At 44.1% G+C, this 64,708-nt stretch overlaps 3 protein-coding genes across 3 annotated transcripts; all 3 read left to right on the top strand.

Annotated features, from left to right (window-relative positions):
* The first annotated feature begins 27,399 nt into the window (after nucleotides 1-27,399).
* LOC122916774 (spermatogenesis-associated protein 31D1-like) lies at nucleotides 27,400-30,039 on the top strand. Its single transcript, XM_044264165.1, has one exon. It carries the CDS (start codon nucleotides 27,400-27,402, stop codon nucleotides 30,037-30,039), a length of 2,640 nt encoding a protein of 879 aa, XP_044120100.1.
* A 10,997-nt stretch (nucleotides 30,040-41,036) lies between these two features.
* On the top strand, nucleotides 41,037-43,676 carry LOC122916773 (spermatogenesis-associated protein 31D1-like). The gene has a single exon (XM_044264164.1). It carries the CDS (start codon nucleotides 41,037-41,039, stop codon nucleotides 43,674-43,676), a length of 2,640 nt encoding a protein of 879 aa, XP_044120099.1.
* Nucleotides 43,677-54,671: 10,995 nt separating this feature from the next.
* On the top strand, nucleotides 54,672-57,311 carry LOC122916771 (spermatogenesis-associated protein 31D1-like). The gene has a single exon (XM_044264163.1). The coding sequence runs from the start codon at nucleotides 54,672-54,674 to the stop codon at nucleotides 57,309-57,311; it is 2,640 nt and encodes an 879-aa protein (XP_044120098.1).
* The last annotated feature ends 7,397 nt before the right edge of the window (nucleotides 57,312-64,708 follow it).

Below are 64,708 nucleotides of genomic sequence, written 5' to 3'. Positions count from 1 at the left end.
ACATGGTCAAATAATTCAAGACAAATTTCCAGAACTGAAAGGCATGACTTACTAGATTGGAAAAGCCTATCTAAAACCCAGAAGAATGGATGGACATAGAGCATGTTGTCATTGGGGTTTTTTGCCCAGTAAAAAAACTTTCCAAGTTTGCAGAGAGGAAAAAAAAAAATAGGAAACAGGAATTAGAATGGTTATGCATTTTTCAACAAAAATACCAGAAGCAAAATGACAATGTAGCAATACCTATAAGTTTCCAAAGGAAAATTATTTCCAAACTGTAATTCTATACCTAGCTAAACTAGGCCAGTACTAATGACATTTTCAGGACATTCAAGTTCTCAAAAACCTTCTCACTTATACACTATATACCTTTTCAAAGATGCTTTAGGACAACTTGCTCCAACCAAGGAAAAGTATGTGACACAGAATACAAGAGTTAAGACATTCAGCATAGGATGGTATAAAGTCCAATACCCAGAGAGACAGTGAAGGAAGATCCCTGTCTGAGAGACATCACCAGTTGTAGAGGATATTGGTCCCAATTGGAACAGTGTGACTTAAGAGAGCTGTCACCACAGAGGCCGTAATGGCAAATAAATCATCTTTTTATCTGAGGACAGAATGGCAGGGTAAATCTGGCCCTGATCCTGATCTGTGTACTCCTGTCCTTGTCTTATGCTGATGAAGTTCCTGCATGCTGCTTCATTCCCTGCTTCACAGCTGCCCATTCCATAGGCGTGTTCTGTTTTTTCCTCTCTTGGGAGATGATGGGATGCCATAGGTAGCTAGGCGAGAAAAAAAGGGAGGAGGGAGAGAGAGAGAGAGAGAGAGAGCGAGTGAGCGAGCGCACGAGCTGTACACCTTCCCTGTGCATATTTGCTGTAGACATCCGGTACCCAGATCACACTATATCCTCTCAGAATGCCAATATTTGGTCAACCCTCTTTCCAGAAACCAACTCATTAAATTTTCAAATGATATGCCTAGAAGGTGGGAGGGATGGAGGTAAGAAGGATGGAAGGAGAGAGAAAAAGAGGAAAGAGGAATGTTACTGTAACACAATTTTAAACATTGAACATTAAACATTAAACATTGAACACAATTTTAAAACGTTCTCTGATATAAATATTTGAATTTCATTAAAAAGTTTTCAGTCAAGCAGAGAGAGTCAATTATCATATGGTTTCACTTATTTGTGGAGCATAACAAATAGCATGGAGGACAAGGGGCATTAGAGAGGAGTAGGGAATTTGGGTAAATTGGAAGGGGAGGTGAACCATGAGAGACTATGGACTCTGAAAAACAATCTGAGGGGTTTGAAGTGGCGGGGGGGTGGGAGGTTGGGGTACCAGGTGGTGGGTATTATAGACGGCATGGCTTGCATGGAGCACTGGGTGTGGTGAAAAAATAATGAATAATGTTTTTCTGAAAATAAATAAATTGAAAAAAAAGTTTTCAGTTACTTATTTATGTTTTTATAACTACAGACAAAAGGGTCTTAACAATAGTATTTTAAATTTCTTGATTAAATCCTATGCTGGATAATTCAGACGATCAGAAGCAGTGTTGGACATTTGTCTTTTCCTTTCCTACCAGCATCTGAACACCCTTCTTCTTTACCAGGAATCCCATACCATGTGAATGTTAGTGAGAAACAAAACCCCATGGATCCTGAGAGAAGCTGAAAGGAACAAATGTTTCCTCTCCCCATCACCTAAAACCCAGGGTTTTAGACTTCTCCCTGTCTTCCCACCCAGCCCTGTGCTCTAAAAGCGTGTCCTAGACCTGAGGGTGGTTAAGAAACTCCTCACACCACAGTAATGGATCCCAGACCCTCTAGGGTATGGCCTTGGCCACAGTACCCAGGGCCTAGCTACCCTTGGTTTCTGCTTATCATCTATAATCTCCACTGAGTTCTTGAGCCTTTTTATTGATTTTGTGTTACCCATGACCTTTGGATAAGATCATTTCTGCTAAGTTTCAAAAATTAAAAAGAATATAAAAGCAATTAGTTCATCAGTCTTTCTAGTTTGCTTACATATTGCATCTCTAAATTTTGATCTCAAACTCGGAAATAGTTTGTTGTATATATATATATTATGTCTTGTGTTCCTACTCCACCTGACAAATTACCACCAACTTTATGACTGAAAAGAACACTAATTTATTCTTATAGTTCTATAGGCCCTAAGTATAAAAATAGGTGTCAGGGACTAAAGTCAAGCTGTCAGTAGGATGTCATTCCTTCTAGTAGCTCTAGGGGATAATCCATTCATCGTCTTTTCCAGCTTTCCCAATAAGGTGACATATTTACAGGGTCTGTGGATCAGTGCTTTGGTGGACGAAATTCTATCTACTGTAACATCCACAATAATTTTATACCATTATCTTTTTCTTTTCACAGTTTGCAAGTATCAGGTGTGTAGTGAGTGTGAACCTTTAATTAATAAATGCAATAAATAAACAAATAAAAATGGAGTAGGCCTCCCCTATTCCAACTAAACGTAAACAGGTAAAAAAACAAGCTTAGCCCAAATGTGCGTGTAGTGATAAGATTAGCGCGGAGTAATAAGTTGTAAATATTTTGACCAGTGAAATGATGTTGCAAAAACATGTTTACGATGTATGTGTGTGTGATGTGCCAGCACGAGAAAAACAAGTGATGTAATGTGAAGGAGACGTAGCACAGTATATAAAGAGGCATCGGGTTGGACTGAGGTGAAGCGAGTTCCCTGTCGGAAGAAAATCATCGCCGGTGGTACCGACGCTCCGACAGCTTCGTTGCCGACCACTCGCTGGACCTCAGTCTCGACCTCTGCGGTGACCTCTCTGTCTAGATTGTGAGGCGACGTCTCCTTCTCCGTGGCGACATCAGCGGACTGGTGTGCCTCGATAGTGGTGCGAACCTCGTCCCAATAAAGATCAAGTGAGTTACATCGCATACGTCTCTCTCTCTCTCTCTCTCTCTCTTCATGTTGCGACCCCTTGGCGGGACACAGGGGTTTTGCTCGCATCACAGGTGACTTTAAAAAAAAAAAAAAAAAAAAAAAGGAATGCTTGACTCCTGAATAATTTGCCTTTTAATCTTTTAATTTGGAAAACCTAAATAAATAAGTAGAAACCCAAATTTTCACTTTAAAAAATATATATATAGGTGGGTGATTTAAAAATTTCCAAAATGCTCTCTGAAAATAAGAGCATTTATCATTTTAAACATTACGTTTATGTAAAAGGCCACAACTTGACATAGAGTTGGCCAATTAAACATTTATATAGCACTGCTTAGGGGGAGTACTCTCTGAAAGTCTGGGCAGAAAGAAAAAAAAAGGTATATTCCCTCTTCCTGAAGAATGTATCATTTAGTTGACAAGATCACAAAAGAGGCCATCCCCTCAGTACTGAAGAAAATAGAGCCATTGGAAATTCCAGCTGTGTAGCAAAGGAGAATGTGCATTCCCACAGGTTTCTGCATCAGCTACTGGGCTGATGTGTACTCTCTTAACATTTTAGAGGCTATTCAAATGGCTGTAAACAGATATGGCCCTTTGAGGAGTTTAAAACTCCCAAGATTGTAGACTTGATGGAATTTCAGTGGAAGCACTGAGCAAGTACAAGAGCAATTACTAAAAACATATATCATAGCATGACCTTGTGAAGATGGTCTATCCTAAGGGGTGTGAGATATTTACCAGAGCATACCAATAGAGCATAAACCAGACCTGTGGTCTGCTCAGATATGGGCAAGTCACAGAGAGGATGTATATTTCTTATTGTAGATAGGAAAATTTGTATTTCCCAAGTGTTTTCTTGTGTCCTACAAGCTTTGTACATGTTTTCTCATGTTATCCTTGGCAGTAACTCCTGTTTTAGCAGATGAGGAAATGGGTGTAACTAGCCCAGTGACTTAGCTAAATGGATCTAGGGCCTAAGTGGCAGAGTTGGGCTTTTAAGCCAGGTCAGTTTGAGTCTTTCCAAGATAGCGCCTTATCTCAGACATTGTACGTATCAAATGTCACCCAAGTTTATTGAGTTTAAATGGTCTTGGAGAAGAAAATATCTCACTTAAAAAATAAAAAGGGCACAAGAATAGGAAACATCTTTTCTTTCTATTGTCTTGACTCACTGAGCCTCGAAGGAACAGATCACATTGTACTGGGGCTACTGTTCTGATTCAAATTCAAGAAGCCACCTGAATGCCTTTTTCCCTGAGGCAGGCCAGGACATTTCAAGTCTTGTTTTAGAATGAGGATGGTTTGTATAAGGTTTTTCTCCCTCAGTGTTGAGTATTGGAAGCCTTCAAATTCCTGTTAGAACTGGTTCTTGATTTCCCAACTAGATAGTGACCAGAAGAAACACTATCCTCTCTGTGGACCCCATCCAATGAGTGGATGTCCAGGATAGAATTAATGCCAGTGCTGAGAGGGATTTTAGAGCTTATCCATGCTAAGCGCCTCTGTAACCAAACCAACGTGATTTCACTCCTTGGTGAGTCAGAAACTGTGTCAGGTTGAGTTGTTACACAAAGATTCTATTTGCAGCAAATAAGGAGATCACGGAGAATGAGAATGATTTCCAAATCTGTGATTCCCTGAGCAAGGGTGGATGGATTCCTTTTATTAAGGGTTAGGATGAATATTTAGATAGAGCAGCCTTGTCATCATATGGAGAGGCAGGCATAAGGTCATGCATGCACCTTAAGGAAACATTGCTGCACACACATAGTATGTTACGTAAATGCGGCTGGTACTCCTCCTTGGGCAGAGATTTTAGCATTACAATGAGGTAAATGTAGTTGTTGGTCGTTCTAGAGGTACTCCATGGTCCATCTGTACAGGCACGAATCAGAGGTTAAGCTCAGACTGGTCTGAGTGGTCTGGACCCGCTGGAGGTTCTGTCCTGGCCGTCGCCTTCTCTCCAGGGGCAACGTCACTTTATATCTGTCTAAGAGATACACTAGAGAGAAGAGCTTAAGGAAAAATGTGGGACCAAGCTCAATGAGTACTAGCAGGTGGGCAGTGAAGTTCGTGTGTGGGAGCTAGCTGGCGACACTTTGTTTTTAATTGGTGAGGTAACTGGTGTTCAGGGATAGCCTGTGATTGATTGTGTGGATTCAGAGCAGGACACAGAGTCCAGGTCTCCTCTCTTCAGGCCAACAGTTCAAGATACCACACTTCCTCCTGCTTTTTAGGAATGGGAACTGAGAAATTCTTTCTTCATGTCTTCTTCTCTTTTTCCTCCATCCCTTCTTTGTTCCCTTCTCTCTTCTTTTCTTTTCTTCTTCTTTCTGTTGGGTGCAGAGATCAGGGTGTGAGGGTGTGGGGCTCTGCTTCAAGGCAAAGAGGAGAGAAGAACTAGAGGCATATGGTCTGGTTATTAGTGACTCCCCTGTTAGGCACAGAAGTAAAATTCTTTCCCTCAAAAACAAACAAGTACATAGGACCCTAACCTACCATACTCTGCGTATTTAAGGCAAAGTACTCACCATCAGGTAATTTTTTAATAGTGAGCCAGGTAATGGCAAAGACTTAGGAAATTAACTACTGATCTTGGGGAAAAGGACTGTGCGTGGGAACCTGTTCTATGAAGGAGTACAAATCATGTAGTGACTCATCAGAAAACCTACTCCATGTGGCTTTTTCCCCACTGACATGATACTTCACGTCTTAAGAAAAATCCAGATTTTCCCTGCTTTTTTCCTTCTGTTCCTTTTTAATTTCCTTTCTACTCTTCTTTTTTCTATGAAATATGGGCTTACTTATTTTTTCTCATTAAGTCACTGTTGTGGGTTAAATTGTATCCCCCTAAAATATATGTTAAAATCCTAAGCTTTGGTACCAGTGAATATGAGCTTAGTTGGAAATAGAATCTCTGCAGGGGTACTCAGATTAAAATGACATCATGCTTGGTGAGGCTGGTCCCTAATCCAATGTGCCTGGTGTCCTTAGAAGAAGAGAAAGAGACACACAGGAAAAATGTAGTGTGATGAGGCAGTCTGAGATTAGAGAGATGTGTCTACAAGCCAAGGAACACCAAACATTTCCAGCAACACCAGAAGATAAGAAGAAAGTACAGGACAAATTCTCCCCTAGAAACTTTAGAGAAAACATGTCCCTACCAACACCTTGATTTTGGACTTCTGGTCTCCAGAACTGTAAGAGAATAAATTTATATAAGAGAATAAATTTATATCGTTTTAAGCCACCTAGTTTGTGGCAATTTATTACAGTTGCCCTAGGAAAATAATATAGTCACCAATCATTTCTAGAATTCCTGCTATAGCCAGTAGCATTGAGTGGGGTATGTGATGGGGAGGAGAGAAAGAAACAGGTGAATATGATACAATTCTTTAGCCTCTAGGAACTCACAGTCTAGCAGCGAAGTTAGGAAGCTTTGTCATGGCCCCATCCCACCCACAGGGATATCCACTTTTCAGAAGACGCCATCAAGGACAGGTGATACCTATGGTCACATCTTTGTGTTATACTTTCAATGCAGGGGATTGATCCCAGGGAAAACTGTGAGGAGAGGAAATGTGAGTAAGTCTTTAGAATCAAGCAGTAATTTAAATTGGCGTCAGAGAGCTGAATGCCAAAATTTTAAGTTATTAAAAGAATGATGGTGATATTGAGTGTTCTGTTTTGGGTTATTTTGGGGTCCGTGGCCAAGGTGAATAAAACTGAATAAATCAAACAAGAAGGTAGGAAAGTTCTCTCTGAAATACTTCTAGTCAGGATTCAAGAGGAAAATATGGTGCGGAGATCATTGGCTCTCAAGGACCTGAATATACATACTCTTTGACGTGAAAGTTTCCCTTTTACAAATCTGTCCACACTCATGCAGAATGCCTACCATTGCGACAATATCTGCTGTAGCGAAGTTTGGAATGGGAACTAAATACACATTTTAAAAATGGGTAAATAAATTATGGAGTGCCTGCACAATGGAATATTATGTAGCCTTCTAGAAGAATGACCCAGCTCTGCATATACAGCTATGAACCATTTCTAAGACATCTTTAAGTGAAAAAGAAAGAGACTGATACATATAATATGATATGGTTTGTGATATAAAGGTTATAGGTACAGGCTACCTGTGGAAATATCCAGAAGAAAATCAGCAGAAGAAAATTAGGGAGCTAGGAGACATGGGTGAGAATGAGCTTACCCCTCAGTATACCCTTTGGAGCATTTTGAGGTTTGCTTCATGTGTATTACATTACCCATTTAAAAAAAAAAATCACAAAGCAAAAAGAAAACTCATCCTAACAAAATACTGGTGGTCTTGGTGTTGGCAAAAATGGCCCTTCTGCCCATCAATTCCAATCTGCTTGGCTAATCTCCTTTGGCTTGTTGGCATTTTGAATCCTCACTCTGGCTCTCTTGACTCCCAATACCCACCACCAGCCTCCTTTGTCCTGACAACCCACTTTAGACAGACTCCTCTGGCTTCTATCTCTGGCACTTCTCTTGGGCATGGTGCCGTGAATGCTCTCTGGCTTGCTGGAGCTCAGCTTGCTGGAGCCTGCCAACTCCTGGTCAGGCCAGCCAGGTCACTAGACAGCATGCACCTGGCTGCAGACACTGCCTAGGTACGAGAAGGGAATGGTCTCCATGGTTGGTTGTCCATTGTCTGGGTGTAGTAGAGCAGCTGCCTCTAATGACATGTCACCCTTCGGTTGACCCAGAATATGTGGTTCCTTCATTCACTTATTTCTTCATTGGTTGATTTGTGGGTTCTTTGGTTCATTCTTTTGTTTATTCAATACTGCTGAACCTTATAGATAATATTAGGGGTGTGCCAGGGGTAAGATTTCATAGCCCTCTACTTTCCTTTCCTCCAACCCCATGGATAATTTAGATTTTATTATGTCTTGATAGCATGAGATTTAATAATTAAAGCAACACGTTCATTAAAGAACATGTTGTATGCAGACTGGCAGCTTTTGGGAATTACAATTAAATGACTTCCATTTCACCCTCACCAGAAAGGATCTAAAAGGTACAACAAAGAGACATTTAGTTTAATGGCATTTGCAGATGAGACTTATTTCCCTTAGCTGAAAAAAAAAATTTTTTTTAACCAGAAAAAACCTTTTTACTGAAGCTTGTCAGTGTTCCAGTTCTCCCAGAGGACATCTTAGGGAGAACAGTGAATGCCTGTAGGCAATTGACCACTTTCCATCTTCAGCCACCAGGGATCTTGGGTGAGGTTGGAATTGCTGCCAGGAACTCCATCAATATTGAAAACGCCTCTGGCTTGATTAAGCTTTGGAAATACCTTCATTGATCCTATTCAAGTATTTATTGAACATCTCCCTCAGACAGGGTATACTAATTGACCTCAGAAAAGTCACCTTTGCCCAAGGCCCGAGAGGGGAAGGCACACATGTACGTACACGGGGCAGGAAAGGGAAATTCCTGGTGGGGTGACTGAAAATGGGCTGGCTTAGCTCCAGGGAAGGATCCAGTGGTAAAAACCATTAGGTGCCCGGACACTGATAAGGCTTATCGCTCCTATTATCAGAGGTGTTCTGATCTGAATGGTCATCCAAGCAGTAAAGGAACGTCCCAGAGTGGCGGCCAGAATGGACCTCAGGAAGGTAATGGCTTTCATGAGTGGAGGAACCATGTTGAAAAACCTCAAAGGAAAAAGCAGCAGGTTTCTTGAGTTGCCTGCCCTATAGAAAGTGTTCTATATTGAGTTAGTTTAATAGTATAATACAGACTCTGAGGACAGACCAACTACCTGGGTTTGTTTTCAGGCTCTCCCTGTAACTTTGCTTTACTTCTCAGGACCTCACTGTCTTCATCTGTAAAATGGGGATGTGAGAGTCTGCACCATGTAGGCTTGTTTGAGGACTAAATGAGTAAAGTGCTAAAATAGTAAAGAAAGCATAAGTACTTGAAAATGGAAACAGTTATTTTAACTGTGTCCTTCTGAAAATGACCATGTCTTCCAATGAGTGGAATTATTAATTCACCTAAATTTGAATTTTGTACTTGTAGGGGTAATAAGCTTTTGTGCTGCAAAATACATTTTCTCCCCTTTTGTGGATTTTCTCTGTTGTCCTTTCGACATCATTTTTTGATCTCAGGCAGATGATGTAAATGACAACAGCCATGTGATTGGTTGTCCCCAGAATTAGAACATAGATGTGTCTCTTAAATTCTAAGAGGTGCCATCATTATTGGCTTAAAATGTCACAAAGAGGTTGCAGCTGAAAATTCGTGAGCTCTTGAATGATTTGTCTCAGTTTCTGCCCGTCTCATATGGAAAGTATCATTGAGAGGCGCCTGGGTGGCTCAGTCAGTTTAATGTCTAACTTCAGCTCACCTCATGATCCTGGGGTCCTGAGATGGAGCCCCAAGTTGGGCTCCCTGCTCAGCAAGGAGTTGTTTCTCCCCCTCCCTCTGCCCCTCCCCTTGCCCTCTCTCGCTCTCTCAAGCTAATAAATAAAATCTTTAAAAAAAAAAAAGTGTCATTGATAATGTTGACTAAATCATTATCTTTCCCAAAACCTGCCTAAATGATCTTTTCCATTGACCTGTGTGTTCCTTGTATTAATCAGTTGAAAATAATTTTCTCATGTAATATAGGTCCTTCGTGGTTATTCCACATTGTTTTGTATTGTATATAAGTTGACATTGCCTGAGGAGAAAGAATTTCCAGTTTTTCTTCAAAATCGTAACAATTAAGAATATTCCCGCCAAACTCTCATTTGCTGTATTTAGGCTGTCACCATCAGCCTAAATACAGCAAATGAATTCTTTCCATCCCCTCAGTACACCTCCTGGCTTCTGAGTCAAGCCTGAATAAGTTCTGAATAAAATTTATTTTTGCAATTGAATTGTAGTTCCGACCGTATTGACCTATTCAGACTCTGTAACAATCCACTTCCGAATGATTTTCTGTCAATTCAGTTCAAGGTGCAAATCGAATGTAACCGTTGTGCTGAAAATAACTGGAAAGAAAATCATTTCCCAAGTGCAAGTTGCATATATGACTTAAAGGGGCTCCCTCTTCAAGGCAATAATTTTTCACTGAAAGCACGCAGGGGTCATGCTTCTCCCCCGCCGCCACCCAATAATGTATTTTGTTTCAGTTCCTTGAGCCAGCAGAGTGCAGGGGAGAAAGGTCCCCTTTCCACAGCGACCACAGGCCTTTCCGAATAGCAATGCGTCAGTTCTTCAGCGCAACCTCTAGGTGGCAGTGCAGCCCAAGACAATGTGCCTGGTCCCCTGCCTCCTCCCCTCCCCATTGCTCTGGGTTGGCAGCACAGGTTGGATTGGCATGCAGGGAAAATAATCATTAAAAATAAATGCAATCAAAAGAAGTAGGTTATTATAGTGGCACATTGGAACTGCTTTAGTTAGAAGTCTGTCGGCCCCCCGTTAGAAATGTCGTTTGGGAAGAGTTTACCACTTGGCCATGAAAATTTACTAGAGGTTAAAAGTGACATTCTCTAGGTCTCAAACTTGTAGCCTAGTTAATCCTAAGAAGTCTGATTTCAGATGGTCGAGTGGCTTTGAAGTAGCACGCAAAGGCACACAGATGGATTTGCTTTTCTTAGGGCAATTCACAACTGTTTTTGTAACCTTGTTATGCACTATGACCCCATAACATACTGTGGTTTTGTTGGCCAAATGAGGGTGTATGTCCTTAGTAGGATCTTAAGATTAAATTCTGAAAAATACTGACGTGTGAGGAGGGAAAATATTAGAAAGTACAGCTTAGGTACACATTTCGGTTGGTTTCCTAACAACCCACACCTCCCACTTTATCTGAGGCCAATCCTTTCTCCGACTCCTTCTGACACCGTGGTTTCTTCCACTTTAAAATGAGGTATCACACTCCGTGAACATTATCATCCTGAGTGCATCAGGATGTTTGGGTTACGGTATGGTAACAAGCAACTCCCCAGTCTGAGTGATTTACTACCACCAAAATGAATTCCCAGCTTGTACAGTGGTGTAACTTGGGTGACACATTATCCCGGAAATTCTACCATCTTGTACCTGCACCAGGGGAATATGTGCCTTTAGGCTTTCTTTTCTATACTCTGTTCTGGAATGTTCACATCACTTCTGCCCCATTCATCGCTTACAACTAGTTTTATGGATACACTCAACAGCAAGGGAGTGAGGAAAGTACTAGGACAGCATCTCAGCCTCCAGCCTATGTCTCTTCCAGCTCTGTATTTTCCGATTCTGTAATTCTGTTTGGATGTTACCTTATTTATATTTTAGTGCCCTCAACCGTCAATATCAAGTGCATATTCAGGCCTCAAAAACTAAATTGAATTGAATACCTTGATGACCTCCCAACTCCTCATCAAGGTAAATAAGACTATGGAATCTTTCTGAGAACCCTGTTCTCCTTTTCTAGGCAAAATTACGTGCTGCTTCTCTGTGCTTTTGTGGCACTTTTTCATGCTGATGGTTTTGCATTTGCCACAGTCCATTTTGTTGCTATTCTATCTATTCTGATAGAATACAGTCTCCTTTTTCTTTTTAAGGTTTTTTATTTATTTGGGAAAGAGAGACAGAGAGGGAGAGAGCATGAGCAGGGTGGGGAGGAGGAGCAGAGGGAGAGGGAGAAGCAGGCTACCCGCTGAGCAGGGCGCCGCCAGATGTGAGGTTTGATCCCTGGACTCTCAGATCATGACCTGAGCTGAAGGCAGGCAATCAACCGACTGAGCCACCCAGGCACCCCTAGAATATAATCTCCTTGACGTAGGCACTCATTTTTGTTTTTTTAAAAGATTCATTTATTTATTTGTCTGTATATGTGTGTGTGTCTTAGAGAGAAAGAGAGCGAGCACAAGTGGGAGGGACAGAGGGAAAAGGACAGAGAATCTCAACTAATTCCACACTGAACATGGAGCTGGACGTGGGGCTTGATCTGAAGACCCTGAGATCATGACCCAAACTGAAACCGAGTTGGACACTTACCCCACCGTGCAACCCAGATACCCCCGCAGGCACTTATTTTTATCCAAATTTGTATTGTTGATGTCTGAAAAGACACACACACACACACACACACACACACACACAAGGATAAAAGGATCTATGGAAAAGCATGATAAAAATAATATTTTTGAGCTCTATGTACTCAAAATAAGTTTTAAATGTATGGAATATGCATTGATGCCTCATCTCTTTCAATTCCTATAATAATCCTATAATGTAGATAGATGAGGAAACTGCATTTTAAAATTTATTTTTATTTTTTCTTAAAGAATTTATTTATTTATTTGATAGAGAGAGGGGAGGAAAGCTTGAGCAGGGAGACCAGCAGGCAGGGGGAGAAACAGCCACCCTGCTGAACAGGGAGGCTGACTCAGGGCTTGATCCCAGAACCCTGGGATCATGACCTGAGCCAAAGGCAGACATTTAACCAACTGACCCCCAGGCACCCGGAGAAAACTGCATTTGAGAGTAGTCAAATTACTTTCCCAAGTTTATGAGGTAGAAAATGCTAAAGCTGAGATTCAAGTCAAGGTCTCTTTGATCACAGTGTAGTATTTCTGAAGCATTACGCTATACTTACTTATCTTCTGATTTGTATGTTTTAATATCAAAAAATAATTTAAAAAACATAATTATGATAGATTGAAACATTCACCCTGCAAAGTGGTATGAACTTGAAGTAAAACCTCCCACCCCTGTCCGGAGATCTGGATTCTGATTCCATCTGAAGGAAGCCTATTCCAGAGAGCTCACCCCCAGGGAGCTCTGGTGGGTTGTCTACTTCTGTCCCAACAATCATAGGTATTGACCCCTCCAGCTTGTCAGTTTTAGACCTCCCTTGGTGGCAAAAACTTCTTCCTTTCAACCCTGGCTCCACGTGCTTTTCCATCAAGAGTTTCTGGCTCTCCATTCTTCAGAGGCTTCTTCCAGGGGAGACCCTGCAGCCAACCTTGTAGAGCCTGGTACCCTCTCACTTCTCAGCCCTGATGCCCTGGCACTTCTAGAGAAACAAGTGCAAAAGAGGAGTGACTTCCTCAGGTGGAAGGAAACAAAGCGTTCTTTTCCAAAACAAATAATTGCTGATAAGCATGATTTGGCATCCTCCCTCCCTTTCTGGAGCAGCAAAGACCAATCAAAGGAGCTGCCTATGCAGCAGCAGTGCCCATATCCTACCACCTTGGAGGAGAGCCATTCAGAGCAAACCCACATGCAGCTCTTCTGGGGTCTCACAACTCTGCATAGTGAGTCCTTGTTCTCTGCTGCCCATGTCCCAGATAATTGTTCCTCCATCTTTATTTTCAATAGAATCTCAAATGCCTCCACAAACAGGAATCCCCAGTAGTTCCCCATCCACTTCCTCTATCCTTGCCTGAGAACCCGCCTCAATGCCTGCCTCAAACCTAGTGCCAACCTATCCCTCAGGTCCAACCTCAGGTCCAGCCCCAGGCCCACTTTCAGTCCTCACTCCCAATCCTGCCATCTGGTCCTCTACCCCACATCAAGATCTGTGGAGACCTCAGAATGAGTCCGAGAGTCTCATATCAAATGCAATGCGACATCTGGAATGGAACGTGTTGCAGAAGGAGCAGGAATGTGTGTGGGGTTTACCCACTATTGTCCAAAGATCCCAGGAGGAATTTTTTCCTTTAGCTCCTAACCATTCTCTCACACACCGGGCCTCCCAGGCCTATGCTGCAATCTCTATCCCTCCTAGACAGCTTTCTATCAGTGTTGAGCTTCAGAAAAAACTAGAGAGTCACATTCAAAAGAGGCTCATCCAACACCAGTGGGACCTGCCCCACAGGATCATTGAGTCTCTAACACTGCCGATGCGTCCAAGTACTCTTCCACAGCTACCTGAGTCACAGCGTTACCGTGGACGCTCATGGATCACTAAGAGACAAAGAAAATTGAGTGACTATGAAAGTATTGATGAGGAGGACTCAGAAATGCTTCAGCTAGATAACGATGACTTGGCAAAGTACAAAGGTGACCTGGGGAAGCATAACGATGACCTGGAGAAGTACAGTGATGACGTGGAGAAGGACAATGATGATCTGGAGAAGAACAATGATTACCTGGAGAAGGATCAGGGACACAGCCCAGAGAATGGCCCAAAAAATCTGTTGAGTGACCCAAAGAGCTCTTTAGATAATGATATGGGGTATGATTCTGAGAAAAAACTGAGGAGCCCATCAGAGAAAAACTCCATGGTGTCTGTGGAGACCATAGGGCAGAGACAACTTGAAAATGTCCTGAAAATACATTTGTGCAAAAGGTCTGTGGAAATCACTGAGGGTCAGTTGTCTGGGACTGTGCTTAATTCATGGCATACAATGAAGCAAAGATCACTTCTTTTCTGAGAAATCCCAGACTGAAGTAAAACAGAGAAGTTTGCCACTATCAGAGGTTGAGGACTACTCCCTGAATACCTTCCAGGAGCTTCCCTTTGTTGAATCTAGTGCAGAACAGATGCTGGAAGCCCATATTAAAAGGTTTCATTGGAGGATGCCTTCATCTGGAGGGAAGGCCCTCCAGAGTTCTTGAATCCATAGAGATCTTTAAATTGAGAAAGGCCACATTCCCTTGAAGCCTTTCCTGTTCAACCAACCCCATTCCTGCAGCAAATTCTAAAGCTGGGGCTTCAACTCTTATAGAGGAAGCTTGAAACCTCTCCATGGAGACAAAGCAGGAACAGCAAATTCAGCCCCCATTCCAGATGGTCCTCACCCTGCCACCTCAACTGTGGGCAAGGAAGAACAGAGAATTCTGAGGGAATCACTCTCTATTATCAAGCATCAGTTTGCAAAGGATGTCCGGAAAACTAAGGATGGCAGACAGACTCTTACACCTGTCAAACATGTCACCATTAGCAACGGACAGTCCTCAAAGCCACCTGTAAGCTGGGGCCAGACGTGAGCCAAAGGATAAAAGTGCAAATTCCAGTGGTAGAAGAGGAGGGCAACAAGGAAGAGACGAAGAATCCAGAACCTGTTGTTATGCCCACTGTGTCCAGGAAGATATCCAGGGCCAAGGAACTTGATGCAGGTCAACCACAATCTAGAATTTTGACAACCAGCAAGCCAGTAAGGCCTCATATTATAAAGAAGAATGAGCATCAAGTCAAAACCAACATCCCATCAAACATACCAGTTCTGCAGGATCCTAAATCATTGAATCTCAAAGAACAACTCTTACATGTGTTAAAGTTTATGCTGGAGAAGAGGGAGCGTAGCTGGGTCAAAGCCCAATGCACTGGCCTGTCCCTGCATCCAACTGTTTGACTTAGAGGGCCTCACTGACTCCTGCCCAAGGTGTCTCCCCTGGGGACACGAGAGCTTCCCAGGTGCTGCATGTCCATCCAAAGGACACAGGAATTACTGTGGAACAACAGCAGGAGAGCTGGGTCCCTAAGCATGTCTTAAGAAAGTGCCAAAATAAGAATCTCCCACCTGCTGCATAGACCATGAGGCCTCCGGTCCCAAGGCACAAGAGCGTGGTGGTGGAGGGGACTCAGGACTGGGAACATCCCAACCGAGAACAAACAGGTTCCCTACTGAAGATGTGGCATCAAAGAAGAGGTTTCCTACTCAGGACACGGTATGGAAGGTAAACTGGGACGCCAGCCTTCCCAGACCCTATCACAGAAGGGTCAGCTGCCTCCTGAAAGCCTTTCCCAGAAGAGTCAGGCTCCTTCCATTTTCAGTAAAAAAATGAAGGATTTTTTGCAATGGCTTACTCCTGAGATAAAATGCAAAAGTCAAGGAAACTCCCAGGAGAAGCATAGTCCCCTATCTGTGGAAAGCAGAGGCCTGCTTAATGGGATGCCTTTACTGGGATGCTGCCTTTACTGGGATGCCTGAAGCTCAGAAAATCATGACAGCTGTTGGGAAATTCCAAGAGGAAAAAATGGGGCGTCGGCATGCAATAGGCAGCACCTGCTCTTAGCAGCCCATTCCCTCCGCAACCAAGTTTGGGAAAACTCAACAGAAAGCATAAGTGTAGGCCCAGGCACAGCCTGTTCCAGGGTTTTCTTTCAACTCCAGGCTTCCTGCCTGAAAGGAGGCAAATATTAGGTCTTGTAAGCAAGAAGCTGTCTTTGCTAGCCAAGGCCTTAATGGAAGTAACAGACAGCTCAGAAATAAGGACAGACAGCCCCAGAAAGTGGTGGCATTTAAGGAGCAGCTACCACATCAGAAGTATCCCCTCTCCATTCCCCTCAGGCAGCCTGCGCCCCATCCAAAGGCCATCTGTGGGCATCAAGTTTTGCAGTGGCCTCCTGCTACTCTCAAGAATCCTGAAGGCACTGTGTGCAGAGATGTGTATCTACTATGTATTTAGACAGAAAACCCTTCTCCGAAATTTCCAGTGAGAGGGTTTTTTTTGGGGGGGGGGATTTCCTACCCCAAAATAATGCCTTGTGAGGAATAAATATTTCTCTAATAACATGTTGTCTGTTCTGTGAACTATCTTGGGAGCAAGGGTTTTGGGCAAATCAGTTCAGCCATTACTGATTGCTTCCTTCAGCTTGTAAAAGGTGACCAATCTCCTGGACCTCTTGGGAAATATGTATCATGTGCCCCCAAAAGCCCCAGAAGCCCATTCCCCAACTGATGGGCTCTCCCTCCTGTCCCATGACTTAGCCTTCCTGAAAATATACCGTAGCTCACACCTCTCCCCTCACTGAATGTTTTACACCCTTTACAGTAGGTCTTCTATATCGGAGGAGGATCAAAGACAGGTATAGTTTTCAGAAAATAATGATTAAGACACTGTTGTTTCTTCACTGTTATTGTGTTAGCTTAATCATGACTTAGAAGTCAGTGATCAGAGGATCCCACAGGGGATGAAATCTGAATGGGAGTGTTTTCGGGGGATGGGGTGTTGTTCTTGGGCTGGTTGTGGGTAGCGTCAAAGAATACCCTAGATGCTGCTGATGAATCTGTCCTTTAAGTCATGTTACACTTGACATTGAGCTTTCCTACTGGAAGTGCTTCCCCTCCCTGGGTGTTTCTTCAGGCTGCTGGACTGAGGATGTTTTTTGCAGAACAAAAGCATCACTTAGCTGTTAGTGATAGGAATGTTGACAAGGCAGCTACCACCTTCCAGGATAAGGCACCTTTGATGAAATGAGAAGGTGAAAGAGGGACCTTGCTGGTAGAACAACAGTTTATGTCTGATCATCCCCTTCTCAGGACCCTGTCCTGCTCCCCTCCTCCTTCAGTCTGATCCAGGCACCACCACTTTGAGGCAGACTGGAATCTGGCACAGCCTACCGATGCCTTATACCAAAAAGGCATGGTTCTGTTCCTTGAGTATGCAAGCAATACCTGCAGGCTATCAGGCATGGCATCCCCTTTGGGGGAAGGTGATCTTGGTGCCTGCCTTCCATCCACACTCGATGACAATATATAAGATACGGCCTTTACTATGGCTAGCATGGCGGTATGCCACCTTCAATATTCACGGCCTTAGTGGAGCCATGGTAGCTCTTCTCCAGAACACGTGCAACTTATGAACCAGAGGTGAGTTCTAGACTGTGCACCAGGATACAGATGTTTGGAGGATTATCATGGAACTCCGTTGAATGCTTTTTTTGGGGGGGGGGCTGAGGGGGGTCATGACGGCACACATTCCCACACTTAAAAGAGGGCTCTGGAGGGAAGGCAACTCCACCTCAGACTGGGACTCAAAATGGGATGAGTGTGCTAGAGAACACCTGAGGTAGTCTTCTGGACAGTCTCAGGACTGCTCAGTGCTAAAACAGAAAACCAGATATCCATGACCTCTCTCACTACCACACTTGTAGCTTCTCATCCAGGTTATCATGGACCCTACACTATCTGAATGTTGGGGTCACAGAAAGAATGCAGATTTGATGCAGTGGAGGCCCTGAGGGGGACAATAGGTGGGATGGGGCCCCGGCCAGGGAACCTGAAGGGGTGAGGAAGGGGTGCAGGAGGCTCTAACATCTATGTGGACAGACCAGCCAGTAACGCAGCCTGCCGGTTCCTACATGATTTCATTTTAGAGTCCATTATGGCCAATCCAGTGCACTTCGGGCCACTCTGTAGAGCTTATTACCGGGAATACTTCTGGCGTCAGAATCCTATAGTTTGACATTCTGTCCCTCTGCCTCATGCCGCTGTCCTTCCAGCTTCTATGTCCCTGTTAATTTATCTTCTCCACCTCATCCACTTTCACTTCTTGCCTATCCAGCAAGGCCTTGTTCTTCCTTTCCTCACCGATGGATTGTCAGGTAACCAACATGTAAAAAGCACCAGTCCAGCATAGGAAACAGAGTCCAATGCACTGTAACAGCGTTATCTGGTGACATGTGGTAGCCACAGTTGTGATGAGCACAGCAGAGCATAGAGTTGCATACCTGACACTAATGTGATATTGCATCAGCCATTCTTCAGTTAAAAAACAAAACTAAACAGGCTCTAGTACAAGTGAACGACCGCATCTAATCCCCTTCAGTCCTTCCTGTGTGGCAAAATCTTGTCTCTCTGCCTTTTTTAGAAATGCCTTTCTGTATGTAACTGATTATTGTTGGATTAAATCTCCCATGTCAAAACTGAGTCTACTCACAACAGAGTCGACTGATGCCACATGAAATTCAGTCCCAGCACTACCTGGAAATCATTCATTCATTCCACATATATTTATCCAAGACTTATTAACTTGAACAAAAGAAATGGAGTTAGGTCACTATTTTCTTAGTACATTCTCTCCTCAGTGTACTCGGATCTGATTTATTTTATTTGACAGAGAGCAGGGGCACAATCAGAGGGAGTGACAGAGGTAGAGGGAGAAGCAGGCTTCCTACCAAGCAGGAGCAGGACTCAATCCCAGGACACCCGGGTCACCACCGGAACCGAAAGCAGATTCTTAACTGACTGAGACATCCAGGTGGCCCTCAGATTTATTTCAAATTTCCTTTACTTTCCTCAGACTTAGGCCATCTTCACTTGCCCAGCAGATGTGCTGGGTCATAGCTCACAGAAGAGCAAGAAAGCAGTGACCGAGCCTCTCACAAAACAAAACAAACCCAAATCCTTTCAAAAAAGTCTCCCCATTCTTCTTTTTCCTCTTCCTTCCCAATCTCAAAGGAAATATACTTTCTGAAATGTCTTTATTCAGGGAGCTAACTTCTGGTCTTGATGGACTGATCCACCCTTGCCAGGTCTCCTTCTGACCCCTCCTCCCTCTCCTTATGAGGCACCCAACATCCTTTTTTTTTTTTTTTTTTTTAATGGCCTTTACTACAGAAACATGTCCAAGAGCACATATAACAACATAACTTTGCACATATCTGCCACCCAACTTGTACTGTTATCATTGGGCGGGTGTGATACACTGTGACTAAAGTGCAAAAGCCCCTTTAAAACACCTTGCCTTCCATCTCTGAGACATATCCTATTCGTCCACGTCGAAGCCCTCACATTTCTTTGATATTTATCACCTGTGCTACACACTTATTCACAACAGGTGTATGCAGCATTGGTGTCAAAAAGGAACTGAGCTTTAGAGGCTTTGGCTATCCGTTCTGCTCTGCCTTATAGTCAACGCTGAGGAGCCATCTGAGTGAATTCCTCAACCCCACAGAAGAAGTAATCTTACGGAGCAAAATAAGGGCAGAATTTCACTGTCCCTTAATCATTCAGTAACTGTAATATGTAAAAAGTATGGAAGGACACTGTATATGTTGTTAAGGGCTTGACATTGTGTGTTTTCAAATATTTAGAAGAAAAATTTGTCATGTTACTGTTTAAATAAACTACTGTGTATCACCTTAAATGAAGTAGACCAAACACTCCCCTCTTTCCAAAATTCCATTAAGAGTAATAGATTAGATGAAAACGGCTCAATATCATTAACCATCAGGAAAATGCAAATCAAAATCACTATTTACTAAAACTTCACACCTACGATGACGGCTAAAATCAAAAAGAATACAAATGTTGGTGGGAATGTGGAGAAATTAGAACCCCCATGCAATGTCGGTGGGAATGAAAAACGGTGCAGCTAATTTGGAAACAGTGTGGCAGTTGATCAAAAAGTTCAACATAGAGTTAACATAAGACCCAGCACTTCCACTTCTCGGTATATACTCCCCAGAAATGAAAACCTGGGTCTACACAAAGACTTGTGTACAAATGTTTATAGCTATCTTATTTATAAGGTCAAAAGATGGAAACAATTCAAACATCCATCAACTGAGAAATGGGTGAATTAAATATAACATATTCCTATGATATAATATTTTGTGGAATAAAAAAGACCAACCCATTCCACTACAGGGATGAACCTTGAAAACGTGTTAAGTGAAAGAAGCCAGTCACTAATGGTCACATATGACTCCATTCACATGAAGTGTCCAGAATAGTAAAATCTACCACACAGAAAACAGAGTCATCTTAGAGCTCGAGGGAGGAGAGAAAGGAGAACGATAGCAAAAGGTTGCAGGTTTGTTTCTCTTAAGTCATGACAACGTTTTAAAATTGACTGTGGTGATGCCTGTACTGAAAGTCAAGGAATTATACATGTTAAGTGGGCAAATTGTATGGTATGTGAGCTGTATTTCAATAAGGCTGTTAAAACCAGTAAAGGATTTAAAAATAAGTGCTTAAGGATGACAAGAAGGGGAGCATAAAGAACAAAAGCTGTCAACACATTTTTGGAAGATATAAATCTGGTGGAGGAGAGGAAACTGACTCGCAGAGCAAACAAAGTGCTGGCAAATCAATTCACACTGCAAAACCCAGGAGAAGAACAACCTGGTGGCACCAGAGAAAAATGAAATTAGGGTTTCTGTGTTAGTAAACATGTAGAATTTTTGTTCTTTGTTGTTTGTTTTATATTGCATATAATTTCTAAATTTTTTTTGAATGGGGGCACTCTGCCGGTTCTGTAAAACCTTGCTGAAATGTTAGCATGTTCCAAATGTGCAGAGAGGATCCCAGGTTTCTTGCATAGGACAGAACCTGAGACAACTGTTTTAAAGTTGGCATTGCACACATCTGGGGTCGGAGTATGGTGGAGGCACTAGCTTCTGGAATCAAAGTCAGAAATCTCAAAGGTTGGGTTAAAAACATTTGTAAAATGTATTTGAACATACAGTTGTGGAAAAGTTGCATAGATGGCAAAGCCATAGATGGTAAAGCCATATACCCTTTCTCCGGATGTACCTGTTATGATTTTGACCTGTTTACAATCTCTCTCTCCTTTCCTCCTTCCCCTTCTCTCTCTATAGGAAGACATGTATATGCCTAGGAAAACTATGCATACATTCTTGAGTATTTGAGAATACATTTCATGCATCATGCACTTTTTCCCTGAATATTTCCTTGTGTGTTTCTTAAGAAAAAGAATATTCTCTGACACCACAGTTATCTCCTTCGGTAAATTTCATATTGACATAAAATTTTTAACTAATCTCCCACTCGCATTCCATTTTTATCAATTTATCAAGTAACGCTTGTGTGTGTGTGTGTGTGTGTGTGTGTACCTCTTTACAGGATTTAGTCTAGGATGGCATACTACATCCAGTTCCTGTGCATCTGTAGTTTCCTTTAATCTGGATCGGTTTCTCAGCCTCTTTTAGAACGAGGCCAGGTTTGAAAAATAAATTCATTGTGCCATATTTAAACCCTTCTCACCTGGAAATGTTTTGGGGTGGAACTTATCTTGCTCAGACTTTAAAGGATGTTTTTATAGTTGTGAGTCCTAGGGGCCTTAGGGACAGTTAAGACCATACTTTCTATTTGAAAACAATTTCAGAAACTCAAAGATATGTGGAGGGATTTTTCTTAACAGACATCTGTCTGAAGTCAAGGAGGGTATGTGAAGAGGGGTGGGCTTGAAGAGTACCTTCCTTTGCGTAGAGACAATGGTGAAGGAAGTACCTTCCCTTGGGTAGAACAATGGTGAAACTGTGGATGCAGGGTAAGAGAGGGAAAAAAAAGGAACTGTCATTATAGGCAAAACTTCTTCAAATGGCAGGGAAAGGATTGGGTGTCTAGGGCCAAGACTGATTCATCATCAGCAAGGGAATGTAGGTGAGTCAAGTAAGGAAATGATCCACGGCTTAATTTCAACAGTTTATAATCTAAATAATGAAGCTGTAAGAGTTCCAACAATGAAATGACTAGGTAGCATGGGGAGAAGAAATAAATACATATAACCATCAAAAAAATGAGATGATTGTTTAAAATCAGACGCCTGGGTGGCTCAGTTGGTTGGGCAGCTGCCTTCGGCTCAGGTCATGATCCCGGCATCCTGGGATCGAGTCCCACATCGGGCTCCTTGCTAAGCAGGGAGCCTGCTTCTCCCTCTGCCTCTGCCTGCCATTCTGTCTGCCTGTGCTCGCTCGCTCTCCCTCTCCCTCTGACAAATAAATAAATAAAATCTAAAAATAAAATAAAATAAAATCAGTAGAGATGACAATAAGGTATTTTGGTGAAAAGGTAGAAGGTGTGTGGGAAAAAACTTTTCTTGGAAGAAATAAACATAGGTGTCATTCAAAAAACAAAAAACAAACAAACAAAAAATACTTGTCAGCATTGAATAGAAAAAGTGGATACTATTTGTATCCACATGGGTGCTTTAATTTTAGGACTAAGATGGCTTCTGAGGATATCACTTATTATTTAAAATAGAGGTGTTGAGAACATTGGGGATTTCATCGTCAGGGCTCTACGACTTACAGCTGAGTGACCTAGAGAAGTCACTTACCCTCCCCGAGCTTCGGTTTTGTTCTTTCATAATAGAGGCACACTAATACTTGAGCTGCTTACATCATGGGGTGATTGTGAGGTTGCTCTGGGTAAACTTCCTGAAAGGGTAGCAAATCATTTACACTTGCTATTAGTGTAGGAGGAAAAGTGCTGTGAACCTCCCTACTGAACCTCAGTGGAGGTTATTTTGGGTGAGATTCTATATATATATATACCTTTCAGGTCTTGTTCCTTTAAATTTTGAAGGAACTTCTACCAGGTTCTGAGAAAAGTTTTAACTCAAGGCACATAAATGTACGTAAGGATATCTAGCCAGCACATGTCCTTTTAAAAGAGAAAAGCCATTCTTCGACTATCCTCTCAAAGAGCCATTAATCTGTATCAGATAATCGCAGAGATTAGACATGCAGAGTTGCCTTTCTAAGGAGCATGGTGTGTGTGAGCATTTGTGACCCACAATACCTGTCACTTTGTTCCTCTGTTCTAGAGATTACCTGGCAATTCCCAAATGCGGCAGGATACCTGTCCCGGGTCCTGTGTAATTCTCAGCCTGCACAGGGCTTTTCCCTAGAACAGCACCATGAGGTCCTTAAGGACGGAGACCAGGACTTAACAGGTGTTTGTGTCTCTTGGCTTCCAAAAGTAGCTATTCATTAAATGAAAATGTGTCTGAGACTGCATGTCAGGATGAGGAAGAAGCGGTGCCTCTGGGCAGGTCTGATCTTCCAGGCAGGTGACCTGTTCCTGCAGAACCGAAAAGAGACTCTGCTGGGCCAGGGTGAAGGCTGTCCTACCCTTTCACAGATGACCCCTGCTAGGCCAGGGGTGTCAAATAAAGGGCATCCCAGTTTAAGAAAGGCGTGAGAAGTTAGGAGGCAGTTCAGAGGACAGCTGCCATGAAGATAAAAGAGTTTAGAAAAGAAGATGGAGGAAGAGTGGGATTATTTAAACCTGGCAAAAAGGAACCTGGAAAACCTGTCACAGGTAGTTGATTCTCAAACATACGTGGGGATGATAATCTAGGGTGGAGCTTCTCAACCACTTTTCCTGGCAAGGCGCTCCTAGGAAAGGATATACAAGGCCCACAAGGGCAATCAGGAGAGGATCTTCAAGACTACATTCTGCAGGAAGGCCGGGACACTCCTGGGTCCCAACCTGCCACCAGAGGAGGGGATCAACAGCTTACTTAGCAGCCTGTAACCTGTCCTGGCCTTTGGGGAGTTTATGAACTGTATGTTTGTGCTCCTCCCCAAATTCATATGATGAAACCCTAATCCCAATGTGATGGTATTAGGAGATGGGGACTTTGGGAGGTGATTAGGTCATGAGGGTGGGGCCCTCATAAATGAGTTTAGTGTCCTTAGAAAAGAGACCCCAGAAACCTCTCACCCACTTTTTCTGCCACATCAGGTTGTAGGGAGAAGATGCACCTGCGTGTGAACCCGGAGGAAGGTGTCAACAGACACTGAATCTTCTGTGCCTTGACCTTGGAATTCCCGTCCTCCCGAACTATGAAAAATACATGTGTGTCGTTTAAACCACCCAGTCTATGGCATTTGTTACAGGGCTGCAACTCACTGAGAAGGAGCTTGTACAACTATTAGGGTGTTGATGTACAGAACACAGTATTTTAGGTAGAGTAAGAAGACCTGGGGTCAATATTTTATGAAATACTGAAATAAAAGGATAAAACACTTTATTCTTCAATATGAAATATACTGGATTGTTTTGTCAAAGGGTGTGTGTGTGTGTGTGTGTGTGTGTGTGTGTGTTAGCTGGTCCCCAAACATTTTATGCAGCTTAGCTTCACTAACTTTAGGAATACGAGTGCTGCACAGTTACCCCCAAGACCATTTGAAGGTTTAATTATTTACTGTCATTTTACATTGACTTTAGTTTTGGGATTATTGAATAATGCATTATTGAGTTTAATTGAGTCAGCCTCTCTGACGGAAGATACGAAAGGCCGAATGAAACAAAAACTGAAATGTGCTGTGCAACATGTACGAAACTAAGTGAGTGTGAAAGAACGTTAAGGTCTCTATCTGGGTTCATGGAAGCCAAACACATTTTCTTTTAAAGGTTTTATTTATTTGACAGAGAGCACACAATCAGGGGAGCTGCAGGCAGAGGGAGTTGGGGAAGCAGGCTCCCCATGGAGCAAGGAGCCAGATGTGGAGCTTGATCCCAGAACCCTCAGATCATGACCTGAGCTGAGGGCGATCACTTAGCCGACTGAGCCACCCAGGTGTCCCAGGCAAACACATTGAATACGAAAGCTGGATCTGAGGACCTAAGTGATCCTGAGTGTAAATGTCAGGGTACAAGCAAAAACTCCAGGTAGCCTTGCAGACTTTCAAGGCACAGACCTGGTAAGACCAAAGCCAAGTTCTCAAACAGTGAAGAGGGACCCAGGCAATATATGAATTATACATGGAACGACAGAAAATTTCATAAGTTTCATAAGTGATGAAAAGGAGTAGGAAAATAGGATGGCAGACCTGAAGGACCAGGAGGAGGGAGGGGTCTTCTGAGCTAGTAGGTGGGGAGGGGCTCTGGACACACCTTGTTCAACTGTCCTCTCCCTCACCCTCAGAAACTCTTTGTGACAGTGCTCTGTGATGTAAGCCTGTGGAGGATATATATTCAGCGTGTGCACAGTATAGGCTGTCTTGCGATTCAGACGATGGAGTTCAAACACTGGAATGTTCTCTCACTTCTGAATAGCGATACTAAACCATGTCTGAGCTTTGCCTCAACATGCTTGGGCATTGATGCCAACCTTACCTTCTTGTGTGGGTTGGGATTGCTCCTTCTGTTCCTGTGCTACCTGGTGGGGATTCCATTTCCAACGTGGAAAACCAAAACCACCCGAAAGGTAAGAAAACCTTGGGGAGGGGGGGAACTCAACATAGATTATTACGGTTTCCATTTCTAATCCCAAATTTTATTCCTTTTTTTTTTTTTTTTTTTAGATTTTATTTAAGACAAAGGAAGAGAGCACAAGTGGGGTAGAGGGGCAGAGGGAGAGCGAAACAGGGAGTGCAATGTGGGGCTAGATCCCAAGACCCTGGATTCCTGACCTGAGCCCAAGGCAGACACTTAACCAACTGAGCCATCCAGGATCCCTAATCCCGGGTTTTAAAAGGAGTTTGGTAGAGTGGGAGAAACACCTAAAATGGGAAGTCTTAAGAGAACAGACATTCACTCCTCTAGGAAAAGAGGCCTGGCAGGGGTAAGTGTTAAGAAAGGACTACGGTTTCTACTTGAAACTACAGTCTATCTGGGTATGGTGGTGGTTCTTGGATAAAATCCCAAACTCAGGGATTCTGTAGTCCTGGATTGGGTTATTTTGAGAGGATGGGGTCTGTGTAAGAGAACAAAGTTTCCCAGCACTCGACCATATCGAGTCACATTCCCATGTCCAGCATCACTCGATCAAGGCTTCCTTCATGCTGAGCTGATCAGGAGAACACTGCTAAGCCTCTGAGAAGACAGTGAGGTCGGAGCTATGACCTAGGATACAGGGTCCTACCTGAGGCAGCACAGGTCTGACTGTTGGGCTTCCTTTTCTATGTCCTCATTGAACAAAGGACTTCTGATTGGGAATACCAAGTGTGGACCTCCTAGACAAAGTCATCCCCTGGGTTTTCCAAAGAGTAAATATTGACAACATTTTATCACCTTTAAAACTGAAAAAAGCAAGGAACACAAAGTTCTACTAAAGTCCTAGAATTCTTGCATAAAGGATGTTTCCACTTCTGAGAGAAGAGTAAGACATGGGTCCAACCCCCCTCATTCTTTCCATTTTTCTTCTAGCGTCAGGGCAGAGCCAAGAGGAGGAGGAAAGGTGGGACTCTGGAAGGTAAGGTTCTGCCTATTCCACCTGAGCTCTCTCCAAGGCTGATCCTTGCTGTCCTCTCCATGAGGGCCCAGTCCATGAACTCTGAGGATGCGAGCTGCTAGATACATTCCCTCAGAGGAGAGGCTCATGGAAATGTAGCCAGAGTGCAAAACCCTTCTCAGATCCCTGCTCTGACCATTATTGAGCATGAAGCAGTGATGGATCTGGACAAGGAGTGCTTCCCACTAGGTGGCCGTGTGAGATGACAAGAGTCAGAACTTCGTCTCCTGACATTGTGAAAGCTCTCTGACATCATGGACCTTCAGGAGTCTTCCCTGACCTCTCTGCTTCACAGAGGTGGTCTGATCATCACAGGGATAATTTACATGAAAGTACTTTATACAGGAAGCTAGATTACTAACCAGCTTCACATCATTGGCCATTTGCCCTCATCTATTGATTGTTGGGGCTTTCAGAGTCCAACATCCCAAGGCTGTCCTATAGGGGGACTCCTGGATTAATACCTCTGTTTCTGCTTTCACTATATAACTCAGTCTCCTGTTTCCCCAGATGGCAGATGGTACCAACGGGAAGTGGAGGAGACCCGGAAGCTGATCTCTATTTTAAGAAGGTGACCAGTTTTTCCCCTTGATCCTATTGCCTCTTAGAGCAGGTTTTATGCAATTGCAGGATTCACTGCAGTCTGTCATAGCCATGGGGTGGGGGTAGCCATAGGAACAGATATTGGGGTGAAGGCTACTGAGTACACTGTCAGGTCATAACAGTGGGGCATTGTGAAGGGATAGCAGGCTTCAGGTGGCCCCTCCCTTGTCAGGTCTGCATGGCCGCCTCCCCTTGTTCTGGTCCTGGCTGCAGTTTTGTACCTCCTGTCTCCTGCAGCCCCCTCGGCCGGCATCATGATACCATCCACTTTCGTCAACTGTTATGTCCAGACCCCTCCTGTGAGGTATGTAATAGCACAACTGCTGAGATCAATCGGCTGCTGTTCCTGCAGACTCTGGAAGATTCTACTTCCTTGGCTTCCACAGCTCCTGTGACTTCTTCATCGTTCACTCTCTCCACTGACTTCTCAGCAGTCCCTCCAGGAGAGCTAATACCAGCTTCGCTGCCTGAGTCTTCCCCACCACCTGCCTCCATCTTCTCACCTAACCCAGTGATCCCTGTGGCTAATTTCTTTCCACCCTCACCACCGGGTGATTCTTTGCCACCAGAGCCCTTTCCTCCCTTGGATTCCAAATTCCCAATAGACCATTTCCCAGCCCAGCCCCCTGCCTTTCCACCTCCTGTCCCACCCCATCATGCCCATTCAGTGGACCGTAGCGTCCAAACAGAGACAGTGTTTCTAAATACCCTTTCCCAAGATGTCAGCCCCTTACCGGAGTTGTCCCAGAGGGTGAATCCTACTGAGACCTTTGCTCGTCATCACGCACCACCAAACCAGTCTGCATCACCACCGCCAGACTGCAATTTAAGTGTGACGCGATCTAAACCAATTTCCAAATTAAGGAAGGGTGTTCAAGAGAGCTCACCCCCACAGAGCTCTGGTAGGTTGTCTACTTGTATCACAGCAAGCAGAGGCATGGACCCCTCCAGCTTGTCAATTTTAGACCTCCCTCCGTGGCAAACTCATGCCAAAGGCTTCTTCCCTTCAACCCTGGCTCCACGTGATTTCCATCAAGCCCTCCCTTCTTCGGAGGCTTCTCCCAGGGGAGACCCTGTAGCCAACCTTGTCGAGCCTGGTAACCTCTCACTTCTCAGCCCTGATGCCCTGGCACTTCTAGAGAAACAAGTGCAAAACAGGAGTGACTTTCTCAGGGGCAAGGAAACAAGGCGATCTTTCCCAAACCAAACTGATGCTTTCTGGAGCAGCAAAGGCCAGTCCAAGGAGCTGCCAATGCAGCAGCAGCGCCCATATCCTACCACCTTGGAAAAGGGCCATTTACAGCAAACCCCCATCCAGTTCTTTTGGGGTCTCCAAACTCCGCATCGTGAGTCCTTCTTCCCTGCTGCTGATGCCTCAGATAACATCTCGAATGCCTCCCCAGAGCAGGAGTCCCCAGGAGTTCCCCATCCACTTCCTCCATCCTTGCCTGAGAACCCGCCTCAACTCCTGCCTCAAACCCAGCCCCTACCTATCTCTCATGTCCAGCCCCAGGCCCACCTTCAATCCCCACTCCCAATCCGGCCATCTGGTCCTCTAGCCGACATCAGCATCTGTGGAGTGTGTTTTCACAGACCTCACAATGAATCCGACAGTCTCACGTCAAGAGAAATTCAACACCTGGAATGGAACATGTTGCAGAAGGTACAGAAACGTGTGTGGGGTTTACCCACTATAGTCCAAAGATCCCAGGAGGACTATGGTTCTTCTGCGTCTAACCCTTGTTTCAGCCACAAGGCCACCAAGGCCCCAGTTGTAAGCTCTGTCACTCCTGGGCAGTTTCCTCTGAATGAAGAGCTTCGGAGGAAACTAGAGCATCACCTTCATAAGAGGCTCATCCTACACCAGAGGGGCCTGCCCCGCAGGATCTATGACTCTGTAGCACTGACTCTTCCACAGCTACCTGAGTCTCAGCGCCATGGTGGACGCTCGGGGATCTCTAACAGTCCGATCAGGAGGAGTATGACCAAAAGTGTCTATGTGGAGCTTCCCGAATTTATTCTACAGGACAGTTCCTGCAAAGATGACCTGGAGAAGGATCAGGGACACAACCCAGAGAATAATATGGGGTATGGTTCTGAACAAAAACAGAGGAGCCAATCCGTCAAAAGCTCCATGGTATCTGTGGATACTACGGGACAGAGACAGCTTGAAAATGCCGTGAAGACTGTGCATAATTCATGGCTCTCCGTGGAGCAGACACCACTTGTTTCTGAGAAATCCCAGAATGAAACAAAACAGGAAAGTTTGCCACCATCACAGGGTGAGGACGACTCCCTGAATACTTTCCAGGAGCTTCCCCTTGTTACACCTACGGCAGCACAGACGCTGGAAGACCACATTAAAAGGCTTAATAAGAGGGTGACTTGGGGCCTTCCCCCTAGGGTCCTTGAATCCATTCAGTGCTTTAAATCAAAAGAGTCCACATACTCCGTTGCAAGCTTGAAATCTCTCCGTGGACACAAAGCAGGAACAGCCAATTCAGCCCCCATCCCCGATCATCCTCTCCCTGCCACCTCAACTGTGGGCAGGGAGGAACAAAGAATTCTCAGGCCACCAGCCACTAATATCACCCATCAGACTCCTACATCTGTCAAACGTGACTCCATAGGCAACAGATGGCCCCCAAGTCCACCTAGAAGGCAAGGTGCGTTCAGACGGCCCCAAAAACTGCCTATAAGGCAAGGTGTGCTCAGATGGGAGCCAAAGGTCAAAAGTGCAAATGCTGATGCCGGAAGAGGACAGGAACAAGGCATAAAGGGGAAGAATACAGAACCTGGTGGTGTGCCCACAGAGTAAATATTTCTCTAGTAACATGTTGTCTGTTCTGTGTACTGTCTTGGGAGCAAGGGTTTTGGGCAAATCAGTTCAGCCATTACTGATTGCTTCCTTCGGCTTCTAAAAGGTGACCAATCTCCTGGACCTCTTGGGAAATATGTATCATGTGCCCCCAAAAGCCCCAGAAGCCCATTCACCGACTGATGGGCTCTCCCTCCTGTCCCATGACTTAGCCTTCCTGAAAATATACCGTAGCTCACACCTCGCCCCTCACTGAATGTTTTACACCCTTTACAGTAAGTCTTCTATATCGGAGGAGAATCAAAGACAGGTATAGTTTTCAGAAAATAATGATTAAGACACTGTTGTTTCTTCACTGTTATTGTGTTAGCTTAATCATGACTTAGAAGTCAGTGATCAGAGGATCCCACAGGGGATGAAATCTGAATGGGAGTGTTTTCGGGGGATGGGGTGTTGTTCTTGGGCTGGTTGTGGGTAGCGTCAAAGAATACCCTAGATGCTGCTGATGAATCTGTCCTTTAAGTCACGTTACACTTGACACTGAGCTTTCCTACTGGAAGTGCTTCCCCTCCCTGGGTGTTTCTTCAGGCTGCTGGACTGAGGATGTTTTTTGCAGAACAAAAGCATCACTTAGCTGTTAGTGATAGGAATGTTGACAAGGCAGCTACCACCTTCCAGGATAAGGCACCTTTGATGAAATGAGAAGGTGAAAGAGGGACCTTGCTGGTAGAACAACAGTTTATGTCTGATCATCCCCTTCTCAGGACCCTGTCCTGCTCCCCTCCTCCTTCAGTCTGATCCAGGCACCACCACTTTGAGGCAGACTGGAATCTGGTACAGCCTACCGATGCCTTATACCAAAAAGGCATGGTTCTGTTCCTTGAGTATGCAAGCAATACCTGCAGGCTGTCAGGCATGGCATCCCCTTTGGGGGAAGGTGATCTTGGTGCCTGCCTTCCATCCACACTCGATGACAATATATAAGATACGGCCTTTACTATGGCTAGCATGGCGGTATGCCACCTTCAATATTCACGGCCTTAGTGGAGCCATGGTAGCTCTTCTCCAGAACACGTGCAACTTATGAACCAGAGGTGAGTTCTAGACTGTGCACCAGGATACAGATGTTTGGAGGATTATCATGGAACTCCATGGAATGCTTTTTTTTGGGGGGGGGGGGCTGAGGGGGGTCATGACGGCACACATTCCCACACTTAAAAGAGGGCTCTGGAGGGAAGGCAACTCCACCTCAGACTGGGACTCAAAATGGGATGAGTGTGTTAGAGAACACCTGAGGTAGTCTTCTGGACAGTCTCAGGACTGCTCAGTGCTAAAACAGAAAACCAGGTGTCCATGACCTCTCTCACTACCACACTTGTAGCTTCTCATCCAGGTTATCATGGACCCTACACTATCTGAATGTTGGGGTCACAGAAAGAATGCAGATTTGATGCAGTGGAGGCCCTGAGGGGGACAATAGGTGGGATGGGGCCCCGGCCAGGGAACCTGAAGGGGTGAGGAAGGGGTGCAGGAGGCTCTAACATCTATGTGGACAGACCAGCCAGCAACGCAGCCTGCCGGTTCCTACATGATTTCATTTTAGAGTCCATTATGGCCAATCCAGTGCACTTCGTGCCACTCTGTAGAGCTTATTACCGGGAATACTTCTGGCATCAGAATCCTATAGTTTGACATTCTGTCCCTCTGCCTCATGCCGCTGTCCTTCCAGCTTCTATGTCCCTGTTAATTTATCTTCTCCACCTCATCCACTTTCACTTCTTGCCTATCCAGCAAGGCCTTGTTCTTCCTTTCCTCACCGATGGATTGTCAGGTAACCAACATGTAAAAAGCACCAGTCCAGCATAGGAAACAGAGTCCAATGCACTGTAACAGCGTTATCTGGTGACATGTGGTAGCCACAGTTGTGATGAGCACAGCAGAGCATAGAGTTGCATACCTGACACTAATGTGATATTGCATCAGCCATTCTTCAGTTAAAAAACAAAACTAAACAGGCTCTAGTACAAGTGAACGACCGCATCTAATCCCCTTCAGTCCTTCCTGTGTGGCAAAATCTTGTCTCTCTGCCTTTTTTAGAAATGCCTTTCTGTATGTAACTGATTATTGTTGGATTAAATCTCCCATGTCAAAACTGAGTCTACTCACAACAGAGTCGACTGATGCCACATGAAATTCAGTCCCAGCACTACCTGGAAATCATTCATTCATTCCACATATATTTATCCAAGACTTATTAACTTGAACAAAAGAAATGGAGTTAGGTCACTATTTTCTTAGTACATTCTCTCCTCAGTGTACTCGGATCTGATTTATTTTATTTGACAGAGAGCAGGGGCACAATCAGAGGGAGTGACAGAGGTAGAGGGAGAAGCAGGCTTCCTACCAAGCAGGAGCAGGACTCAATCCCAGGACACCCGGGTCACCACCAGAACCGAAAGCAGATTCTTAACTGACTGAGACATCCAGGTGGCCCTCAGATTTATTTCAAATTTCCTTTACTTTCCTCAGACTTAGGCCATCTTCACTTGCCCAGCAGATGTGCTGGGTCATAGCTCACAGAAGAGCAAGAAAGCAGTGACCGAGCCTCTCACAAAACAAAACAAACCCAAATCCTTTCAAAAAAGTCTCCCCATTCTTCTTTTTCCTCTTCCTTCCCAATCTCAAAGGAAATATACTTTCTGAAATGTCTTTATTCAGGGAGCTAACTTCTGGTCTTGATGGACTGATCCACCCTTGCCAGGTCTCCTTCTGACCCCTCCTCCCTCTCCTTATGAGGCACCCAACATCCTTTTTTTTTTTTTTTTTTTAATGGCCTTTACTACAGAAACATGTCCAAGAGCACATATAACAACATAACTTTGCACATATCTGCCACCCAACTTGTACTGTTATCATTGGGCGGGTGTGATACACTGTGACTAAAGTGCAAAAGCCCCTTTAAAACACCTTGCCTTCCATCTCTGAGACATATCCTATTCGTCCACGTCGAAGCCCTCACATTTCTTTGATATTTATCACCTGTGCTACACACTTATTCACAACAGGTGTATGCAGCATTGGTGTCAAAAAGGAACTGAGCTTTAGAGGCTTTGGCTATCCGTTCTGCTCTGCCTTATAGTCAACGCTGAGGAGCCATCTGAGTGAATTCCTCAACCCCACAGAAGAAGTAATCTTACGGAGCAAAATAAGGGCAGAATTTCACTGTCCCTTAATCATTCAGTAACTGTAATATGTAAAAAGTATGGAAGGACACTGTATATGTTGTTAAGGGCTTGACATTGTGTGTTTTCAAATATTTAGAAGAAAAATTTGTCATGTTACTGTTTAAATAAACTACTGTGTATCACCTTAAATGAAGTAGACCAAACACTCCCCTCTTTCCAAAATTCCATTAAGAGTAATAGATTAGATGAAAACGGCTCAATATCATTAACCATCAGGAAAATGCAAATCAAAATCACTATTTACTAAAACTTCACACCTACGATGACGGCTAAAATCAAAAAGAATACAAATGTTGGTGGGAATGTGGAGAAATTAGAACCCCCATGCAATGTCGGTGGGAATGAAAAACGGTGCAGCTAATTTGGAAACAGTGTGGCAGTTGATCAAAAAGTTCAACATAGAGTTAACATAAGACCCAGCACTTCCACTTCTCGGTATATACTCCCCAGAAATGAAAACCTGGGTCTACACAAAGACTTGTGTACAAATGTTTATAGCTATCTTATTTATAAGGTCAAAAGATGGAAACAATTCAAACATCCATCAACTGAGAAATGGGTGAATTAAATATAACATATTCCTATGATATAATATTTTGTGGAATAAAAAAGACCAACCCATTCCACTACAGGGATGAACCTTGAAAACGTGTTAAGTGAAAGAAGCCAGTCACTAATGGTCACATATGACTCCATTCACATGAAGTGTCCAGAATAGTAAAATCTACCACACAGAAAACAGAGTCATCTTAGAGCTCGAGGGAGGAGAGAAAGGAGAACGATAGCAAAAGGTTGCAGGTTTGTTTCTCTTAAGTCATGACAACGTTTTAAAATTGACTGTGGTGATGCCTGTACTGAAAGTCAAGGAATTATACATGTTAAGTGGGCAAATTGTATGGTATGTGAGCTGTATTTCAATAAGGCTGTTAAAACCAGTAAAGGATTTAAAAATAAGTGCTTAAGGATGACAAGAAGGGGAGCATAAAGAACAAAAGCTGTCAACACATTTTTGGAAGATATAAATCTGGTGGAGGAGAGGAAACTGACTCGCAGAGCAAACAAAGTGCTGGCAAATCAATTCACACTGCAAAACCCAGGAGAAGAACAACCTGGTGGCACCAGAGAAAAATGAAATTAGGGTTTCTGTGTTAGTAAACATGTAGAATTTTTGTTCTTTGTTGTTTGTTTTATATTGCATATAATTTCTAAATTTTTTTTGAATGGGGGCACTCTGCCGGTTCTGTAAAACCTTGCTGAAATGTTAGCATGTTCCAAATGTGCAGAGAGGATCCCAGGTTTCTTGCATAGGACAGAACCTGAGACAACTGTTTTAAAGTTGGCATTGCACACATCTGGGGTCGGAGTATGGTGGAGGCACTAGCTTCTGGAATCAAAGTCAGAAATCTCAAAGGTTGGGTTAAAAACATTTGTAAAATGTATTTGAACATACAGTTGTGGAAAAGTTGCATAGATGGCAAAGCCATAGATGGTAAAGCCATATACCCTTTCTCCGGATGTACCTGTTATGATTTTGACCTGTTTACAATCTCTCTCTCCTTTCCTCCTTCCCCTTCTCTCTCTATAGGAAGACATGTATATGCCTAGGAAAACTATGCATACATTCTTGAGTATTTGAGAATACATTTCATGCATCATGCACTTTTTCCCTGAATATTTCCTTGTGTGTTTCTTAAGAAAAAGAATATTCTCTGACACCACAGTTATCTCCTTCGGTAAATTTCATATTGACATAAAATTTTTAACTAATCTCCCACTCGCATTCCATTTTTATCAATTTATCAAGTAACGCTTGTGTGTGTGTGTGTGTGTGTGTGTGTACCTCTTTACAGGATTTAGTCTAGGATGGCATACTACATCCAGTTCCTGTGCATCTGTAGTTTCCTTTAATCTGGATCGGTTTCTCAGCCTCTTTTAGAACGAGGCCAGGTTTGAAAAATAAATTCATTGTGCCATATTTAAACCCTTCTCACCTGGAAATGTTTTGGGGTGGAACTTATCTTGCTCAGACTTTAAAGGATGTTTTTATAGTTGTGAGTCCTAGGGGCCTTAGGGACAGTTAAGACCATACTTTCTATTTGAAAACAATTTCAGAAACTCAAAGATATGTGGAGGGATTTTTCTTAACAGACATCTGTCTGAAGTCAAGGAGGGTATGTGAAGAGGGGTGGGCTTGAAGAGTACCTTCCTTTGCGTAGAGACAATGGTGAAGGAAGTACCTTCCCTTGGGTAGAACAATGGTGAAACTGTGGATGCAGGGTAAGAGAGGGAAAAAAAAGGAACTGTCATTATAGGCAAAACTTCTTCAAATGGCAGGGAAAGGATTGGGTGTCTAGGGCCAAGACTGATTCATCATCAGCAAGGGAATGTAGGTGAGTCAAGTAAGGAAATGATCCACGGCTTAATTTCAACAGTTTATAATCTAAATAATGAAGCTGTAAGAGTTCCAACAATGAAATGACTAGGTAGCATGGGGAGAAGAAATAAATACATATAACCATCAAAAAAATGAGATGATTGTTTAAAATCAGACGCCTGGGTGGCTCAGTTGGTTGGGCAGCTGCCTTCGGCTCAGGTCATGATCCCGGCATCCTGGGATCGAGTCCCACATCGGGCTCCTTGCTAAGCAGGGAGCCTGCTTCTCCCTCTGCCTCTGCCTGCCATTCTGTCTGCCTGTGCTCGCTCGCTCTCCCTCTCCCTCTGACAAATAAATAAATAAAATCTAAAAATAAAATAAAATAAAATCAGTAGAGATGACAATAAGGTATTTTGGTGAAAAGGTAGAAGGTGTGTGGGAAAAAACTTTTCTTGGAAGAAATAAACATAGGTGTCATTCAAAAAACAAAAAACAAACAAACAAAAAATACTTGTCAGCATTGAATAGAAAAAGTGGATACTATTTGTATCCACATGGGTGCTTTAATTTTAGGACTAAGATGGCTTCTGAGGATATCACTTATTATTTAAAATAGAGGTGTTGAGAACATTGGGGATTTCATCGTCAGGGCTCTACGACTTACAGCTGAGTGACCTAGAGAAGTCACTTACCCTCCCCGAGCTTCGGTTTTGTTCTTTCATAATAGAGGCACACTAATACTTGAGCTGCTTACATCATGGGGTGATTGTGAGGTTGCTCTGGGTAAACTTCCTGAAAGGGTAGCAAATCATTTACACTTGCTATTAGTGTAGGAGGAAAAGTGCTGTGAACCTCCCTACTGAACCTCAGTGGAGGTTATTTTGGGTGAGATTCTATATATATATATACCTTTCAGGTCTTGTTCCTTTAAATTTTGAAGGAACTTCTACCAGGTTCTGAGAAAAGTTTTAACTCAAGGCACATAAATGTACGTAAGGATATCTAGCCAGCACATGTCCTTTTAAAAGAGAAAAGCCATTCTTCGACTATCCTCTCAAAGAGCCATTAATCTGTATCAGATAATCGCAGAGATTAGACATGCAGAGTTGCCTTTCTAAGGAGCATGGTGTGTGTGAGCATTTGTGACCCACAATACCTGTCACTTTGTTCCTCTGTTCTAGAGATTACCTGGCAATTCCCAAATGCGGCAGGATACCTGTCCCGGGTCCTGTGTAATTCTCAGCCTGCACAGGGCTTTTCCCTAGAACAGCACCATGAGGTCCTTAAGGACGGAGACCAGGACTTAACAGGTGTTTGTGTCTCTTGGCTTCCAAAAGTAGCTATTCATTAAATGAAAATGTGTCTGAGACTGCATGTCAGGATGAGGAAGAAGCGGTGCCTCTGGGCAGGTCTGATCTTCCAGGCAGGTGACCTGTTCCTGCAGAACCGAAAAGAGACTCTGCTGGGCCAGGGTGAAGGCTGTCCTACCCTTTCACAGATGACCCCTGCTAGGCCAGGGGTGTCAAATAAAGGGCATCCCAGTTTAAGAAAGGCGTGAGAAGTTAGGAGGCAGTTCAGAGGACAGCTGCCATGAAGATAAAAGAGTTTAGAAAAGAAGATGGAGGAAGAGTGGGATTATTTAAACCTGGCAAAAAGGAACCTGGAAAACCTGTCACAGGTAGTTGATTCTCAAACATACGTGGGGATGATAATCTAGGGTGGAGCTTCTCAACCACTTTTCCTGGCAAGGCGCTCCTAGGAAAGGATATACAAGGCCCACAAGGGCAATCAGGAGAGGATCTTCAAGACTACATTCTGCAGGAAGGCCGGGACACTCCTGGGTCCCAACCTGCCACCAGAGGAGGGGATCAACAGCTTACTTAGCAGCCTGTAACCTGTCCTGGCCTTTGGGGAGTTTATGAACTGTATGTTTGTGCTCCTCCCCAAATTCATATGATGAAACCCTAATCCCAATGTGATGGTATTAGGAGATGGGGACTTTGGGAGGTGATTAGGTCATGAGGGTGGGGCCCTCATAAATGAGTTTAGTGTCCTTAGAAAAGAGACCCCAGAAACCTCTCACCCACTTTTTCTGCCACATCAGGTTGTAGGGAGAAGATGCACCTGCGTGTGAACCCGGAGGAAGGTGTCAACAGACACTGAATCTTCTGTGCCTTGACCTTGGAATTCCCGTCCTCCCGAACTATGAAAAATACATGTGTGTCGTTTAAACCACCCAGTCTATGGCATTTGTTACAGGGCTGCAACTCACTGAGAAGGAGCTTGTACAACTATTAGGGTGTTGATGTACAGAACACAGTATTTTAGGTAGAGTAAGAAGACCTGGGGTCAATATTTTATGAAATACTGAAATAAAAGGATAAAACACTTTATTCTTCAATATGAAATATACTGGATTGTTTTGTCAAAGGGTGTGTGTGTGTGTGTGTGTGTGTGTGTGTGTGTTAGCTGGTCCCCAAACATTTTATGCAGCTTAGCTTCACTAACTTTAGGAATACGAGTGCTGCACAGTTACCCCCAAGACCATTTGAAGGTTTAATTATTTACTGTCATTTTACATTGACTTTAGTTTTGGGATTATTGAATAATGCATTATTGAGTTTAATTGAGTCAGCCTCTCTGACGGAAGATACGAAAGGCCGAATGAAACAAAAACTGAAATGTGCTGTGCAACATGTACGAAACTAAGTGAGTGTGAAAGAACGTTAAGGTCTCTATCTGGGTTCATGGAAGCCAAACACATTTTCTTTTAAAGGTTTTATTTATTTGACAGAGAGCACACAATCAGGGGAGCTGCAGGCAGAGGGAGTTGGGGAAGCAGGCTCCCCATGGAGCAAGGAGCCAGATGTGGAGCTTGATCCCAGAACCCTCAGATCATGACCTGAGCTGAGGGCGATCACTTAGCCGACTGAGCCACCCAGGTGTCCCAGGCAAACACATTGAATACGAAAGCTGGATCTGAGGACCTAAGTGATCCTGAGTGTAAATGTCAGGGTACAAGCAAAAACTCCAGGTAGCCTTGCAGACTTTCAAGGCACAGACCTGGTAAGACCAAAGCCAAGTTCTCAAACAGTGAAGAGGGACCCAGGCAATATATGAATTATACATGGAACGACAGAAAATTTCATAAGTTTCATAAGTGATGAAAAGGAGTAGGAAAATAGGATGGCAGACCTGAAGGACCAGGAGGAGGGAGGGGTCTTCTGAGCTAGTAGGTGGGGAGGGGCTCTGGACACACCTTGTTCAACTGTCCTCTCCCTCACCCTCAGAAACTCTTTGTGACAGTGCTCTGTGATGTAAGCCTGTGGAGGATATATATTCAGCGTGTGCACAGTATAGGCTGTCTTGCGATTCAGACGATGGAGTTCAAACACTGGAATGTTCTCTCACTTCTGAATAGCGATACTAAACCATGTCTGAGCTTTGCCTCAACATGCTTGGGCATTGATGCCAACCTTACCTTCTTGTGTGGGTTGGGATTGCTCCTTCTGTTCCTGTGCTACCTGGTGGGGATTCCATTTCCAACGTGGAAAACCAAAACCACCCGAAAGGTAAGAAAACCTTGGGGAGGGGGGGAACTCAACATAGATTATTACGGTTTCCATTTCTAATCCCAAATTTTATTCCTTTTTTTTTTTTTTTTTTAGATTTTATTTAAGACAAAGGAAGAGAGCACAAGTGGGGTAGAGGGGCAGAGGGAGAGCGAAACAGGGAGTGCAATGTGGGGCTAGATCCCAAGACCCTGGATTCCTGACCTGAGCCCAAGGCAGACACTTAACCAACTGAGCCATCCAGGATCCCTAATCCCGGGTTTTAAAAGGAGTTTGGTAGAGTGGGAGAAACACCTAAAATGGGAAGTCTTAAGAGAACAGACATTCACTCCTCTAGGAAAAGAGGCCTGGCAGGGGTAAGTGTTAAGAAAGGACTACGGTTTCTACTTGAAACTACAGTCTATCTGGGTATGGTGGTGGTTCTTGGATAAAATCCCAAACTCAGGGATTCTGTAGTCCTGGATTGGGTTATTTTGAGAGGATGGGGTCTGTGTAAGAGAACAAAGTTTCCCAGCACTCGACCATATCGAGTCACATTCCCATGTCCAGCATCACTCGATCAAGGCTTCCTTCATGCTGAGCTGATCAGGAGAACACTGCTAAGCCTCTGAGAAGACAGTGAGGTCGGAGCTATGACCTAGGATACAGGGTCCTACCTGAGGCAGCACAGGTCTGACTGTTGGGCTTCCTTTTCTATGTCCTCATTGAACAAAGGACTTCTGATTGGGAATACCAAGTGTGGACCTCCTAGACAAAGTCATCCCCTGGGTTTTCCAAAGAGTAAATATTGACAACATTTTATCACCTTTAAAACTGAAAAAAGCAAGGAACACAAAGTTCTACTAAAGTCCTAGAATTCTTGCATAAAGGATGTTTCCACTTCTGAGAGAAGAGTAAGACATGGGTCCAACCCCCCTCATTCTTTCCATTTTTCTTCTAGCGTCAGGGCAGAGCCAAGAGGAGGAGGAAAGGTGGGACTCTGGAAGGTAAGGTTCTGCCTATTCCACCTGAGCTCTCTCCAAGGCTGATCCTTGCTGTCCTCTCCATGAGGGCCCAGTCCATGAACTCTGAGGATGCGAGCTGCTAGATACATTCCCTCAGAGGAGAGGCTCATGGAAATGTAGCCAGAGTGCAAAACCCTTCTCAGATCCCTGCTCTGACCATTATTGAGCATGAAGCAGTGATGGATCTGGACAAGGAGTGCTTCCCACTAGGTGGCCGTGTGAGATGACAAGAGTCAGAACTTCGTCTCCTGACATTGTGAAAGCTCTCTGACATCATGGACCTTCAGGAGTCTTCCCTGACCTCTCTGCTTCACAGAGGTGGTCTGATCATCACAGGGATAATTTACATGAAAGTACTTTATACAGGAAGCTAGATTACTAACCAGCTTCACATCATTGGCCATTTGCCCTCATCTATTGATTGTTGGGGCTTTCAGAGTCCAACATCCCAAGGCTGTCCTATAGGGGGACTCCTGGATTAATACCTCTGTTTCTGCTTTCACTATATAACTCAGTCTCCTGTTTCCCCAGATGGCAGATGGTACCAACGGGAAGTGGAGGAGACCCGGAAGCTGATCTCTATTTTAAGAAGGTGACCAGTTTTTCCCCTTGATCCTATTGCCTCTTAGAGCAGGTTTTATGCAATTGCAGGATTCACTGCAGTCTGTCATAGCCATGGGGTGGGGGTAGCCATAGGAACAGATATTGGGGTGAAGGCTACTGAGTACACTGTCAGGTCATAACAGTGGGGCATTGTGAAGGGATAGCAGGCTTCAGGTGGCCCCTCCCTTGTCAGGTCTGCATGGCCGCCTCCCCTTGTTCTGGTCCTGGCTGCAGTTTTGTACCTCCTGTCTCCTGCAGCCCCCTCGGCCGGCATCATGATACCATCCACTTTCGTCAACTGTTATGTCCAGACCCCTCCTGTGAGGTATGTAATAGCACAACTGCTGAGATCAATCGGCTGCTGTTCCTGCAGACTCTGGAAGATTCTACTTCCTTGGCTTCCACAGCTCCTGTGACTTCTTCATCGTTCACTCTCTCCACTGACTTCTCAGCAGTCCCTCCAGGAGAGCTAATACCAGCTTCGCTGCCTGAGTCTTCCCCACCACCTGCCTCCATCTTCTCACCTAACCCAGTGATCCCTGTGGCTAATTTCTTTCCACCCTCACCACCGGGTGATTCTTTGCCACCAGAGCCCTTTCCTCCCTTGGATTCCAAATTCCCAATAGACCATTTCCCAGCCCAGCCCCCTGCCTTTCCACCTCCTGTCCCACCCCATCATGCCCATTCAGTGGACCGTAGCGTCCAAACAGAGACAGTGTTTCTAAATACCCTTTCCCAAGATGTCAGCCCCTTACCGGAGTTGTCCCAGAGGGTGAATCCTACTGAGACCTTTGCTCGTCATCACGCACCACCAAACCAGTCTGCATCACCACCGCCAGACTGCAATTTAAGTGTGACGCGATCTAAACCAATTTCCAAATTAAGGAAGGGTGTTCAAGAGAGCTCACCCCCACAGAGCTCTGGTAGGTTGTCTACTTGTATCACAGCAAGCAGAGGCATGGACCCCTCCAGCTTGTCAATTTTAGACCTCCCTCCGTGGCAAACTCATGCCAAAGGCTTCTTCCCTTCAACCCTGGCTCCACGTGATTTCCATCAAGCCCTCCCTTCTTCGGAGGCTTCTCCCAGGGGAGACCCTGTAGCCAACCTTGTCGAGCCTGGTAACCTCTCACTTCTCAGCCCTGATGCCCTGGCACTTCTAGAGAAACAAGTGCAAAACAGGAGTGACTTTCTCAGGGGCAAGGAAACAAGGCGATCTTTCCCAAACCAAACTGATGCTTTCTGGAGCAGCAAAGGCCAGTCCAAGGAGCTGCCAATGCAGCAGCAGCGCCCATATCCTACCACCTTGGAAAAGGGCCATTTACAGCAAACCCCCATCCAGTTCTTTTGGGGTCTCCAAACTCCGCATCGTGAGTCCTTCTTCCCTGCTGCTGATGCCTCAGATAACATCTCGAATGCCTCCCCAGAGCAGGAGTCCCCAGGAGTTCCCCATCCACTTCCTCCATCCTTGCCTGAGAACCCGCCTCAACTCCTGCCTCAAACCCAGCCCCTACCTATCTCTCATGTCCAGCCCCAGGCCCACCTTCAATCCCCACTCCCAATCCGGCCATCTGGTCCTCTAGCCGACATCAGCATCTGTGGAGTGTGTTTTCACAGACCTCACAATGAATCCGACAGTCTCACGTCAAGAGAAATTCAACACCTGGAATGGAACATGTTGCAGAAGGTACAGAAACGTGTGTGGGGTTTACCCACTATAGTCCAAAGATCCCAGGAGGACTATGGTTCTTCTGCGTCTAACCCTTGTTTCAGCCACAAGGCCACCAAGGCCCCAGTTGTAAGCTCTGTCACTCCTGGGCAGTTTCCTCTGAATGAAGAGCTTCGGAGGAAACTAGAGCATCACCTTCATAAGAGGCTCATCCTACACCAGAGGGGCCTGCCCCGCAGGATCTATGACTCTGTAGCACTGACTCTTCCACAGCTACCTGAGTCTCAGCGCCATGGTGGACGCTCGGGGATCTCTAACAGTCCGATCAGGAGGAGTATGACCAAAAGTGTCTATGTGGAGCTTCCCGAATTTATTCTACAGGACAGTTCCTGCAAAGATGACCTGGAGAAGGATCAGGGACACAACCCAGAGAATAATATGGGGTATGGTTCTGAACAAAAACAGAGGAGCCAATCCGTCAAAAGCTCCATGGTATCTGTGGATACTACGGGACAGAGACAGCTTGAAAATGCCGTGAAGACTGTGCATAATTCATGGCTCTCCGTGGAGCAGACACCACTTGTTTCTGAGAAATCCCAGAATGAAACAAAACAGGAAAGTTTGCCACCATCACAGGGTGAGGACGACTCCCTGAATACTTTCCAGGAGCTTCCCCTTGTTACACCTACGGCAGCACAGACGCTGGAAGACCACATTAAAAGGCTTAATAAGAGGGTGACTTGGGGCCTTCCCCCTAGGGTCCTTGAATCCATTCAGTGCTTTAAATCAAAAGAGTCCACATACTCCGTTGCAAGCTTGAAATCTCTCCGTGGACACAAAGCAGGAACAGCCAATTCAGCCCCCATCCCCGATCATCCTCTCCCTGCCACCTCAACTGTGGGCAGGGAGGAACAAAGAATTCTCAGGCCACCAGCCACTAATATCACCCATCAGACTCCTACATCTGTCAAACGTGACTCCATAGGCAACAGATGGCCCCCAAGTCCACCTAGAAGGCAAGGTGCGTTCAGACGGCCCCAAAAACTGCCTATAAGGCAAGGTGTGCTCAGATGGGAGCCAAAGGTCAAAAGTGCAAATGCTGATGCCGGAAGAGGACAGGAACAAGGCATAAAGGGGAAGAATACAGAACCTGGTGGTGTGCCCACAGAGTAAATATTTCTCTAGTAACATGTTGTCTGTTCTGTGTACTGTCTTGGGAGCAAGGGTTTTGGGCAAATCAGTTCAGCCATTACTGATTGCTTCCTTCGGCTTCTAAAAGGTGACCAATCTCCTGGACCTCTTGGGAAATATGTATCATGTGCCCCCAAAAGCCCCAGAAGCCCATTCACCGACTGATGGGCTCTCCCTCCTGTCCCATGACTTAGCCTTCCTGAAAATATACCGTAGCTCACACCTCGCCCCTCACTGAATGTTTTACACCCTTTACAGTAAGTCTTCTATATCGGAGGAGAATCAAAGACAGGTATAGTTTTCAGAAAATAATGATTAAGACACTGTTGTTTCTTCACTGTTATTGTGTTAGCTTAATCATGACTTAGAAGTCAGTGATCAGAGGATCCCACAGGGGATGAAATCTGAATGGGAGTGTTTTCGGGGGATGGGGTGTTGTTCTTGGGCTGGTTGTGGGTAGCGTCAAAGAATACCCTAGATGCTGCTGATGAATCTGTCCTTTAAGTCACGTTACACTTGACACTGAGCTTTCCTACTGGAAGTGCTTCCCCTCCCTGGGTGTTTCTTCAGGCTGCTGGACTGAGGATGTTTTTTGCAGAACAAAAGCATCACTTAGCTGTTAGTGATAGGAATGTTGACAAGGCAGCTACCACCTTCCAGGATAAGGCACCTTTGATGAAATGAGAAGGTGAAAGAGGGACCTTGCTGGTAGAACAACAGTTTATGTCTGATCATCCCCTTCTCAGGACCCTGTCCTGCTCCCCTCCTCCTTCAGTCTGATCCAGGCACCACCACTTTGAGGCAGACTGGAATCTGGCACAGCCTACCGATGCCTTATACCAAAAAGGCATGGTTCTGTTCCTTGAGTATGCAAGCAATACCTGCAGGCTATCAGGCATGGCATCCCCTTTGGGGGAAGGTGATCTTGGTGCCTGCCTTCCATCCACACTCGATGACAATATATAAGATACGGCCTTTACTATGGCTAGCATGGCGGTATGCCACCTTCAATATTCACGGCCTTAGTGGAGCCATGGTAGCTCTTCTCCAGAACACGTGCAACTTATGAACCAGAGGTGAGTTCTAGACTGTGCACCAGGATACAGATGTTTGGAGGATTATCATGGAACTCCATGGAATGCTTTTTTTTGGGGGGGGGGCTGAGGGGGGTCATGACGGCACACATTCCCACACTTAAAAGAGGGCTCTGGAGGGAAGGCAACTCCACCTCAGACTGGGACTCAAAATGGGATGAGTGTGTTAGAGAACACCTGAGGTAGTCTTCTGGACAGTCTCAGGACTGCTCAGTGCTAAAACAGAAAACCAGATATCCATGACCTCTCTCACTACCACACTTGTAGCTTCTCATCCAGGTTATCATGGACCCTACACTATCTGAATGTTGGGGTCACAGAAAGAATGCAGATTTGATGCAGTGGAGGCCCTGAGGGGGACAATAGGTGGGATGGGGCCCCGGCCAGGGAACCTGAAGGGGTGAGGAAGGGGTGCAGGAGGCTCTAACATCTATGTGGACAGACCAGCCAGCAACGCAGCCTGCCGGTTCCTACATGATTTCATTTTAGAGTCCATTATGGCCAATCCAGTGCACTTCGTGCCACTCTGTAGAGCTTATTACCGGGAATACTTCTGGCATCAGAATCCTATAGTTTGACATTCTGTCCCTCTGCCTCATGCCGCTGTCCTTCCAGCTTCTATGTCCCTGTTAATTTATCTTCTCCACCTCATCCACTTTCACTTCTTGCCTATCCAGCAAGGCCTTGTTCTTCCTTTCCTCACCGATGGATTGTCAGGTAACCAACATGTAAAAAGCACCAGTCCAGCATAGGAAACAGAGTCCAATGCACTGTAACAGCGTTATCTGGTGACATGTGGTAGCCACAGTTGTGATGAGCACAGCAGAGCATAGAGTTGCATACCTGACACTAATGTGATATTGCATCAGCCATTCTTCAGTTAAAAAACAAAACTAAACAGGCTCTAGTACAAGTGAACGACCGCATCTAATCCCCTTCAGTCCTTCCTGTGTGGCAAAATCTTGTCTCTCTGCCTTTTTTAGAAATGCCTTTCTGTATGTAACTGATTATTGTTGGATTAAATCTCCCATGTCAAAACTGAGTCTACTCACAACAGAGTCGACTGATGCCACATGAAATTCAGTCCCAGCACTACCTGGAAATCATTCATTCATTCCACATATATTTATCCAAGACTTATTAACTTGAACAAAAGAAATGGAGTTAGGTCACTATTTTCTTAGTACATTCTCTCCTCAGTGTACTCGGATCTGATTTATTTTATTTGACAGAGAGCAGGGGCACAATCAGAGGGAGTGACAGAGGTAGAGGGAGAAGCAGGCTTCCTACCAAGCAGGAGCAGGACTCAATCCCAGGACACCCGGGTCACCACCGGAACCGAAAGCAGATTCTTAACTGACTGAGACATCCAGGTGGCCCTCAGATTTATTTCAAATTTCCTTTACTTTCCTCAGACTTAGGCCATCTTCACTTGCCCAGCAGATGTGCTGGGTCATAGCTCACAGAAGAGCAAGAAAGCAGTGACCGAGCCTCTCACAAAACAAAACAAACCCAAATCCTTTCAAAAAAGTCTCCCCATTCTTCTTTTTCCTCTTCCTTCCCAATCTCAAAGGAAATATACTTTGTGAAATGTCTTTATTCAGGGAGCTAACTTCTGGTCTTGATGGACTGATCCACCCTTGCCAGGTCTCCTTCTGACCCCTCCTCCCTCTCCTTATGAGGCACCCAACATCCTTTTTTTTTTTTTTTTTTAATGGCCTTTACTACAGAAACATGTCCAAGAGCACATATAACAACATAACTTTGCACATATCTGCCACCCAACTTGTACTGTTATCATTGGGCGGGTGTGATACACTGTGACTAAAGTGCAAAAGCCCCTTTAAAACACCTTGCCTTCCATCTCTGAGACATATCCTATTCGTCCACGTCGAAGCCCTCACATTTCTTTGATATTTATCACCTGTGCTACACACTTATTCACAACAGGTGTATGCAGCATTGGTGTCAAAAAGGAACTGAGCTTTAGAGGCTTTGGCTATCCGTTCTGCTCTGCCTTATAGTCAACGCTGAGGAGCCATCTGAGTGAATTCCTCAACCCCACAGAAGAAGTAATCTTACGGAGCAAAATAAGGGCAGAATTTCACTGTCCCTTAATCATTCAGTAACTGTAATATGTAAAAAGTATGGAAGGACACTGTATATGTTGTTAAGGGCTTGACATTGTGTGTTTTCAAATATTTAGAAGAAAAATTTGTCATGTTACTGTTTAAATAAACTACTGTGTATCACCTTAAATGAAGTAGACCAAACACTCCCCTCTTTCCAAAATTCCATTAAGAGTAATAGATTAGATGAAAACGGCTCAATATCATTAACCATCAGGAAAATGCAAATCAAAATCACTATTTACTAAAACTTCACACCTACGATGACGGCTAAAATCAAAAAGAATACAAATGTTGGTGGGAATGTGGAGAAATTAGAACCCCCATGCAATGTCGGTGGGAATGAAAAACGGTGCAGCTAATTTGGAAACAGTGTGGCAGTTGATCAAAAAGTTCAACATAGAGTTAACATAAGACCCAGCACTTCCACTTCTCGGTATATACTCCCCAGAAATGAAAACCTGGGTCTACACAAAGACTTGTGTACAAATGTTTATAGCTATCTTATTTATAAGGTCAAAAGATGGAAACAATTCAAACATCCATCAACTGAGAAATGGGTGAATTAAATATAACATATTCCTATGATATAATATTTTGTGGAATAAAAAAGACCAACCCATTCCACTACAGGGATGAACCTTGAAAACGTGTTAAGTGAAAGAAGCCAGTCACTAATGGTCACATATGACTCCATTCACATGAAGTGTCCAGAATAGTAAAATCTACCACACAGAAAACAGAGTCATCTTAGAGCTCGAGGGAGGAGAGAAAGGAGAACGATAGCAAAAGGTTGCAGGTTTGTTTCTCTTAAGTCATGACAACGTTTTAAAATTGACTGTGGTGATGCCTGTACTGAAAGTCAAGGAATTATACATGTTAAGTGGGCAAATTGTATGGTATGTGAGCTGTATTTCAATAAGGCTGTTAAAACCAGTAAAGGATTTAAAAATAAGTGCTTAAGGATGACAAGAAGGGGAGCATAAAGAACAAAAGCTGTCAACACATTTTTGGAAGATATAAATCTGGTGGAGGAGAGGAAACTGACTCGCAGAGCAAACAAAGTGCTGGCAAATCAATTCACACTGCAAAACCCAGGAGAAGAACAACCTGGTGGCACCAGAGAAAAATGAAATTAGGGTTTCTGTGTTAGTAAACATGTAGAATTTTTGTTCTTTGTTGTTTGTTTTATATTGCATATAATTTCTAAATTTTTTTTGAATGGGGGCACTCTGCCGGTTCTGTAAAACCTTGCTGAAATGTTAGCATGTTCCAAATGTGCAGAGAGGATCCCAGGTTTCTTGCATAGGACAGAACCTGAGACAACTGTTTTAAAGTTGGCATTGCACACATCTGGGGTCGGAGTATGGTGGAGGCACTAGCTTCTGGAATCAAAGTCAGAAATCTCAAAGGTTGGGTTAAAAACATTTGTAAAATGTATTTGAACATACAGTTGTGGAAAAGTTGCATAGATGGCAAAGCCATAGATGGTAAAGCCATATACCCTTTCTCCGGATGTACCTGTTATGATTTTGACCTGTTTACAATCTCTCTCTCCTTTCCTCCTTCCCCTTCTCTCTCTATAGGAAGACATGTATATGCCTAGGAAAACTATGCATACATTCTTGAGTATTTGAGAATACATTTCATGCATCATGCACTTTTTCCCTGAATATTTCCTTGTGTGTTTCTTAAGAAAAAGAATATTCTCTGACACCACAGTTATCTCCTTCGGTAAATTTCATATTGACATAAAATTTTTAACTAATCTCCCACTCGCATTCCATTTTTATCAATTTATCAAGTAACGCTTGTGTGTGTGTGTGTGTGTGTGTGTGTACCTCTTTACAGGATTTAGTCTAGGATGGCATACTACATCCAGTTCCTGTGCATCTGTAGTTTCCTTTAATCTGGATCGGTTTCTCAGCCTCTTTTAGAACGAGGCCAGGTTTGAAAAATAAATTCATTGTGCCATATTTAAACCCTTCTCACCTGGAAATGTTTTGGGGTGGAACTTATCTTGCTCAGACTTTAAAGGATGTTTTTATAGTTGTGAGTCCTAGGGGCCTTAGGGACAGTTAAGACCATACTTTCTATTTGAAAACAATTTCAGAAACTCAAAGATATGTGGAGGGATTTTTCTTAACAGACATCTGTCTGAAGTCAAGGAGGGTATGTGAAGAGGGGTGGGCTTGAAGAGTACCTTCCTTTGCGTAGAGACAATGGTGAAGGAAGTACCTTCCCTTGGGTAGAACAATGGTGAAACTGTGGATGCAGGGTAAGAGAGGGAAAAAAAAGGAACTGTCATTATAGGCAAAACTTCTTCAAATGGCAGGGAAAGGATTGGGTGTCTAGGGCCAAGACTGATTCATCATCAGCAAGGGAATGTAGGTGAGTCAAGTAAGGAAATGATCCACGGCTTAATTTCAACAGTTTATAATCTAAATAATGAAGCTGTAAGAGTTCCAACAATGAAATGACTAGGTAGCATGGGGAGAAGAAATAAATACATATAACCATCAAAAAAATGAGATGATTGTTTAAAATCAGACGCCTGGGTGGCTCAGTTGGTTGGGCAGCTGCCTTCGGCTCAGGTCATGATCCCGGCATCCTGGGATCGAGTCCCACATCGGGCTCCTTGCTAAGCAGGGAGCCTGCTTCTCCCTCTGCCTCTGCCTGCCATTCTGTCTGCCTGTGCTCGCTCGCTCTCCCTCTCCCTCTGACAAATAAATAAATAAAATCTAAAAATAAAATAAAATAAAATCAGTAGAGATGACAATAAGGTATTTTGGTGAAAAGGTAGAAGGTGTGTGGGAAAAAACTTTTCTTGGAAGAAATAAACATAGGTGTCATTCAAAAAACAAAAAACAAACAAACAAAAAATACTTGTCAGCATTGAATAGAAAAAGTGGATACTATTTGTATCCACATGGGTGCTTTAATTTTAGGACTAAGATGGCTTCTGAGGATATCACTTATTATTTAAAATAGAGGTGTTGAGAACATTGGGGATTTCATCGTCAGGGCTCTACGACTTACAGCTGAGTGACCTAGAGAAGTCACTTACCCTCCCCGAGCTTCGGTTTTGTTCTTTCATAATAGAGGCACACTAATACTTGAGCTGCTTACATCATGGGGTGATTGTGAGGTTGCTCTGGGTAAACTTCCTGAAAGGGTAGCAAATCATTTACACTTGCTATTAGTGTAGGAGGAAAAGTGCTGTGAACCTCCCTACTGAACCTCAGTGGAGGTTATTTTGGGTGAGATTCTATATATATATATACCTTTCAGGTCTTGTTCCTTTAAATTTTGAAGGAACTTCTACCAGGTTCTGAGAAAAGTTTTAACTCAAGGCACATAAATGTACGTAAGGATATCTAGCCAGCACATGTCCTTTTAAAAGAGAAAAGCCATTCTTCGACTATCCTCTCAAAGAGCCATTAATCTGTATCAGATAATCGCAGAGATTAGACATGCAGAGTTGCCTTTCTAAGGAGCATGGTGTGTGTGAGCATTTGTGACCCACAATACCTGTCACTTTGTTCCTCTGTTCTAGAGATTACCTGGCAATTCCCAAATGCGGCAGGATACCTGTCCCGGGTCCTGTGTAATTCTCAGCCTGCACAGGGCTTTTCCCTAGAACAGCACCATGAGGTCCTTAAGGACGGAGACCAGGACTTAACAGGTGTTTGTGTCTCTTGGCTTCCAAAAGTAGCTATTCATTAAATGAAAATGTGTCTGAGACTGCATGTCAGGATGAGGAAGAAGCGGTGCCTCTGGGCAGGTCTGATCTTCCAGGCAGGTGACCTGTTCCTGCAGAACCGAAAAGAGACTCTGCTGGGCCAGGGTGAAGGCTGTCCTACCCTTTCACAGATGACCCCTGCTAGGCCAGGGGTGTCAAATAAAGGGCATCCCAGTTTAAGAAAGGCGTGAGAAGTTAGGAGGCAGTTCAGAGGACAGCTGCCATGAAGATAAAAGAGTTTAGAAAAGAAGATGGAGGAAGAGTGGGATTATTTAAACCTGGCAAAAAGGAACCTGGAAAACCTGTCACAGGTAGTTGATTCTCAAACATACGTGGGGATGATAATCTAGGGTGGAGCTTCTCAACCACTTTTCCTGGCAAGGCGCTCCTAGGAAAGGATATACAAGGCCCACAAGGGCAATCAGGAGAGGATCTTCAAGACTACATTCTGCAGGAAGGCCGGGACACTCCTGGGTCCCAACCTGCCACCAGAGGAGGGGATCAACAGCTTACTTAGCAGCCTGTAACCTGTCCTGGCCTTTGGGGAGTTTATGAACTGTATGTTTGTGCTCCTCCCCAAATTCATATGATGAAACCCTAATCCCAATGTGATGGTATTAGGAGATGGGGACTTTGGGAGGTGATTAGGTCATGAGGGTGGGGCCCTCATAAATGAGTTTAGTGTCCTTAGAAAAGAGACCCCAGAAACCTCTCACCCACTTTTTCTGCCACATCAGGTTGTAGGGAGAAGATGCACCTGCGTGTGAACCCGGAGGAAGGTGTCAACAGACACTGAATCTTCTGTGCCTTGACCTTGGAATTCCCGTCCTCCCGAACTATGAAAAATACATGTGTGTCGTTTAAACCACCCAGTCTATGGCATTTGTTACAGGGCTGCAACTCACTGAGAAGGAGCTTGTACAACTATTAGGGTGTTGATGTACAGAACACAGTATTTTAGGTAGAGTAAGAAGACCTGGGGTCAATATTTTATGAAATACTGAAATAAAAGGATAAAACACTTTATTCTTCAATATGAAATATACTGGATTGTTTTGTCAAAGGGTGTGTGTGTGTGTGTGTGTGTGTGTGTGTGTGTTAGCTGGTCCCCAAACATTTTATGCAGCTTAGCTTCACTAACTTTAGGAATACGAGTGCTGCACAGTTACCCCCAAGACCATTTGAAGGTTTAATTATTTACTGTCATTTTACATTGACTTTAGTTTTGGGATTATTGAATAATGCATTATTGAGTTTAATTGAGTCAGCCTCTCTGACGGAAGATACGAAAGGCCGAATGAAACAAAAACTGAAATGTGCTGTGCAACATGTACGAAACTAAGTGAGTGTGAAAGAACGTTAAGGTCTCTATCTGGGTTCATGGAAGCCAAACACATTTTCTTTTAAAGGTTTTATTTATTTGACAGAGAGCACACAATCAGGGGAGCTGCAGGCAGAGGGAGTTGGGGAAGCAGGCTCCCCATGGAGCAAGGAGCCAGATGTGGAGCTTGATCCCAGAACCCTCAGATCATGACCTGAGCTGAGGGCGATCACTTAGCCGACTGAGCCACCCAGGTGTCCCAGGCAAACACATTGAATACGAAAGCTGGATCTGAGGACCTAAGTGATCCTGAGTGTAAATGTCAGGGTACAAGCAAAAACTCCAGGTAGCCTTGCAGACTTTCAAGGCACAGACCTGGTAAGACCAAAGCCAAGTTCTCAAACAGTGAAGAGGGACCCAGGCAATATATGAATTATACATGGAACGACAGAAAATTTCATAAGTTTCATAAGTGATGAAAAGGAGTAGGAAAATAGGATGGCAGACCTGAAGGACCAGGAGGAGGGAGGGGTCTTCTGAGCTAGTAGGTGGGGAGGGGCTCTGGACACACCTTGTTCAACTGTCCTCTCCCTCACCCTCAGAAACTCTTTGTGACAGTGCTCTGTGATGTAAGCCTGTGGAGGATATATATTCAGCGTGTGCACAGTATAGGCTGTCTTGCGATTCAGACGATGGAGTTCAAACACTGGAATGTTCTCTCACTTCTGAATAGCGATACTAAACCATGTCTGAGCTTTGCCTCAACATGCTTGGGCATTGATGCCAACCTTACCTTCTTGTGTGGGTTGGGATTGCTCCTTCTGTTCCTGTGCTACCTGGTGGGGATTCCATTTCCAACGTGGAAAACCAAAACCACCCGAAAGGTAAGAAAACCTTGGGGAGGGGGGGAACTCAACATAGATTATTACGGTTTCCATTTCTAATCCCAAATTTTATTCCTTTTTTTTTTTTTTTTTTTAGATTTTATTTAAGACAAAGGAAGAGAGCACAAGTGGGGTAGAGGGGCAGAGGGAGAGCGAAACAGGGAGTGCAATGTGGGGCTAGATCCCAAGACCCTGGATTCCTGACCTGAGCCCAAGGCAGACACTTAACCAACTGAGCCATCCAGGATCCCTAATCCCGGGTTTTAAAAGGAGTTTGGTAGAGTGGGAGAAACACCTAAAATGGGAAGTCTTAAGAGAACAGACATTCACTCCTCTAGGAAAAGAGGCCTGGCAGGGGTAAGTGTTAAGAAAGGACTACGGTTTCTACTTGAAACTACAGTCTATCTGGGTATGGTGGTGGTTCTTGGATAAAATCCCAAACTCAGGGATTCTGTAGTCCTGGATTGGGTTATTTTGAGAGGATGGGGTCTGTGTAAGAGAACAAAGTTTCCCAGCACTCGACCATATCGAGTCACATTCCCATGTCCAGCATCACTCGATCAAGGCTTCCTTCATGCTGAGCTGATCAGGAGAACACTGCTAAGCCTCTGAGAAGACAGTGAGGTCGGAGCTATGACCTAGGATACAGGGTCCTACCTGAGGCAGCACAGGTCTGACTGTTGGGCTTCCTTTTCTATGTCCTCATTGAACAAAGGACTTCTGATTGGGAATACCAAGTGTGGACCTCCTAGACAAAGTCATCCCCTGGGTTTTCCAAAGAGTAAATATTGACAACATTTTATCACCTTTAAAACTGAAAAAAGCAAGGAACACAAAGTTCTACTAAAGTCCTAGAATTCTTGCATAAAGGATGTTTCCACTTCTGAGAGAAGAGTAAGACATGGGTCCAACCCCCCTCATTCTTTCCATTTTTCTTCTAGCGTCAGGGCAGAGCCAAGAGGAGGAGGAAAGGTGGGACTCTGGAAGGTAAGGTTCTGCCTATTCCACCTGAGCTCTCTCCAAGGCTGATCCTTGCTGTCCTCTCCATGAGGGCCCAGTCCATGAACTCTGAGGATGCGAGCTGCTAGATACATTCCCTCAGAGGAGAGGCTCATGGAAATGTAGCCAGAGTGCAAAACCCTTCTCAGATCCCTGCTCTGACCATTATTGAGCATGAAGCAGTGATGGATCTGGACAAGGAGTGCTTCCCACTAGGTGGCCGTGTGAGATGACAAGAGTCAGAACTTCGTCTCCTGACATTGTGAAAGCTCTCTGACATCATGGACCTTCAGGAGTCTTCCCTGACCTCTCTGCTTCACAGAGGTGGTCTGATCATCACAGGGATAATTTACATGAAAGTACTTTATACAGGAAGCTAGATTACTAACCAGCTTCACATCATTGGCCATTTGCCCTCATCTATTGATTGTTGGGGCTTTCAGAGTCCAACATCCCAAGGCTGTCCTATAGGGGGACTCCTGGATTAATACCTCTGTTTCTGCTTTCACTATATAACTCAGTCTCCTGTTTCCCCAGATGGCAGATGGTACCAACGGGAAGTGGAGGAGACCCGGAAGCTGATCTCTATTTTAAGAAGGTGACCAGTTTTTCCCCTTGATCCTATTGCCTCTTAGAGCAGGTTTTATGCAATTGCAGGATTCACTGCAGTCTGTCATAGCCATGGGGTGGGGGTAGCCATAGGAACAGATATTGGGGTGAAGGCTACTGAGTACACTGTCAGGTCATAACAGTGGGGCATTGTGAAGGGATAGCAGGCTTCAGGTGGCCCCTCCCTTGTCAGGTCTGCATGGCCGCCTCCCCTTGTTCTGGTCCTGGCTGCAGTTTTGTACCTCCTGTCTCCTGCAGCCCCCTCGGCCGGCATCATGATACCATCCACTTTCGTCAACTGTTATGTCCAGACCCCTCCTGTGAGGTATGTAATAGCACAACTGCTGAGATCAATCGGCTGCTGTTCCTGCAGACTCTGGAAGATTCTACTTCCTTGGCTTCCACAGCTCCTGTGACTTCTTCATCGTTCACTCTCTCCACTGACTTCTCAGCAGTCCCTCCAGGAGAGCTAATACCAGCTTCGCTGCCTGAGTCTTCCCCACCACCTGCCTCCATCTTCTCACCTAACCCAGTGATCCCTGTGGCTAATTTCTTTCCACCCTCACCACCGGGTGATTCTTTGCCACCAGAGCCCTTTCCTCCCTTGGATTCCAAATTCCCAATAGACCATTTCCCAGCCCAGCCCCCTGCCTTTCCACCTCCTGTCCCACCCCATCATGCCCATTCAGTGGACCGTAGCGTCCAAACAGAGACAGTGTTTCTAAATACCCTTTCCCAAGATGTCAGCCCCTTACCGGAGTTGTCCCAGAGGGTGAATCCTACTGAGACCTTTGCTCGTCATCACGCACCACCAAACCAGTCTGCATCACCACCGCCAGACTGCAATTTAAGTGTGACGCGATCTAAACCAATTTCCAAATTAAGGAAGGGTGTTCAAGAGAGCTCACCCCCACAGAGCTCTGGTAGGTTGTCTACTTGTATCACAGCAAGCAGAGGCATGGACCCCTCCAGCTTGTCAATTTTAGACCTCCCTCCGTGGCAAACTCATGCCAAAGGCTTCTTCCCTTCAACCCTGGCTCCACGTGATTTCCATCAAGCCCTCCCTTCTTCGGAGGCTTCTCCCAGGGGAGACCCTGTAGCCAACCTTGTCGAGCCTGGTAACCTCTCACTTCTCAGCCCTGATGCCCTGGCACTTCTAGAGAAACAAGTGCAAAACAGGAGTGACTTTCTCAGGGGCAAGGAAACAAGGCGATCTTTCCCAAACCAAACTGATGCTTTCTGGAGCAGCAAAGGCCAGTCCAAGGAGCTGCCAATGCAGCAGCAGCGCCCATATCCTACCACCTTGGAAAAGGGCCATTTACAGCAAACCCCCATCCAGTTCTTTTGGGGTCTCCAAACTCCGCATCGTGAGTCCTTCTTCCCTGCTGCTGATGCCTCAGATAACATCTCGAATGCCTCCCCAGAGCAGGAGTCCCCAGGAGTTCCCCATCCACTTCCTCCATCCTTGCCTGAGAACCCGCCTCAACTCCTGCCTCAAACCCAGCCCCTACCTATCTCTCATGTCCAGCCCCAGGCCCACCTTCAATCCCCACTCCCAATCCGGCCATCTGGTCCTCTAGCCGACATCAGCATCTGTGGAGTGTGTTTTCACAGACCTCACAATGAATCCGACAGTCTCACGTCAAGAGAAATTCAACACCTGGAATGGAACATGTTGCAGAAGGTACAGAAACGTGTGTGGGGTTTACCCACTATAGTCCAAAGATCCCAGGAGGACTATGGTTCTTCTGCGTCTAACCCTTGTTTCAGCCACAAGGCCACCAAGGCCCCAGTTGTAAGCTCTGTCACTCCTGGGCAGTTTCCTCTGAATGAAGAGCTTCGGAGGAAACTAGAGCATCACCTTCATAAGAGGCTCATCCTACACCAGAGGGGCCTGCCCCGCAGGATCTATGACTCTGTAGCACTGACTCTTCCACAGCTACCTGAGTCTCAGCGCCATGGTGGACGCTCGGGGATCTCTAACAGTCCGATCAGGAGGAGTATGACCAAAAGTGTCTATGTGGAGCTTCCCGAATTTATTCTACAGGACAGTTCCTGCAAAGATGACCTGGAGAAGGATCAGGGACACAACCCAGAGAATAATATGGGGTATGGTTCTGAACAAAAACAGAGGAGCCAATCCGTCAAAAGCTCCATGGTATCTGTGGATACTACGGGACAGAGACAGCTTGAAAATGCCGTGAAGACTGTGCATAATTCATGGCTCTCCGTGGAGCAGACACCACTTGTTTCTGAGAAATCCCAGAATGAAACAAAACAGGAAAGTTTGCCACCATCACAGGGTGAGGACGACTCCCTGAATACTTTCCAGGAGCTTCCCCTTGTTACACCTACGGCAGCACAGACGCTGGAAGACCACATTAAAAGGCTTAATAAGAGGGTGACTTGGGGCCTTCCCCCTAGGGTCCTTGAATCCATTCAGTGCTTTAAATCAAAAGAGTCCACATACTCCGTTGCAAGCTTGAAATCTCTCCGTGGACACAAAGCAGGAACAGCCAATTCAGCCCCCATCCCCGATCATCCTCTCCCTGCCACCTCAACTGTGGGCAGGGAGGAACAAAGAATTCTCAGGCCACCAGCCACTAATATCACCCATCAGACTCCTACATCTGTCAAACGTGACTCCATAGGCAACAGATGGCCCCCAAGTCCACCTAGAAGGCAAGGTGCGTTCAGACGGCCCCAAAAACTGCCTATAAGGCAAGGTGTGCTCAGATGGGAGCCAAAGGTCAAAAGTGCAAATGCTGATGCCGGAAGAGGACAGGAACAAGGCATAAAGGGGAAGAATACAGAACCTGGTGGTGTGCCCACAGAGTAAATATTTCTCTAGTAACATGTTGTCTGTTCTGTGTACTGTCTTGGGAGCAAGGGTTTTGGGCAAATCAGTTCAGCCATTACTGATTGCTTCCTTCGGCTTCTAAAAGGTGACCAATCTCCTGGACCTCTTGGGAAATATGTATCATGTGCCCCCAAAAGCCCCAGAAGCCCATTCTCCCTCTGACGGGATCTCTCTCCTGTCCCATGGCTTAGCCATCCTGAAAATATACAGTAGCTCACACCTCTCCCCTCACTGAATGTTTTACACCCTTTACAGTAAGTCTTCTATATCGGAGGAGAATCAAAGACAGGTATAGTTTTCAGAAAATAATGATTAAGACACTGTTGTTTCTTCACTGTTATTGTGTTAGCTTAATCATGACTTAGAAGTCAGTGATCAGAGGATCCCACAGGTGGATGAACTCTGAATGGGAGTGTTTTCAGGGGATGGGGTGTTGTTCTTGGGCTGGTTGTGGGTAGCGTCAAAGAATACCCTAGATGCTGCTGATGAATCTGTCCTTTAAGTCACGTTACACTTGACACTGAGCTTTCCTACTGGAAGTGCTTCCCCTCCCTGGGTGTTTCTTCAGGCTGCTGGACTGAGGATGTTTTTTGCAGAACAAAAGCATCACTTAGCTGTTAGTGATAGGAATGTTGACAAGGCAGCTACCACCTTCCAGGATAAGGCACCTTTGATGAAATGAGAAGGTGAAAGAGGGACCTTGCTGGTAGAACAACAGTTTATGTCTGATCATCCCCTTCTCAGGACCCTGTCCTGCTCCCCTCCTCCTTCAGTCTGATCCAGGCACCACCACTTTGAGGCAGACTGGAATCTGGCACAGCCTACCGATGCCTTATACCAAAAAGGCATGGTTCTGTTCCTTGAGTATGCAAGCAATACCTGCAGGCTGTCAGGCATGGCATCCCCTTTGGGGGAAGGTGATCTTGGTGCCTGCCTTCCATCCACACTCGATGACAATATATAAGATACGGCCTTTACTATGGCTAGCATGGCGGTATGCCACCTTCAATATTCACGGCCTTAGTGGAGCCATGGTAGCTCTTCTCCAGAACACGTGCAACTTATGAACCAGAGGTGAGTTCTAGACTGTGCACCAGGATACAGATGTTTGGAGGATTATCATGGAACTCCATGGAATGCTTTTTTTTGGGGGGGGGGCTGAGGGGGGTCATGACGGCACACATTCCCACACTTAAAAGAGGGCTCTGGAGGGAAGGCAACTCCACCTCAGACTGGGACTCAAAATGGGATGAGTGTGCTAGAGAACACCTGAGGTAGTCTTCTGGACAGTCTCAGGACTGCTCAGTGCTAAAACAGAAAACCAGATATCCATGACCTCTCTCACTACCACACTTGTAGCTTCTCATCCAGGTTATCATGGACCCTACACTATCTGAATGTTGGGGTCACAGAAAGAATGCAGATTTGATGCAGTGGAGGCCTTGAGGGGGACATTAGGTGGGATGGGGCCCCGGCCAGGGAACCTGAAGAGGTGAGGAAGGGGTGCAGGAGGCTCTAACATCTATGTGGACAGACCAGCCAGCAACGCAGCCTGCCGGTTCCTACATGATTTCATTTTAGAGTCCATTATGGCCAATCCAGTGCACTTTGTGCCACTCTGTAGAGCTTATTACCAGGAATACTTCTGGCATCAGAATCCTATAGTTTGACATTCTGTCCCTCTGCCTCATGCCGCTGTCCTTCCAGCTTCTATGTCCCTGTTAATTTATCTTCTCCACCTCATCCACTTTCACTTCTTGCCTATCCAGCAAGGCCTTGTTCTTCCTTTCCTCACTGATGGATTATCAGGTAACCAACATGTAAAAAGCACCAGTCCAGCATAGGAAACAGAGTCCAATGCACTGTAACAGCGTTATCTGGTGATATGTGGTAGCCACAGTTGTGATGAGCACAGCAGAGCATAGAGTTGCATTCCTGACACTAATGTGATACTGCATCATCCATTCTTCAGTTAAAAACAAAACAGAACAGGCTCCAGTACAAGTGGACCCCATCTAAACTCCTGTCCTCCTTACTGTCTGGCAAAATCTTGTCTCTCTGCCTTTTTTTTTTTTTTTTTTAGATATGCCTTTCTATATGTACTTGATTACTGTTGGATTAAATCTCCCATGTCAAAACTGAGTCTACTGGTGCCACAAGAAATTCAGCCCCAGCACTACCCGGAAATCATTATTCATTCCACAAATACTTATCTAAGACCTACTAATGGGAGCAAAATAAATGGAGTTAGGTCAATATTTCCTCAGTACATTCTGTTCTCAGTTTCTCAGATCTAATTTATTTTATCTTATTTTTAATTTAATTTGAGTGAGAGAGCAGAAGCACAATCAGGAGTACTGGCAGAAGTAGAGGGAGAAGCAGTTTTCTGCCAAGCAAGGAGCAGGACTCAATCCCAGGACTCCATGGCCATCACCTGAACCGAAGGCAGATTCTAAACTGACAGAGACACCCAGGTGGCCCTCATATCTATTTCTTTCTTTCTTTTTTTTTTAAAGATATTACTGAATTTTATTTTTTAATTTTTTTTCCAATTTATTTATTTTCAGAAAAACAGTATTCATTATTTTTTCACCACACCCAGTGCTCCATGCAAGCTGTGCCCTCTATAATACCCACCACCTGGTACCCCAACCTCCCACCCCCCACCACTTCAAACCCCTCAGATTGTTTTTCAGAGTCCATAGTCTCTCATGGTTCATCTCCCCTTCCAATTTACCCAAAAGCACATACCCTCATATCTATTTCAAATTTCCTTTACTTTCCTCAAACTTAGGCCATCTTCACATCAGCACATCCAGCAGATGTGCTGGACCACAGCTCACAGAGGAGCAAGAAAGCAGTGATAGAGCTTCTCACAAAACAAAACAAAATGAAATCCTTCCAAAAAATATCCCCTTTCTTCTTTTCCTCTTCCTTCCTGTTATATGGAAAGAGGTTTCCTTCCCAGTCTCAAAGGAAATATATTTTCTGAAATGTCTTTATTGTAAGAGAGCTAAGTTCTTGTCTTGATGGACTAATCTACCCTTGTCAGGTCTCCTTCTGACTCCTCCCTGTCCTTATGAGGCACCCAACATCTCTTTTTTTAAAACAATTTTTACTACACAAATGTTTAAACATGTCCAAGAGCACATAGAACAATATAACTTCCCACATATCCATTACCGAACTTGTTCTGTTATCATTGGGTGGGTGTGATACACTGTGATTACAGTGCAAAATCCCCTTTAAAACACCTTGGCATCCATCTCTGAGACATATGCTATGTATCCACGTCGAAGTTCTCTCGTTTCTTTGGTATTTATCTCCTGTGCTACACACTTATTCAAAACAGATGTATGCAGCATTTGTGATGAAAAGGCACTGGGCTTTGAGGCTTTGGCAATTAGTTTTGCTCTGCCTTAAAGTCAACCCTGAGGAGCAATTTGAGTGAATTCCTCAACCAAACAGAAGAAGTAATCTTAATTCAGGGCAGAATTTCACTGTCCCTTAATCACTCGGTAACTGTAATATTCCAAAAGCATAGAAGAGCATTGTCTATGTTTTTGAAGGCATGACATTGTGTGTTTTCAAATATTTAAAAGAAAAATTTGTCATGTTACTTCTCAAATAAACTACTGTGTTTCCCCTATAATGGAGTAGATAAAATACTCCCCACTTTCCCAAAATGCCATTAAAAGTAAAAAATCAGATGAAAACTGCTCAATATCATTAACCATCAGGAAAATGTAAATCAAAATCAATATTTACTAAAACTTCACACCTACAACGACAGCTAAAATCAAAAAGAATACAAATGTTGATGGGAATGTGGAGAAATTAGAACCCCCATGCAAGGTTGGTGGGAATGAAAAATGGTACAGCTATTTTGGAAAACAGTGTGGCAGTTTATCAGAAAGTTCAACATAGAGTTAACATAAGAGCCAGCACTTCCTCTTCTTGGTATATACTCACGAGAAATGAAAACACAGGTCCACACAAAAACTTGTAAACAAATGTTCATAGCTATCTTATTAAAAGGTCAAAAGATGGAAACAATTCAAACATCTGTCAACTGAGAAATGGGTAAGTAAAATATAACGTATTCCTATGACATAATATTTTTTGGAATAAAAAAGACCAATCCATGCCACAACAGGTATGAACCTTGAAAACACGTTAAATGAAAGAAGCCAGTCACTAATGGCCAAATATGACTCCAGTCACATGAAATGTCCAGAATAAGAAAATCTAGAACCAGAAAGTAGTACATCTTAGAGGTGGAGGAAGGAGGAGGGAGAAGAATAATAGCAACAGGTTGCAGATTTGTTTCTTTTAAGTCATGACAATGTTTAAAATTGTGGTGATGTATATCCTGAAAATCAAGGAATTATACATGTTAAATGGGTGAATTGCATGGTATGTGAGCTGTATTTCAATAAAGCTGTTAAAACAAGTAAAGGATTTAAAAATAAGTGCTTAAGCGCTCAAGGAACAAAAGCTCCTGAAAGCAAAGCCTAGGGGATCACTCAGCCCAGCCCCTGGTAAGGGCGCTGCAATTCCGCCTGTGGCAACGACACTTGAGGAGCACTACAACAGGCCCCTCCCCCAGAAGATCAACAAGAAATCCAGGCCAGACCAAGTTCACCTACCAAGGAATGCAGTTTCAATACCAAGGAGAGCAGCAGAATTCCAGAGGAGGAGAAAACAAACCACGGAACTCATGGCTTTCTCCCCGTGATTTTTTAGTCTTGCAGTTAATTTAATTTTTTTCTTTTTCATTTTTTTTCTCTTCTTCTGCTATTTTTTTTAAATTTTACCCTTTTTTTAACGTTTTTTAACTAGTTTATCTAATATATATATATTTTTCTTTTCTATACTTTTTAAATTCGTTTGCTTTTTTAAATTCTTTTTTTTTCTTTCTCTATTTTTGAACCTCTTTTTATCCCCAAATCAGAAGAGATCCCAATCTCTTCAATCTCTTTTTTTAATTCTTTCTTTAATTCTTGATTGAATTTTTAATTCAATCTCTTTTTTTAATTCTTTTTTTTTCTTTTTTTTCTCTCCTTCTTTTTGAACCTCTTTTTATCTCCAAATCAGAAGAGATTGGGAGATCCCAAACAGAGGAGACTCAATCAGAGGAGATCCCTCACCCAATCGTGAGGGGGGAGAAATCCCCCCTCACGATTTGGGATCTCTTCTGATTTGGTTAAAGCATATTTTCCTGGGATTGTTGCCACCCTTTTAGTATTTTACTTGCTCCTTCATATACTCTTAGCTGGACAAAATGACAAGGCAGAAAAATTCACAACAAAAAAAAGAAAAAGAGGCAGTATCAAAGGCTAGGGACCTAATCAATACAGACATTGGTAATATGTCAGATCTAGAGTTCAAAATGACAATTCCAAGGTTCTAGCCGGGCTTGAAAAAGGCATGGAAGATATTAGAGAAACCCTCTCCAGAGATATAAAAGCCCTTTCTGGAGAAATAAAAGAACTAAAATCTAACCAAGTTGAAATCAAAAAAAAGCTATTAATGAGGTTCAATCAAAAATGGAGGCTCTCACTGCTAGGATAAATGAGGCAGAAGTAAGATTTAGCGATATAGAAGACCAAATGACAGAGAATAAAGAAGCTGAGCAAAAGAGGGACAAAGAGCTACTGGACCATGAGGGGAGAATTCGAGAGGTAAGTGACACCATAAGACGAAACAACATTAGAATAATTGGGATTCCAGAAGAAGAAGAAAGAGAGAGGGGAGCAGAAGGTATACTGGAGAGAATTATTGGGGAGAATTTCCCCAATATGGAAAAGGGAACGAGCATCACAATTCAGGAGGTTCAGAGAATGCCCCTCAAAATCAATAAGAATAGGCCCACACCCCGTAACCTAATAGTAAAATTTACAAGCCTTGTGACAAAGAGAAAATCCTGAAAGCAGCCTGGGAAAAGAAGTCTGTAACATACGATGGTAAAAGTATTAGATTGGCAGCTGACTTATCCACAGAGACCTGGCAGGCCAGAAAGAGGTGGCATGATATTTTCAGAGCACTAAATGAGAAAAACATGCAGCCAAGAATACTATATCCAGCTAGGCTATCATTGAAAATAGAAGGAGAGATTAAAAGCTTTCAGGACAAACAAAAACTGAAAGAATTTGCAAACACCAAACCAGCTCTACAGGAAATACTGAAAGGGGTCCTCTAAGCAAAGAGAGAGCCTACAAGTGGTAGATCAGAAAGGAACAGAGAATATACAGTAACAGTCACCTTACAGGCAATACAATGGCACTAAAATCATATCTCTCAGTAGTTACCCTGAATGTTAATGGGCTAAATGCCCCAATCAAAAGACACAGGGTATCAGAATGGATAAAAAAACAAAACCCATCTATATGTTGCCTCCAAGAAACTCATTTTAAGCCCGAAGACCCCTCCAGATTTAAAGTGAGGGGGTGGAAAAGAATTTACCATGCTAATGGACATCAGCAAAAAGCAGGAGTGGCAATCCTTATATCAGATCAATTAGATTTTAAGCCAAAGACTATAATAAGAGATGAGGAAGGACACTATATCATACTCAAAGGGTCTGTCCAACAAGAAGATCTAACAATTTTAAATATCTATGCCCCCAACGTGGGAGCAGCCAACTATATAAACCAATTAATAACAAAATCAAAGAAACACATCAACAATAATACAATAATAGTAGGGGACTTTAACACTCCCCTCACTGAAATGGACAGATCATCCAAGCAAAAGATCAACAGGGAAATAAAGGCCTTAAATGATACACTGGATGAGATGGACATCACAGATATATTCAGAACATTTCATCCCAAAGCAACAGAATACACATTCTTCTCTAGTGCACATGGAACATTCTCCAGAATAGATCACATCCTCGGTCCTAAATCAGGACTCAACTGGTATCAAAAGATTGGGATCATTCCCTGCATATTTTCAGACCACAATGCTCTGAAGCTAGAACTCAACCACAAGAGGAAGTTTGGAAAGAACCCAAATACATGGAGACTAAACAGCATCCTTCTAAAGAATGAATGGGTCAACCGGGAAATTAAAGAAGAATTGAAAAAAATCATGGAAACAAATGATAATGAAAATACAACGGTTCAAAATCTGTGGGACACAACAAAGGCAGTCCTGAGAGGAAAATATATAGCGGTACAAGCTTTTCTCAAGAAACAAGAACGGTCTCAGGTACACAACCTAACCCTACACCTAAAGGAGCTGGAGAAAAAACAACAAAGAAACCCTAAGCCCAGCAGGAGAAGAGAAATCATAAAGATCAGAGCAGAAATCAATGAAATAGAAACCAAAAAAACAATAGAACAAATCAACGAAAGTAGGAGCTGGTTCTT

This window comes from Neovison vison, chromosome 9, assembly GCF_020171115.1.
Source record: "Neovison vison isolate M4711 chromosome 9, ASM_NN_V1, whole genome shotgun sequence".
NCBI classification, from domain to species: Eukaryota; Metazoa; Chordata; class Mammalia; order Carnivora; family Mustelidae; genus Neogale; species Neogale vison.
The sequence above is the reverse complement of the archived record's forward strand: the minus strand, read 5'-3'. Positions and strand labels throughout refer to the sequence as shown.

What these genes read in the sequence shown, in the direction of transcription:
- LOC122916774 (XM_044264165.1), top strand. Translation starts at nt 27,400, where the DNA reads ATGGCCGCCTCCCCTTGTTCTGGTCCTGGCTGCAGTTTTGTACCTCCT.
- LOC122916773 (XM_044264164.1), top strand. Translation starts at nt 41,037, where the DNA reads ATGGCCGCCTCCCCTTGTTCTGGTCCTGGCTGCAGTTTTGTACCTCCT.
- LOC122916771 (XM_044264163.1), top strand. Translation starts at nt 54,672, where the DNA reads ATGGCCGCCTCCCCTTGTTCTGGTCCTGGCTGCAGTTTTGTACCTCCT.